Source organism: Atractosteus spatula, unplaced genomic scaffold, assembly GCF_055471065.1.
Source record: "Atractosteus spatula isolate fAtrSpa1 unplaced genomic scaffold, fAtrSpa1.hap1 Scaffold_51, whole genome shotgun sequence".
NCBI classification, from domain to species: domain Eukaryota; kingdom Metazoa; phylum Chordata; class Actinopteri; order Semionotiformes; family Lepisosteidae; genus Atractosteus; species Atractosteus spatula.
This window is the reverse complement of record NW_028296881.1, coordinates 110322-182410: the sequence shown is the minus strand read 5'-3', so window position 1 is coordinate 182410 and position 72089 is coordinate 110322. Positions and strand designations below refer to the sequence as shown.

General features: G+C 40.4%; 1 protein-coding gene and 6 non-coding genes across 7 annotated transcripts; 2 read left to right on the top strand and 5 right to left on the bottom strand.

Annotated features, from left to right (window-relative positions):
* Window positions 1–15047: 15047 nt before the first annotated feature.
* trnai-uau (transfer RNA isoleucine (anticodon UAU)) lies at window positions 15048–15141 on the bottom strand. The gene is made up of 2 exons: window positions 15104–15141; window positions 15048–15083 (listed from the first exon to the last, which is right to left on the bottom strand). It is a non-coding gene; the product is annotated as a tRNA-Ile (tRNA).
* Window positions 15142–19080: 3939 nt separating this feature from the next.
* On the bottom strand, window positions 19081–19152 carry trnat-cgu (transfer RNA threonine (anticodon CGU)). The gene has a single exon. It is a non-coding gene; the product is annotated as a tRNA-Thr (tRNA).
* A 2547-nt stretch (window positions 19153–21699) lies between these two features.
* trnak-uuu (transfer RNA lysine (anticodon UUU)) lies at window positions 21700–21772 on the bottom strand. The gene has a single exon. It is a non-coding gene; the product is annotated as a tRNA-Lys (tRNA).
* Window positions 21773–23104: 1332 nt separating this feature from the next.
* trnaa-cgc (transfer RNA alanine (anticodon CGC)) lies at window positions 23105–23176 on the bottom strand. Its single transcript has one exon. It is a non-coding gene; the product is annotated as a tRNA-Ala (tRNA).
* An 18668-nt stretch (window positions 23177–41844) lies between these two features.
* On the top strand, window positions 41845–41932 carry trnay-gua (transfer RNA tyrosine (anticodon GUA)). Its single transcript is given in 2 exon segments — window positions 41845–41881; window positions 41897–41932. It is a non-coding gene; the product is annotated as a tRNA-Tyr (tRNA).
* Window positions 41933–51082: 9150 nt separating this feature from the next.
* Window positions 51083–51154, top strand: trnat-cgu (transfer RNA threonine (anticodon CGU)). The gene has a single exon. It is a non-coding gene; the product is annotated as a tRNA-Thr (tRNA).
* A 5794-nt stretch (window positions 51155–56948) lies between these two features.
* Window positions 56949–59166, bottom strand: LOC148806348 (zona pellucida sperm-binding protein 3-like). Its single transcript, XM_088909642.1, has 8 exons — window positions 58609–59166; window positions 58392–58507; window positions 58208–58314; window positions 57956–58130; window positions 57761–57878; window positions 57462–57562; window positions 57311–57384; window positions 56949–57139 (listed from the first exon to the last, which is right to left on the bottom strand). Exons 1-8 carry the CDS (start codon window positions 59164–59166, stop codon window positions 56949–56951), a joined length of 1440 nt encoding a protein of 479 aa, XP_088765768.1.
* Between the last annotated feature and the right edge of the window lie 12923 nt (window positions 59167–72089).

Genomic DNA, 72089 nt, shown 5'->3' with positions numbered 1-72089 from the left:
GTCTTGTTTACCTTGAATTTAAGCCATGAACCAGGATTCTACTGTATAAACTTCCAGGGATATTACAAAATGTTTGATGGGGCATCAATCATTCCAGTCGGAAATTGACTCCTTTTTTATTCTCGAGAGATCATATTAAACATTTCATTAGTATCGAGAGGAGGATCACCATGAGACACAAAACAAACAGTTTCTTTCTGTCTATTAGAAAGTAGCGTTTGTGCTACATTAATAATATTTTCGTGGAAATAAAGAAGTTGTAAATTTTAAAATTTATATTTGAATCGAAATGTGGTTTTGAGTTAAATATTAGCGTGTTCATGTAATTAGTTTGTGTTTGTCATTACTATATATATATTGCCATGTTACTAGAATTTGTAACTGAAGTTTACTAGTTGTGTTTTTTATGATGATTAGACATTTGTTGATTACAATATTGTATATAATCTATAATTTGAACTACATATTTTTCAGGTGTGAATAATTGTATATTTTAAGAATACATTTCTAAAACAAATCATTGGCTTTATTTACTAGTTTCTACACCTATAAAAATCTTTCTTTGATGTATAATAGACCTTTAACTATATATGTATTATAGTCTTCCAAATTTATCCGTATAATAGAACTCCAACCATTTATGTATAATAAACATATAATCATAGATGTCTAATTGACGTATAACGATATACGTATATTAGAATTTCATTCAAGACCAGTTACGGAGCACATTTACACGTCTAAGGTATGCGTTTAATAGTCGTATATTCTACATCTTTTGCCCACTGGGATGTGCCGATTTTAACTTAGCAAACCAAGATACACATTTTCTAATGAAGCCTTAATTAAAAGACAGTTTGTTTCTCGAAAGCGTGTTATGTAAAAAAAGAGAAAAACGAAAATATATGGATGACAATCTTTCAAAGCTGAAGATGTTACTTTTGAAAAATTGACATTTTATGTATGCAGATGCATTCGCTGGTTTTAGAACTTTGCTGTACTTCCTGAATCATTTTCAGTATTATAAACTGGGTGTAGATTTTTCTTTCAAGTTAGGACGCGAGTGTGTACATGTGTTTGATTTTCGTTTCACTGATTCTCATTGAAGATTTGGGAATTAACGACGAAAGAATCAGTTGCCTCGGAAAGCAGAAGGTTTGGTTCTCAACGATATTGAAGACACGCCCATGTAGAGCAGCGGGTGATGTTTTGTACTATAAAAGACCAAGTCCTCAAAATGACGTCTGCGTTTACCGTTTAGACTTTTCATCTCGGGCGCACTTTTAGAAAGCAAAGATAGAGCAGTTGTGTTGAATCGCCACATGACAGGTGTCAGCAGAGTGGCGCAGCGGAAGCGTGCTGGGCCCATAACCCAGAGGTCGATGGATCGAAACCATCCTCTGCTAGGTACACTTTATGCACGATTGATAAGCACACCATCAATTTAATGAAGTGCATTAAAACTGTTTTTTTTTCTCTCGTGTGTATGCAAGCTTTACACTTAAGGTACTCTTTCATCTTTACCAATAGCAGATGCCCAAGTGTATCTTTGGTTGTTCTGCGATCCTTCATAGTTTCCTCAATTCCTTCAAATGAACATCCATATCAAAGCAATTATGTATATATATATTACAATTAAGGTACATATTAAAAATATCAACGCACATTTGTACAATGCTCATTTAATAATGATTGTCAAGGATTGTCAAGTTCTCCAACAAATCTGTGTACTAATTTTAAAATATTTTTGCTAAGGATACAACGGGTGTATAGATGAATTCTCCCAACAGCCAGTTAAAGAAAAATTCCACACGTGAAGATGGTTTTCTTGGACATTGACTTAGGTACTTAATTGTTTACTTGTTGTAGTTGCACACGAGTAAAACACAAAGATTTCCTGCAACATTCAAGAGGGTTTGCGAAGAAATACCTTCAATTTTAAGTGGAGATTTTGTTTAAATCATCACAATCTGAAGCGCATCCCTGAGTGCGTTTGACCCACCAGCCCTTTGTTTAACAGCTGCACAAGGACACATTCCGGTTGCTTTTCACAAATCACTGGCATTTTTTTGCAGCATTTCTTCTGTCCTGAGAAGCAAGATTTGTATTTTATCTTTCAGAAGTTGTATGAATTTCTTGAAGTTCAGAAACAACTTGTTCCAGAAAAGAAATGAACACTTGCTTCAAAGTAAATCAAGATGTATGTGTCTCTTGCTGTATGTGCTCTTATCTGTCCATCTCTCTCTCCTCTTCTGTCACTCTGGCAGTCTGTGCAGAGTTTCTGAAGGAGGTGTAACACCACTTGGAAAAGAAGAAAAATTCTCAGGAAAAATTCTCAGGAAAGTTCTCAGGCAGAATAAAAAATCATTATTCTCTTCTCAGTCAGATTCACAGCTCAGACTCACACTCAGACAGGATCTCAACTCTGTACTGCTCTCTATCCTCACAATCCAGAACCAGAAGATATTCAGACAATCAGTGCTGCTACATGAACAATATCAGACAGAACAGCCTGGACTCATGTCACTTTTCCCCCTTTTATCCTTCCTCCCAGCCCTCTTAGAGACATAAAAGAGCTCCTGGTTCTCCTCTCTGTGAACTGGGCTCAGGGGTCACTGATCTGGCAGTTGTGGGCTCTGATCCAGGTCGAAAGCAAGAAGGTTCTATTAACGCTTTTCAGGACTTCCAGCCCTTCAGTATTACTTTCTTTACTGTATGTCAGCCACCCAAAATGTTTATAAATGTTTTATAACACATATGAGTGTGGAATTATCTTATTATTTATATATAGTATTTATGTAATAAACACCAATAGTGACTCTATGATCAGTATATTGATTATTTGTAGCCGATGGTCCGATGGTCGTGTCTACAATAGTGACCATTTGACCAGTCTGTAGCTCTGAGCAGTGGGACTCAGATCACACAGAAGACCTGTCTGTGTGTGATTCCATACCAGCTCTGGGATTCAGCTACTCTCACAAATGTCTCATAGACCGTCTTATACATTTACAATTAGATGAAGTCATGTAACAGTTTTACAGATTATTTAAATAATCAGACACCAGTTTTGGCAGTGGACACATCTCCACATGGGGGAAAGAAACTGAAATATATGTGCTCACTGTAAAGTAGGAAGAGGTGGTCAGACAAGCAAAACAACTTTGCAGATAATGTGAAGTGACATTGTTTTGTGTCAATCAGCTCACAGATTTCACTTCATGTGCCTTAAGCTGTGCAATTTGTATGGTTGTTGAATGAGATTGATTTCTTTACAAGCCCAGTCAATTGCCAGTGGAGAGCTTGCCGACACACACCTTCATGAAGACTCTCTTTAAGATTTCATTGTCACGTCGCCTCCTTTGCATACAATAGTAGCTCCGACACTAAGAGAAAGGATGAGAAATGGCGTTTATCAAGCGATTGCAGTGTTTGTTTGACTGAGGATCCTTGTGTGCTTAACTGGCCTCTGGAGAAGTGTAGTGCAGTAAAACAGAAGGTATGTGTCACTCAAGATTTTTTTAAAGCAACAAAAAAAGTGCTCGGAAATATTTTACAAGAATGAAACCTTACATTCACCTAAATAAACATTCACCCTCTACATTAGCAGAGAACAGTAGGACACTGTGTCACTGGACACTGTGTTAGAGAGGCCAATCTCTTCTCCCTCATTATGCAGGCTTATCCACTCATGATGAACTGTCCTCCAGCGATACTCAGCTGCCATAATCGACACAGACATGACATTCATGTACATATTATACCTTAATATGGCACTTATTTACAATAATTTGATCAAAACAACTGGTGAAAAAATAATAATCAAATATATCTTTCCTTCTTTTAGTAGATAAAGAATTAGTCCAAAAAAGAAGCATTTATTCCTTTCCTCTCCTACCAGCCCTTACAAGTCACCCAGTTTTTAATTTAGAGCTGGATTAAAGCTCTAGTCTCTTTGGGGTTGTGAGTTGGAATCCCACTGCTGCCAAATATCTCCAACTATCTCAGTGTTAAGAAGCAAAAAACACATATTTGCTGCAGAAGGAACAGGAGAATTTGTGCCATTCAGCCTTATAGCGTGATGTCATTTTCTCATGCTCATTTTTAGATGCTTGTGATCGAATCTATGATTCTTATGAGTGTGCTCACCCTCCATAAAGGTAGCACAGATATAATGTGCCACGTTTTCAGAGAATCGCATTAAGTGCAGGTCAGAAGAAGGCGACAAAGTGTCCGCTAGGCAGTTCAGCGATTTCAACGGTGTTCTCTGTTGTTTAGGTCCAGAATGACACCTGTTACAACCAGGAAACACACAGTGTCAGGCATCAAGAAGACTTCCCAAAACCATGATCCTCTCCTTGATCTGGTGATGGCATCCAGACATTTCCTGCAACAAAGCCAGGATATGGTCTTCAACAACACGAGTGAAAAGCTAATTCCCAACCTTTGCAATCCTTTGCAAAGAAGGACCGCATGTGCTCAATGTTAAATGCACTGTTCATTATTAATAATAATAATCTTTACATTATATAGCACCTTTAAAGCTGGCTTTTCAAAGCGCTTTACAGAATCACAACAATAAAGTTAAAAAAATACACAAGATAAGCAGGATGAGAATAAACAGTTAGAGGAGACAATAGATGGTGGTATTAAATACAGTAGGAACAGAGGGGTAAAGAATAGTTCATTAAAGGCTCTTCTAAAGAAGAGGGTTTTGAGTCTGGATTTGAAGGAGTTTAGAGAAGGTGACTCTCTGATATCCTCGGTGATAAAGATCCAGAGCTTTGGGGTAAAACAGGAGAAGGCCCTGTCACCCATAGAGTGTAGATGGACGGGGGAACAGATAGGAGACCAGAATTAGAAGAGCGAAGGTTGTGAGGTGGGGAGTAGGGCGATAACCCAGACAGGTACTGAGGTGCCAAGCCATGGGGAGCCTTATGGGTGAGCATGAGGATTTTGAAGTTGACAGGAAGCCAGTGCAAGGACTCCAGGACAGGAGTAATGTGATCACAGTCCAGTGCTAATTTCTTTCTTGTGGCTGCTGGTTCATTTTCAACTGTGGACTCTTAAGAAGTCCTTTATTTGACTTGATCAACACCAATCCCTAGAGGATTTTGAAAGGTTGAATCAAAATGATACATGACTCTGGTGGGACTCGAACCCACAACCTTTGAATGACTTCATTCAATCAAGGCCTAGAAGTCCAATGCACTCACCATTGCGATACAAAACAGCTACAGAAAGCTGTAACTCATGCTTCTCCCGTTGTCTTTAAATTAAGCTCCATAAATATTGACAATGAGTGGCCTGTTGTCTACGAAGAGATACCGCTGGGATTCGCACCCAGGGTCTCCTGGTTTTTAGTGAGGCGTCTTAACCAGCTAAGCAACGGTGACAAACCTGCTAAATGTTATCCACAACTTCAAACACCTGTGAGAAACAGGCACCTGCAGTGTTTCGTCTGCTGGCTCAACAGATAATCCTTTTCGAAGTTTAAGGAGAGGATTTCTTTGTCAATTCAATTAAACATTTTAGAAATGCTGAACGATTGATGTGTTTCACGCGCAGAAATATTTTATCGTTACGTACTTTTTCTATGCAGTTAGTTCTCCTTCAACTCCGCCCAACAACAGAGGTTGTTTTAAATACAGGAGTAAAGGCACATTGCACATCTGCAAAACATCACGTACAGGTTTAGGGAGAGCGACATCAGTTATTGGAAGGTTGGAAGTTTCGGGTCACTTTTTTATTATAGATTCAAGCAGCCCTGAATACCTTTTCAAGAAACATTTCAGAATCCCAGTCACATCCTGTATGATTGCAACACAGGTCTACAGTATACAATCAGAATACTGTTTGTGCATTATATAAAACACACCGCCCAAAGCATTTCTAAAACAGAAATTACATGTTTCTGAATGCGCCCTCCTTTATAAATAAAATAAAAGGTCTGAAGCCTGCTCCAAAGAAGCACTATATTCAGAGCTGACAAAGATGTGATAGGAAACATCTCGGAAAACGAAGATGCAGTCATTTCCACGCGTCGCACAACAAGAGCTGAACCCACCCGATGTTCTCCAAAAGAGTAAGGTGTTGGGAGTGTGGCTGGGTGGTCTATGTGCTGGGTTTGTGCTCCATTTTCTTCGCTGGGTTAGGTTTGAATCTTGCCGCTGCTCAGTGTTGGTGGGTTAAGACCTTCCTTCTATTGCGACTTCAATGGGTAAAAGCTTTGCTTGACAGTCTGTCGAGAGACTGAACTAGGTGTTTCAAGATAGTCTTTGTCAGCTTAACATCAAGGCATGAAAAAGCCTCATTTTGTGTTCCCAACAGCAATGCTCTTTGGTCCCTTCAGCATTATGCAGGGAACAACATCTGCCGTGATCACTTTTGAGTCAGTGTGAATCGTAGTGTGCCGCAATTGTTTTTAAAATTGGTTTTGTAGGCATGGTGCATTTGTCTGTGAAACTTGAATGCTGTGGTTTTTCACGCAGAATCATTGGCAGGAGCAAAGCTTATTCAATCTTTGTGCACAGCGCTCCATCAGAAATACTTTGTCCAAGTTTTGAAGAGATTGTGGGATTCTCTGCACGCGTTTACATCACGTACCTCAGACAACACCACCATTCGATGGGAAATTGATTCTGCTTCTTGCAGTTGTTCCTGTGGTTGCAGTAGTTACAAAGTCTCACTTTCCTCCACCTTCTGCTATAGTATTCACTGGGTGAGCTTCATCATTTGGCTCAGAAAGGTCAACTGTGCTTCGGAAAAAATCAGCTGCAGTGTCGTTATTTTGTCGGTGAGTATGGCTGTCTTTTAAAGCACATGAAAAACACGAGTTTGTGGATTTCTCCAAATAGCAATGAATTCAGTTGTGCAGTGCTTTACTGCTTTCAGAGGGTCTTTTATCGATGCTGCTATAGTAGAGAAGTAACATAATCACAAACGCAACCATTTGTGCTGGCTGTTTCACTAAGTATTAAGCTTTTTCAACTATCACATGATTTTAACTAATATAACATCATCTCCAGGAGAGCACCTCGCACTGCTCACTGAGCTGATGTACAGAATGTGCCCATTTCTCAAAAATTAAATATCATCTGAACTGATTTTTTCTATTTTAAATGCTTTCCTACTCTTTTAATATTTCAGTTAAATCTTGAAGTACTTTCCATTGATATTAATCCTAGTCCCGATGAACGATTCCGGGACATGGTGTACCTTAAATAATGTTCTAATAGGTTTCAGTTTGGAAAAGTGCGCTCTCCAGAAGCTACCGAAACCTCTAATGGTCGCACAAAGCTTAATGCATTAGCAACATTTGGGGTTGAAAAAGAATATTACTTGCTATGAATACGAACACTGTTACAGGAGGCGCGTAAGGACTATTTTAGCTCAGATCATCAATTTATCTTACATTTCTACTCCATTAATATCGCTATTGAGTGCTGAAGGTAGGTCCTGGCAATACTTCATGAGATCTTCTTAAGAAAACGTAAAAAATATATTTCCAGTGCTGCACAAAAAGTAAAAAATACTGATTATGTGCAACTGATAAAATCTCTCTTCCAGGGATGTTGTAGCCACATGCAAATTACTTTATCAGCTTTAAAAGTTTCTTTTGCATTTATAAGACGATCAGCATGACACTCAAAACATACCTGTATTCAGTAAGCGCTGAGTCTGCTGGCTGAGATAGTTGCCTCCTCACACATAATAGCAGCCCTGAAGCTAAGATAAATGAAGAGAAATTGCTTTTAGTGGGCACTTTTCATATCCGATGAGCTTGACATCTCCCAAGGGTGACGGAGTTCTTTTGCGACACTGCTTTTCCCTTTTTTCTTCTTTCTGTACTCTGATGGAAAAAAAACGAGAAAGCATGTAAGAGAAAAATGTATTTTTTTCATGGAGAAAATGTGCACCAGGAAATGTTTGGTTTTGAAGAAGTGATTTAACATGATACATGACCTAATTTACTGTAGCAAATGCTCACACTGCAAGGTCTGCTTTACTACAAGAGAGAAGTAGAGTGAAGATGTCATAATTTCACTGCCTTGTTGAAGAAAACATCTTTTTCTTTGAATTCTAAATCAATCAGAATTTCAAAGTGACACACAAACCCTTTGTCTGTATTAAAGAGATGGTATTTTAAAACTGATGAAAATGTAGAAAACACGTTTCTCACTTAGAAATTTTAGATGGGATGGTGTATTACTAGTTGCAGTGCTGAACTCACCATGGTGCCATTCAGTTACATGATTGGCCAGTGGTTTAATGGATAACGCGTCTGCTTTTGCATCATGAGATTGTAGGTTCGACTTCTACCGGGTTCGTGTGATTTTAAATCAGACTACTCAGAAATAGATGTCCATTATGTGAATGAACCACACCTGAAAGCAAACGTTGGTCGGGTTTCCTTCTTTCCAGCATGAAATAGCAAATCGTTACAAAAAGCACCAGCTAATGTCCAATAGCGTTAGTCATTTTAATTAACATGAATATACTGTAAGGTCTTGGTACATGGGAGTGGATTTCATCCACAATTTAAAAAAGGGCAAATTATATTTACAGGCTTCAGACACTTTTTAATACAAAAGTGACCTAAAACTCTGTAACTTTCAGGTTAGTTTGAACCTGTAATGAAAAAGGGGCCTGAAACTTCCATTCTGTGATGTAACTGTCTCTAAAGTCGGATGTGATGTTTCACGGATGTGCAGTGTGCCTTTTCTCTTGTCTTGTTCAAAATGACTTGCTGTGTAATTTCCTGAATGCGTGTCCTGTACTGCTCTGTTATTTCATTTAGATTATCTATGTGGTGTACAGATAAAATCAAACTGCATGGTCTAATTTCCAGGTTCGGCACCAGCTGAACCTGAACATACATCAGCCGATCTCGACATGATTTGAGCACACAACCTTTTGATGTGGTATCAGATGCACTACTGTTGCACCACGAGGTCACTCCCCATAAGGGCTTTTAATTCCCGCAAGGAGAAAAATCAGCGTCCCTGAAAAAGATTTTTTTTTTCATTCTCTCCTGTGAGAAGCGCCGCTCTTCCAACGAGGGTTTCTTCTTCCCAGACCACAGATTATTCTTCCTGTCCGGCTCTCACACAGAGAGCAGACACACTGTCTCCACTAATGTGTTTACTACATCTATAGATCTGACCCCCTTACAGCCCTGATATTCCTGGACAGGATCCCATATTGAGCAGTATTTCTCGCGTTCTGAACTTACAGTGTGTACACAATGTACTTTATACACAAAGTAAGTGTTTTCGTAACTCTTGGATGTTTTGTGAAAATGTTACTGGCATGCCAAAATCGCCCCCTCAGCTGAACAGTCCCACCCCCCTCAGTTTTGGATAAAAGGTTTGGATAAAAAGTTTTTGAACACTTTCACTTACTTAACTTGAGCCGTAAAAAATAGTTGTACTTTGTCAATGGTCAGATAACTACACTAACCCCGAATTCACAGTTACTACATCAGACTGTTTGATGTGCAGGAGGGCTATCCATCCAGGAACAGCACGTTACATAGTGTCTATGTTTTTGGGTGTCAACATTATTATGACCTTATTTGCTCAGGTGGACCAATGCCTTGCAGTAGTTTATCCTCATACTTACAATCGTTATATAACTAGGACTGTAGTTATAGAAGTTTGTACTTTCTGTTGGTTTTACAATGATTTCTTAATGATTCAGAACCTCGTTACCGTTGATGTTGTTGCAAAAATGAACACATATGGTTGATGCTCCAGGAAAAAATAATCACGTGAGTTCTGATGAACGTGGAACTGTTCTCCATCACTAAATACCAGATTGCTTGTCGTTATCTTCTAACATGAAATACTAATCAGTGGCATGCTTGCGAGAATTCACTTGGATGGTTGCAATGGCTCCGTTTAAACCGAAATATCACTGCCCCCCTCAGGATTTCAGACCCCCCCCTCCCTACAGATCATTCCCCTGGCGCCAGTCCTGGGTATAATGATGAACATAGCTGCCTTGCAAGCAGTTAATCTGGGTGTGATTCCCACCTGACCCATCGACAAACCTTTTCCAATGAATCTTTGATCAATTTAAAAAAGTCTTGAAGCTGGTAGGCTAGGGAAGAAGCACTGTTTGAGTGCACTGAGGAAAATGTGCTACTGTGCTGTGCTGCTCCAGTAGCGCAATTGGTCAGGTTGTGGTGCTTTTATAGTGGAGTTATGCTGAGGTTGTGAGTTCACTTATCACAGGGAATAGTTTCTGTTTTCAGCCGCAGAAACTTGCTGTTTAATTTAAGGCAGTTCTTGTGTTACTTTTTCCGCTCGATGGAGCTGTATTAATGCAGGCACACCTGCTTCCACGTACACGAGGGTAATTTTCCTCTTCCACCTACAATTTCAACATTTACCTTGGGAGATGTCAAACCACAGAGCAAGTGCTGCGTGTCAGTGCAGGCTTATTGGACACCCCGTTGAACATAAAAAGCATATTGAGCTCCTTGGACATAAGCCATTTCTCGTCACTTGCTCAGCGAGCAGGCTCAGCGCACACTGAATGCAGGTGTCTCAGAGCAATTGAGATGTGTCCAAGTGGCTGTAAAAGGGATATATATGATGCCAGTGCAGTGGCTTAGTTCTCCAACGGCAGGTGTAGCGGCACGCCCGTTGGAGTATTCTCGGTCGCATTTAATGGCAACGTCAGCTCAAAGATTTGGTTCAAACCACCAAATGGAGACGGGTGTGCAGACAAGCTGACCCTGCTGATGTGGGATTAACACTAGGATGAGTGAGTGCTGTGGCTTAGGTGGTTAAAGCGCCTGCCTTGTAAACAGATGATCCTGGGTTGAATCCTAGTGGTGCCATTCTTCCTGTCTTGCTGCACAGTTTATCATTATGGACGGCAACATGCTTCTACATTAAATTTAATGGAAGTGTTCATTTAATTTTTGGAACAACTTTTTTTTAAAAAATCCATACAAATTGCAAAAGATAAAATAGTCATCTTTCTTGTCGGTGCAGAGGAATTACTGCCAGCTGGCCAAGAAATGAAACGATTTTTTTGTCTTTAGCCAAAAACCTGTGAATGTAGAAAAAAGGTGACGTGCGTTAGTTTCTATGGCACAATCAGTCATCGTATCCTTCAGTAAAACATAACGTTGGTAAATCAAAAGTCCCCACAGACGCATTTCAAATTAATCTGACCTCAATACCGTCTCCCCTAAATGTGATGGGGTTTCTTTGGATGTCCTTAAGCATCCTGATAGTTGCAGAGATTTCAAACTTTTGGCACAAGTCAAACTCCAAGAAGTTAATAGTTGAGCGCCTAAGTCAATATCACCTGGAATGTGACTATGTAAACTTAAATAGTATTCAAAATATTGCAATTTTGTTGTAGTTTAAAAAGATATTTTAGCTGGGGATTCTCAAATGATGAGGGTAGAAAAGAGAACCATTCGACACCATCAGGAATGCTTAACGTGTGATAAAAATGTTTTTTTAATCACAAAGTGAAAATAGTGAATTTGTCTTTTATTTAGACGTTCATCAAAAGCTCATTAAACGATGAAGGAGAGGTTTGTGTTCCGAATTCTCTTCGTGTCTCATTGTCTTGCTTTGATTTTTAAAATGTACACTGTTGACTATTCACTCTTCCTAACACGATTAAAGAGCCGAGTTTAGTTCAGAGGTAAAGCATCTCATGCATCGTATGAAGCTCTGTTTTCTATCACCAGCGTCTCCACTCTGGATTTCTTTTTAAGCGCGATATCTTTTCTGTGATTTCTTTCGTTTGAATTCCCTCATGTGTGATGTAAGAGAAAACCGGCTCAGGGACGCCAAATATGTAACGTTGTGGCTCTCTGAAGGCACCAGTTCTGTAGGGTTTGGGCATTTACTGAGACAATTATTAATTGTAGCAGTAAATCACAAAGTTGATTCTTTTGATGGCTTTAGAACCCAACCATGCGACATAACTCAAACAACGCACACACACAGGTACTAATACACGAGGATACATTTATTAATACATAGAATATGCATAACCTAACAGATCTTATCGAGAGGGTTATCAGAATACAAAAGATATATATTCATTTAGTTACGAAGAGTTACACATCAAGAGGACATACGATCAGTATATCATTCATTTAGACCGTTTCGTAAATGAACTTGGTTATAACTTCTACATTAGATACTCAAAACAAGTACATAACTCTTAGGAATTAAATTGATATCAACTGGTTTGGATAACAATTGAATTCTCGAGCTGTAATGCATTGAAGTTGAATACTCATCCAATTTCTTTGGGGATTCATATCTCCTGCAGGCTCAAAGAAACAGTTGCAGGCTGTTACTGTCCAATCCGCACTCTCTGGCTGTGTGCCATGCTGTGCTGCGCGGCTTGCGACGGTGCGCTGCTGATGCTCACTGACCGGCTAGTTAGTGTTGGCTTTAACTAGCAAAGTTTGCGCACAGGAGAAAAGATGACTGTGGGTCCCAGCAAGTCAGGAAGAGGACCGGTTCGGTCCTGATGAAGAGCTAGTTCTGAATAGTGATTCAGCTGTCCACAGTTCCGACCTGTTCACGAGGCCTGCTGCTGGCGCTAACCTCGGGTGGATCCTCTGGTTATTCTCTGGCAACCTCCGCTCTAGACTCTTAGAACAAAGGAGAGTTCTGGCAATCGGACACACTGGCCGTTCCGTGGTTGTCTGGGCTGAGTCTCAGGATGGTCAGGAGGCGCGCTGCGAGAATGTCCTGCCCTTGGGAGCCTTCTGCTCCTGGGCTGTCCTGCCCTGGAATTCTCCTTTGAATTCCCTTTAGAATAGTCCACAGAATCCTCTCCAGAATCCCTTCTGAATCTTACTGAATCTCGTTTTTACCTGGAGGAACTTCAGCTCGTTGATTGGCTGAAAGTTCCATGGGCATCAGAGTTCCACGTGGGTTACTCAGCCCTACCAGTCCCTGATTGGTTGATCAAGGTGAGATATGAGTCATTTACTCCTGACACCTAGGAATGCAGTCCAGATGTCCATCTGGCACTCCCTAGACAGATAGGCGCCAATGGATGACCATTGATCATGACAGCCAGGCTTAGCTAAGTGCATCCCCCTTTGGGAGCTGTCCTAGGACCTTAAATCACCCTGCACTAATGGTCTCTCTGTGGCTGCACCACAGAGTTGAACAGAGAAATGGGGCCTCATTTGGGAAGCTCAGAAACACTTAATTCTGCCTTATTATTAAGCCTCGCCGCTACAGTGAATTTCAGCGTTTTAAAGAGATGTAATTTTTAAAACAGACAAAATGAAAGACTTATTAACTAAATACACATAGAAAACCTGCACCTAATTGAGAAAATTTGGACTGGGGCGATGTATTATTGTAGCGGCTCAAGCTCACAGTGGTGCACTTGAGGAATGCGGTACAAGGGCCAGTGGTGCATTGGATAACGCATCTGATTACGGATCAGGAGACTGTAGGATCGTAATGCTCTTAAACCCAGTACCATAACCGCAGTGTGTTCAGTCCTACACAACCTTTCTATTGACTGAATAAACCTCCTGTTCCATCTCCATCTTCTTCCCACACATTCCAGCTATTTCACCACCGTTACTGTTGGACCACAGTCACAGATACGTAAGGGACACTATTCTGAAGAACCGTCTTAAATAAATAACGTTGCAAAAGGTAACAATAAGGGTTTCTTAACGTAACCTTACATCTGGCCATACAATACAATTTCTGTACCCTCAAATAAAAAAAAATTGTACTGCTTTCTCCTGAGAAGTGTAGTGTCAAATACAAGTGTAGTGTCAAATCACAATAAATAATACATCAAATATACTAAATTAACACCCAGATATGACAGATGTGACAACACACAGCTATGACAGAACACATTGAAGACTTAAGCCCTTTAAATTTTTATTTCCTTAATTTCCATTCTCTTCCCTACCCAGGATAACTGAAAACTAACTGTAATAAAGACTGTATATGCATTACTTGTAATACAGCTATTAATAAAGATATACATGGAACCTAATTATTAATAAATAACACTTGTATTACTAAAAATGTGTTATGATAACATTCATTGTGAATATTTGTGGTGTCTGGAAAGCAATTTTAGTTAAATATAATAATAATTTTCAAGCAAGTGGTGCATAAGCTTGTTAATTAATGAGTACATTATTTCCATTACATTCAAGACAGTTCTAATGTGATCAATTGTTCTGCTTAGTCCGCTACCGAGTTGCTTAAAACCTATGAAGAGGTGGCTTAAGCTAGACTCCTAATGCAGTAACATCTAATGGGCAGCAGCTGTTATTTTAGGTTTGTTGCAATCGAGAACAGGTTTAGTACAGAGCTGCTGACAAATTTCAGCGGAGTTTATTGTATATAAGTTTATTGCAATTGACCCATTGTAGCTACCAATCAGCAGCAAGGAAAAACAAACTTCACTTGTGCCTTTTAAAAAAATGGAAACAGAGTAGTTGTTTATGTGGTAATTTCAGGTACAATGTAAGAACTAAAGTTAACTACTCCCATAGTAATGTGTGGGGTCCTATCAATAGAAAAAAAAATGTTGTAACCCGAAAACACAACAAACACAAAACGAGAATCTTTCAGGAACCTAGGTAAATCCCTGTAGTAGTCTAACAACTATGAAAAAAAAACAAACGCAACACCTTCAAAAGAAAAAGAACATTAAAAACAAATCTGGGGAACAACAAAAACACAGAATCTAATGCGAGAGCTTTTTCAAGTCTTCAGTGCTCCTCTCATCACAGTAGACCTCTCTCATATATTTGTGTACAGGTCAGTTGGAGGTACACAGCTGATGGTAATTTTAGTAGGGAGCTGCGTCAGCATGCATGGGCTTCAAAGGAAAAGTCAAGGTTTATTCCATGCTGAAAAGAGAAGGAAACATAATGTTTCAGCTGTGGAGCCTTCTTTGATTGTGACTCAAAATAAACCTTTACTTGTTCATTTGATGTTAGTTTATCTCCATCAAATACCTAAGAGTATCTAAACTCGACAGTTGCTTTCAGTAGCTGAAAACACTGCTCTAGGTGAGGCTTGAACTCACAACCCCGGCATAACTCCGCTATGCACTGCTGTATAAGTACCGCGCGCTGACCGATTGCGCCACTGGAGCTGGGCAAGTTCTGATCCTTATACAGACTGACGCTGCAGAAACACAGGGTGAAAACAGTTTCGGTTGTGGATCCATCTCCACATGGGGAACACTAAAAAAGCAAGGAAAATACAAGAAAAGAAACTGAAAGAATTGTGCTAACAGCAAAGGGGGACGGAGGGAGGTGGTCGAACAAGTAAATAAGCCTGGCAGATTATTTGTAGCGACATTTTTTGAGTCAATCAGCACACTGATTTCTCTTCATGTGCCTTAAACTGTGCAGTTTGTATTTTCGTTGTAGCTAGGTTTCTTCAGAAGTCCAGTAAATTGACAATAATGGAGAACTAGCTGACGCACTCCGTCGTGAAGACCCTCTGTAAGGTGATTACACGTTTCATTTTCAAGTCGCCTCCTTTACACGCAATTGCAGCTCCGACACTGAGAGAAAGCATGAGAAATGGCAGTACAGGCTCGATGGCTTCACATCTCCTATCAATCACATAAAATTGCAGTAAAGCGCTCTAAATATGACTCTGAAGTACTGGGAAAGATGAATATTTTGAGCGTGCCTCCCAGGGTCTGCTACAAGGCTGAAGATGGCTTCTTATTCGCGTTTTTCGTTCCGCCTTAAATGCTGCTGCTGTGATGTTATGTCGCCTTTCGCCTGTAGATGGCTCTCTTTGATCAGTACTAATTCGGCTGGAATACTGTAGACATCCTCAGTGAAAGGGAATATCCAAATAAATAGCGACTGTCCAAATTATATTTTTGTATGGAATATATTTTAAAAAATCGCAAACCAATTTTAAAAACTCACCATAACATGGACTTGCACTGGGAAAAAGGTGATTGTGCTTTCTGCTTATTGCTACGGCCCTCCCCCCTGATTATAAAAACGTCTCACAATTCTGACACCGAGGTGTGAGAGACAATGTAATAGACTTTCAAAATCCTGAAGTACAAGACATTTTAATGCACCAATTTTCAAATATGACCCTCTGATCTTGGCTTGTCAGAATACATTGCGAAAAAGTATGGCACGAATTGCACGAATTGCAATGGCACAAATTGTTGAGAATATCACTGACTTTGCCGATATTTGCAGGGGATATGAGTGTTTTGCGCACGTTGAACTACAGCACGTAAGAATTGAGCTCCTTAGTCAATATCACCGGGGATATCCAATAATGACGAACATCTGTAGCTTCAAGGAAACTTCGACTCGCACATGGAGTTTTATCTTCGAATGGAGGGTGGGAGAATTCATTTATAGTCTCGTTGCTCATTAGCTAAACTATTTTAAAAATATGACGCAGATTTGTTCGAGAAACTTGTAATCACCTTGAAAAGAGTCTTCTTGAAGACGTGCACCAGGTAGCTCTCCACTGTTAATTGACAGGACTTTAGAATAAACTGTTCTCATACAACCAACATACAAATTACACATCTTAAGGAACATGAAGAGAAATCTGTGTACTAAATAACATAAAACTGTCGCTGCAAATTATCGCCAAGCTGTTTTACGTGTCCTAACACCTCTTTCTTTCCTATTTTGCAGTGAGCACAATTCTTTCTGTTTCTTCGTCGCTATTTTACTGTCTCTTCCCCCATGTGCAGATGGATCCACAGCCGAAACTTGAGGTCGGTTCCTATTACTCTGTCTGATTGAAAGAGTTGTATTAAAGGCACTCCCATCTCTGCAGGAAAGTTATTGCTGCTCTCAACACAATATACTGCAGCCAAATATAGCGATACTGTCACGTGTTCCTGCTGTCAGTCTATTATGTCATGTTCATCCACACCCAGAAACATTACTGCTGTAGCACCAGAGTTATATAGGCGCAGTCCATAGAGCAAGAATCTCTTAATCTCAGAACTGTGGGTTCAGCCCCCACATTGGGTCCCTCTGTGTCAATTTGATCCCGCCAATCCTCCTAGCATGACCTGATGGCGTAACAGTGATACCCAGTACCCAGCGTAATTCAGCTTTCTTTCCACTTGATTCAGATTTTGATCTGAAATCATCGGCCGAACAAGGGTTTGTCTAAATCGAGGGAGATCTGCTCACAAGCAAGTATTAAACACTTCAGCATTTTCTGTTCGAATACCACACTTTGTCAAAACACTGCCGCTTCTTAAGCTAATAAGTAACGGTTTTTGAGCACGCATTGTATTGTTAATGCTTATATTAAAAAAGCATAAATTCACATAATGGAATTTGGACTGAACAAAGTAGTCCAGCCCCTTTACAACATTACATACCCACTGATTAAAGCTTAAAACTACAGCAGCAGGAGTAACAATAATGGCAACAACATGTTTGGAGTTCGGCATTTCATTTATACTGCGGAAACATCGTATCGGAATGAACTGCCCGAGATAAAAGAGCAATTGCGGCTTCAGATCGTTTTTACAGAGCATTGCGTTGTTCTGTTCATGCTGACTACACGCTTTAAATTTGTCATTTACTGCAAGCGTTGCTTTTCCAGGTTTTTCTGAAATTCCTCGCATTTGAGCCAGCACTAAATAAAATAATTCATTCCCGTCGCTGAATACATCGTGGAAACGGTATTTGCAACGGAATGCTGTCACACATGAAATCTTTTTGTTATTCGGTTCTGAAGTTTGAAAATGAAAATAAAACGGGGGTCACTTCATAGGCTTGAAAGAAATCCAAGCAGCATAAAAAACAGCGAACTCTCACAAATTGCATTGTGCTGCACCTTTCTTCTGCTGCTTTTATAAATCTGCCTTAAACATTTGAATGCATACCTTACTGCTGCTAATCACATTCACGTGCTTACGAAGCTTTTTTCTGTCTGTTATGTTTTTCCAAAGCGGTTTCTCCGTTTTCCTTGTACTGTGATTGTCAGCGAGCACAACAAGACTGAAATACTGTAAAGGCAGGTAAAAAAGACAAGGTAAAACGCCTGAATGTCGGGAGTGGGATTTGAACCCGTGCCTCTATTTGGAGAGCGGAACACAAAGATTAAAAGACACAAAACCGTAAATTTGCTGTTTTAAACCGCTCCACTATCTTGAAGAAATGGGTGCTGACTGTACCAGTTGCATCCGATTTTCTGTAACTTTAGGACGATTGATACGACTGGACGAACACAATTTGTGGCGTTTAGCATGACATGGAAAACGGTACCGGAGCATTCGGGTCCGGAGTACCAGACTCAGAAACAGTTTTTACCCCCGCACTATCAAACTATTAAACTCCCAGCCTCTCTCACTCTCACCTCACCTCTCACCTATGATCTGAACCTCACAGTGCCTTCTTTCTTACCAAAAACCCAAACACACATTGAATCTACCTCTACCATACATGTCAAAAGCTCACTCCCCATTATTTCTATCCCTTTATTTCATTCTTTTGATGCATGTTTTTGCACATCACCTGTTACCTTTTTGTTGTTATGCACACTGCCTGTTGTTGTTTTTTGCACATCGGCTGTTGTCTCTGTCTTTCTTTTGTTATACAATTGTATTGTTGTGTTTTTTTCTTTGTACTACTTATGTCCGAGAGCTAGCTAAATAGCATTTCGTTATACCATATACCTGTGTATGAGTATAATGACAATAAACTTGAACTTGACATAGTCTTGCAGGCAGTATATTATTTTATCGTTTAAAAAAACACGGTCTTCTCGTATCTAAGTCAGAATTTTTGTGCTTTCGAACGTTACTTCCAACCTGGACTGAAAGCTCACCCGATGTGTTTGTGATCAGACCATGAAGTGAGGGGCTGTACCAAGCGCACGTTCCTTCCCAATGCTGAGGTGATCATTCGGAAGATGGGTGTGAAGAGAGACAAGCTTTGTCGACTAAAAAACAATGTAGGATATGCAAGAATACCAATCACTGGCGACAGTTATGTTCTCTTACTATTGAGACCCCTACATTGCGAGTTTTTTTAAGACTTTGAAACTAAAGGAAAGCAGTGACAGATGAAACAGGCACAGGTGGGGTTTGAACCCACGATCGTCGGTTTACGAGACCGACGCCTTACCACTTGGCCACCGCGCCTTCAAGGAAACAAGGGAATAATGTTGTTCAAATTAGTTTTTTCTGAATATGGTTTACATCGCCTGGAGGCAGCAACAACAATAAAAGGGATACTTGTCCTTAAACTCGGACGTGATGTTCTGCAGACATGTGCATAATGTCCTGTTTTCTTACAGTGTAGACATTTTGCTGTTCACGCTCCGCATTTATCTGCTTTGTGCATTGTTAGTCCGCACCTGTAACATGTAATGTCAGCCGTCCCCTGTTCTTCTATTTCTCTAGCATGACTGCGTCCTGCTGCTCGGCTTTTATTTGTAAAGTTTGAGCGAGCGTCCCGTTCAGTGTCACTGTAGTCAGAAAGCATTCTTGATTCTGCTTGAGCTGCTTCATGAATCTAGCGACTGTAAGAGCTCTTTCTAAAGTCAGCCCTTCCTCCTGCAGCAATTTATAGTCTCTTATGTGCACATTTTCCACAAGTTGATCTCTTAACATGTCAGTTTCCAATACTCCAAAGTCACAAGATTTAGCCAGTCCTCTTAGTGCAGTCACAAAAACATCAACAGATTCGTCCTGAGACTAAGTTCTCTGCCTAAATTTATGCCGTTCCAAAACCACATTTCTCCGCGGTGTAAAGTACGCGTCTAAGGCAGCTACAGTCTGTTCATATGTACCTTTTTCTCCAGGGAGGTTGGCGAAAATCCGCTGCACGGGAGCCCCGATACAGTGCAGTAATGTAGCACGTCTCACGGCATCCTGAGCTTCTGTATATCCACTGGCTGTTTAAAAAAAAATCTGTACGACTCCATCCATATCTTGTATTCCGTATACAAATCTGGAGCTCCGAGGTTCAGTGGAAGCGGTGGAAAAAGCTGGGCATAAGCAAAGCTTCTCGGCGCGGCTGCCATATCTTCCATGGCGCAAGCTAAACGAAAAGTCCGAAAATTCAAAAGTTCGTTTCTACCAGCAAGAGAACTAAAATCTGCAGTGTTCTGCTCGCTTTGAGTCCGTCAAGCACTCATCTCTCGTCGCCATAAATGTGTATTTTAATAAAGAGACGTTTTTATATTATTTTAACTACTTTATTAACTACACAGATCACGCCCTTACACCATATATCCCCGCCTTCTACTCTCTCGTTCTGTTGTCTCGCGATTTCTACTCACTATACTACATTTAGCATGACTTCTTGTTGCAGTTGAGCTCAAAGCTGGAGATGATCTCCATATTCTACCGCAGTAACTAGTCCGAAACGTAGTACACAGTACACACTTTTTAAGTGAAGTCAGGTTGTTAAAAAATTAAACCAGCGCCCTGTCATAGAAACGTACCTCGGTCTCCCGCGCAACAAGCGGGGGTACTCAGCACTATACTAACCAGGAGCGCTTATCTGCAGCTGAGCGTCATCTCTGTTTACTGTCAGCAGTCATTTCCTCATTTCCAAAGACTTTTTCACCTGCTCTCAGGTTTTAAAGACGATCATAAACGCCCAAGAAGTAATTCATGTCAGTTTGAAGTCTGTTTCTGTTGTCTCAGCTCTTGATAAAGAAAAGCCGTGCGTGGGAGACTCCCTCTCTGACGACGTTTGCCGTCACCCTGCGAGGGAGAAGAGCCATCAATCACCGAGGCAACCACTGAGACAGTTAACATTGAACACGTGAAATGCGAGATGTTGTGATATTTTTTCCCGCTTAAGGCTTCTATCGTTTCTACTCTAACGAGAAAGACCTCTTTATTAGAAGTGAGATTTTAACAAACGTCTCCAGGGGTAACTGCGACCTGAACGCAACGCCTTAGACCACCAGCCATCTTGCCTGTGGTACTTATAATGAAGTATATATTTTATTTCTACTCGTTGATAAGAAAAATCATGAAATGAAAAATCATGTAATTAGGGATATGTCTTTTTTTCATGGGGAAAACTAGCCCGAGCAAATGTAAAGTTTAGAGCAGCGCTCAATAAAAATGATCAGAAACCGAAAGCGCTTCTTATACGGATCAGTATATTCCGATACCACTGGTTCTGCAGAAGAAATAAGAAAAGCCGAACTCAAAGCACTGTGTTGCCATTACGGCTACTCCATCTGCAGCTGCTTTAAGATTACTCACACTGTGTTGCCATTAAGGCTACCTAATTAAAAAAAAACTTATCGTCACCTTTTTGAACGTGATCGTTAGACACCCGTTAAATCTCAACCGAGGTTTCTTGAGAGATCGTTCAGCGAGCGAGTAATAAAAAACTACTTCGCTTCTAACCTCTGCTGTCGCTGTAAACTCGGACGTGATGTTCTGCAGATGTGCAGTGTGCCTTTCCTCTCGTCGTATTCAAGAGTACTCACTGTGTGAGCTCCTCACTGCGTGTTCTGTACTCTACTGTGATTTAATTTAGATGATTACGTGGAGTAGAGTGACAAGATCTATTGAACATTTTCGGTTTGTGAAATGAAACACTAAATACACTACAGTAAATACAAGTAATGGACATTTAAAATAACCACAGTACAGCTAGAAGAGTGAAAGATAAAAGACTATTTAGAATGAGATTCACATGAGACTTAAGAACGGCACAACCGCCCGAACAGGGACTTGAACCCTGGGCCCTCAGATTAAAAGTCGGATGCTCTACCGACTGAGCTATCCGGGCTCTGAACGAAAATCGACACTGTCGGGATCCTCGCAAGTCACGTGTCTCTTGTGCCGAAGAGCAGTCATACCTGACCCGTCTGGGATGACCACTGACAGACATTATCCAGAAGCGACGGCACCACTCCCAGTAGAATGAGTGAGAAATACAGCATGACATGGGTAGTTAAGGGGCTCCCACAATCCATCTTTCCTCACATTACTGTTTTTTTTTCAATAGCATTTTGACCTTTTTTCACATTCAGATTTTTTTCACATTTAATAAAATCTTTTAATCAACAACATTAAAAAGAAAACAAATGGAACATTTTTTGGAACAATAATTAAAAAAAAACTTTCAATGCCTTGGTTGTATATGTGTGCACACCCTTTATAAAGGGAGTTGCAACAGTGCTGAAATCTAAAGAGCATTTCTGTAGAGAAAACAGCATTTTTTCTGCCTTGATGTTAAGCTTAGAAATTCTAAAGTCTTTTAGAAATTGTATTTCTTAACACCTTGCACAGCCTCCCGACAGACTAACAAATATTTTTGGGAGAAATTGGCTCACACACCGGAAGACACTAACGTTTATCTACGTTAGAGTATGTGAATAACAGTTTAACCGAAAAAGTTTGCAATTGTGATTTTGTTAAAATTGAATAAATCGTCTATCAACAGTTAGAAATTATTAAGAAATTGTTTTATTTCATAAACTATAAGACAATTAAGAGAGTTTATAGGTCATATCCGTCGCTTATGTTCTTTTAACTCTAGCGTTCAGGATCCAAACCCAGGTGCGGACCGTTGTGTTTCTTGAATCTCTTGTAATCATCAAAAGTCGATGTGTAGTCCTTCAGTACTTTCTCGAGTTGTGCCATGGATATTTTATACAATCAATACTTGTCATGCTCTTTTGCATTTTGCTTAACAAACGGAAAAAGTTCAAAGCGTGTTTGTGGCTGTGCTTCACATCTACACGAGAGCACTTGTAACAGTACAGGACACGTAGTGAAAAGTTCGTGAAGCTTTCAGTTTAGTGAGGAGTTCAGAAGGAGGATTCGCTCGATGAATGATCTCTCAAGAAATCCCGGGTGAGATTCAACAGGTGTTTTCTGCAACAGCCACGACAAGTGTGAAGCAATCTCTGGATTTCCTGAATTTGAACTAAATTATTAGTTCAAATAATTTAGTATTTAACAGAACTAAATGAGGTACATTTAAAACAGCAGCGCAACTCTGCAGCACGTCGAGTGTGCCTGCATTTAATTGTGTAAACCTGGCTCTCTCTGAACACGAGCAAAGAGTTCTCACTCAACAGAAGATTGCGACGTGAGTACTGTAATATAAAGCACCTGGAGATGCCAGGGATTGAACCCGGGACCTCATACATGCGAAGCATGCGCTCTACCACTGAGCTACATCCCCGATGCGAAGGGAAATGGAAGAGACTTAGGCATGTGCAGATGCTCACTGATCACAATCCATCACTCACGAAGAATGCATGCAGTTTCCCACTTTCGCGTTTCCTCTACTACAGAGTAAATTCATGGGAATGAAGAAATAAGGAAGGAAAAATAATCACATTGAAGCTTCAAGAGACTGGGCACAAATTAATCTACTATTTTTGTATTCAGTCACACGTGCGACGGTGGTTAATTCCCAGACGGGGGAGTGCTTTTTTTCTACCAACTTACTCGACTGTCTTTTAATTCTGTTTTATTTGAAAGCTTTTTGCATCTTTTAAGTGCTCTTGATTAAACTATGCATAGAAAAACAGCACTACTGATGATTTTCATGGACCGATGCACACTTGTTCTGTACAACCCGAGTGATAAAGCCCTGTCTGCAAATATTGTAGAAGAACATAAAAGGGTGAAACAACGCCCCAACCACAGGAATGGTAACCGGAAGGATCGTGTTCTTATTTGATAAGTCCTTTTGAGATGTCTTGTCAATGCACAACGGCGTTAGAGCTGAATAATTTACTTTTAGTGGTGTTTTTAAACAAAGACGGAACATGTTATTTCTATACCAGGAAGAAAGGAGCTTTAACTTTAAGAGGCAAAAACGATACCTTATCAAAGCTAATATTAATTAAAATGACATCACAACAAAAGAGTGTAGCCTTGAGTGAATAAAATTAGTTTTCATTGGACGTCTGTGTCTCCATAACTTTGTAGGTGAGAGAGAGGATTGTGATAATTTGCAGGTGCTTCTCGGAAGTGCGTTGGTGGTACAGGCGCCTTCCAAATAATTGAGTCGGGTTTGAATCCCAGCCAGTACAAACCCAAATCTTTTCAAGATAATCTGTGGTCCGCTAACACATCTTTTGAAACACTACAACAGGTAACACCCCGTGTGAAACATCATGAGCATCTGTTAAACCTCTCTACCTGCCCGTTCCTCACAGAGACATGACGAGGGTCTAAAGGGACATTTTGAGCCGTAGAAACATTTTATCATTCCGTACTTTCCTGTGCAGTCAGGCCAGTTCCACTTCAACTGCGCCCGACAACGGAGGTCGTTTTGAAAACAATGAGAGTAAAGGGACACTGCACGTCTGCAGAACATCACGTCCGAGTTTAAGGACAGCAACATCAGAGATTGGAAGCTAGGGAGTTTCAGGTCTGTGGTTGTATTATAGGTTCTAGAAAGTCTGAATACCTTTGCAAGAAGTATTTCAGAATCCCACTAAAATCCAGTACGAATGCCGCATAGATCTGCATTGTACAGTTAGTATACTGTTTGTCCGTTGAATCAAACACGCCTTATAAAGCATTTCTAAAACAGGAGAGATCGTTAGGGAATGCGTCTTCCTGTAAAAATAAAATGACTTCAAGGGCACTATAAGCAGAGGTGTGAAAGCCTGCTCTACAGAAGAACTATAGCCAGAGATGCCAAAGAGGTCGAGATTTCACCACGTGAGAGAAAGCATCTCAGAAAATGAAGTTGCGGCCGTTTCCACGCGTTATAAAACCACTAGGTCAAACAACAAGAGCTGAAGAGCCGCTGTTGAGAGCAACGCGGCCAAGCGCTCTAAGGAGCTGACTTAAACCTCCAGTCTCTTCAGGAGCATCTGTTGGAGTGACACTGCTACAGCATATCTCCTTGTTAAGTATCCCTTTTATTGTTGTTGCTGCCTCCAGGCGATGTAAACCAGATTCAGAAAAAAATAATTTGAACAACATTATTCCCATGTTTGCTCGAAGGCGCGGTGGCCAAGTGGTAAGGCGTCGGTCTCGTAAATCAAAGATCTTGGGTTAAAACCCCACCTGTGCCTGTTTTATTTGTCTCGGCTTTCCTTTAGTTTCAAAGTCTTCAAAAAACTCGCAATGTAGGAGTCTCAATAGTAAGAGAACGTAACTGTCGCCAGTGATTAATATTCTTGCATATCCTGCCTTGTTTTTTAGTCGACAAAGCTTGTTTCTCTTCACACCCATCTCCCGAATGATCGCCTCAGCATTGGGAAGGAACGTGCGCTTGGTACAGCCCCGCACTCCATGGTCTGATCACAAACAGATCGGGTGAGATGTCAGTCCAGGTTAGAAGTAACGTTCGAAAGCACTAAATGACTTAGGAACGAGAAGACCGTGTTTTTTTAAACGAGTAAACGATAAAATAATATACTGCCTGCAAGACTATGTCAAGTTCAAGTTTATTGTCATTATACTTATACACAGGTATATGGTATAACGAAATGCTATTTAGCTAGCTCTCGGACATAAGTAGTACAAAAAAAAAACAACAACACAACAACAATACAATTGTAATACAAAAGAAAGACAGAGACAACAGCCGATGTGCAAAAAACAACAACAGGCAGTGTGCAAAACAACAAAAAGGTAACAGGTGATGTGCAAAAACATGCATCAAAAGAATGAAATAAAGGGATAGAAATTATGGGGAGTGAGCTTTTGACATATATGGTAGAGGTAGATTTTCAATGTGTGTTTGGGTTTTTGGTAAGAAAGAAGGCACTGTGAGGTTCAGATCATAGGTGAGAGTGAGAGAGGCTGGGAGTTTAATAGTTTGATAGTGCGGGGGTAAAAACTGTTTCTGAGTCTGGTAGTCCGGACCCGAATGCTCCAGTACCGTTTTCCATGTCATGCTAAACGCCACAAATTGTTTTCGTCCAGTTGTATCAATCGTCCTAAAGCTACGGAAAATCGGATGCAACTGGTACAATCAGCACCCATTTCTTCAGGATAGTCGAGCGGTTTAAAACAGCGAATTCACAACTTCGTGTCTTTTAAGCTTTGTGTTTCGCTGTCCAAATAGAGGCACGGGTTCAAATCCCACTCCCGACAGTCAGGCGTTTTACCCTGTCTTTTTTACCTGCCTTTACACTGTTTCAGTCTTGTTGTGCTCGCTGACAATCACAGTACGAGGAAAACGGAGAATCTACTTAGCAAAAACATAACGGACAGAAAAAAGCTTCGTAAACACGTGAATGTGATTAGCAGCAGTAAGGCAGTTAGGTGTCCATTCAAATGTTTAAGGCTGATTTATAAAAGCAGCAGAAGAAAGGTGCAGCCTTTGTGAGAATTCGCGGGTTTTTATGCTGCTTGGACTTCTTTCAAGCCTATGAAGTGACCCCCGTTTTATTTTCATTTTGAAACTTCAAACCGAATAACAAAAAGGTTTCATGTGTGTCAACATTCCGTTGCAAATACCGTTTCCACGATGTATTCAACGACGGGAATGAAATATTTTAGTGCTGGCTCAAATGCGAGGAATTTCCGAAAAGCCTGGAAAAGCAACGCTTGCAGTAAATGACAAATTTAAAGCGTATAGTCAGTATGAACAGAACAACGCAATGCTCTGTAAAAACGAATTGAAGCCGCAATTACTCTTTTATCTCGGGCAGTTCATTCCGATACGATGTTTCCGCAGAATAAATGAAATGCCGAACTCCAAACATGTTGTTGCCATTATTGTTACTCCTGCTGCTGTAGTTTTAAGCTTTAATCAGTGGGTATGTAATGTTGTAAAGGGGCTGGACTACTTTGTTCATTCCAAATTCCATTATGTGAATTTATGCTTTTTTAATATAAGCATTAACAATACAATGCGTGCTCAAAAACCATTACTTATTAGCTTAAGAAGCGGCAGTGTTTTGACAAAGTGTTGTATTCGAACAGTAAATGCTGAAGTGTTTAATACTTACTTGTGAGCAGATCTCCCTCGATTTAGACAAACTCTTGTTTGGCCGATGATTTCAGATGAAAATCTCAATCAAGTGGAAAGAAAGCTGAATTACGCAAAGGTCATAGAAGGCACTGGGTATCACTGTTACGCCATCAGGTCATGCTAGGAGGATTGGGGGGATCAAATTGACACAGAGGGACCCAATGTGGGGGCTGAACCCACAGTTCTGAGATTAAGAGATTCATGCTCTATTGACTGCGCCTATATAACTCTTGTGCTACAGCAGTAATGTTTCTTGGTGTGGATGGACATGACATAATAGGCTGACAGCAGGAACACGTGGCCCACAGGCAGTGACAGTATCGCTATCACATTTGGCTGCAGTATATTGTGTTGAGAGCAGCAATAACTTTCCTGCAGAGATGGGAGTGCCTTTAACACAGCTCTTTCAATCGGACAGAGTAACAGGAACGGACCAAAAGTTTCTGCTGTGGATCCATCTCCACGTGGGGGAAAGAGACAGTAAAATAGCGATGAAGAAACAGAAATAATTGTGCTCTCTGCAAAGTAGGAAAGAGGTGGTCAGACACATAAAACAGCTTGGTGATAATTTGCAGCGACAGTTTTATGTTATTTAGTACAAGGATTTCTCTTCATGTGACTTAAGATGTGTAATTTGTATGTTGGTTGTATGTGTCTTTAGCTACTGAAAGCAACTTTCGAGTTGAGATAATCTTAGGTATCTGATGGAGATAAATTAACATCAAACGAAGAAGTAAAGGTTTACTTCGAGTCATAATCAAATAAGGCTCCACAGCTAAAACATTGTGTTTCCTTCTCTTTTCAGCATGGAATAAACCTTGACTTTTTCCTTTGAAGCCCATGCATGCTGACGCAGCTCCCTACTTAAATTACCATCAGCTGTGTACCTCCAGCTGACCTGTACACAAATATGACGAGAGGAGCACTGAAGACTTGAAAAAGCTCTCGCATTAGACTCTTTTGTGTTTGTGCTTTTGTGTTTTTGTTGTTCCCCAGATTTGTTTTTAATGTTTTGTTTTCTTTTTCTTTTGAAGTTGTTGCATTTGTTTTTTTTTCATAGTTGTTAGACTACTACAGGGATTTACCTAGGTTCCTGGAAGACTTCACGTTTTGTGTTTGTTGTGTTTTCGGGTTACAACATTTTTTTTTTTCTATTGATAGGACCCCACGCATTACTGTGGGACTAGTTAACTTTAGTTCTTACATTGTACCTGAAATTACCACATAAACTACTACTCTGTTTCCCTTTTTTTAAAAGGCACAAGTGAAGTCTGTTTTTCCTTGCTGTTGATTGGTAGCTACAATGGGTCAATTGCAATAAACTCCGCTGAAATTTGTCAGCAGCTCTGTACTAAACCTGTTCTCAATTGCATCAAACCTAAAATAACAGCTGCTGCCCATTAGATGTTACTGCATTAGGAGTCTAGCTTAAACCACCTCTTCATAGGTTTTAAGCAACTCAGTAGCAGACTAAGCAGAACAATTGATCACATTAGAACTGTCTTGAATGTAATGGAAATAATGTACTCATTAAGTAACAAGCTTATGCACCACTTGCTTGAAAATTATTTTTATATTTAACTAAAATTGCTTTCCAGATACCACAAGTATTGACAATGAATGTTATCAATACTCATTTTTATTAATAAAAGTGTTATTTACTAATAATTAAGTTCCATGTATATCTTTATTAGTAGCTGTATTACAAGTAATGCATATATCGTCTTTATTATAGTTAGTTTTCAGTTATCCTGGGGAGGGAAGAGAATGGAAATTAAGGAAATACAAATTTAAAGGGCTTAAGTCTTCAATGTGTTCTGTAATAGCTGTGTGTTGTCATATCTGTCATATCTGGGTGTTAATTTAGTATATTTGATGTATTATTTATTGTGATTTGACACTACACTTGTATTTGACACTACACTACACTTTTCAGGAGAAAGCAGTACGATTTTTTTTTAACTTGAGGGTACAGAAATTGTATTGTACGGCCAAATGTAAGGTTACGTTAAGAAACCCTTATTGTTACCTTTTGCAATGTTATTTATTTAAGACAGTTCTTCAGAATAGTGTCCCTTATGTATCTGTGACTGTGGTCCAACAATAACGGTGGTAAAATAGCCGGAATGTGCGGGAAGAAGATGGAGATGGAACAGGAGGCTTATTCAGTCGATAGAAAGGTTGTGTAGGACTGAACACACTGTGGTTATGGTATTGGGTTTAAGAGCATTACGATCCTACAGTCTCCTGATCCGTAATCAGATGCATTATCCAATGCGTCACTGGAACCTTGTACCGCATTCCTCAAGTGCACCACTGTGAGCCTGCGCCGCTACAATAATACATCGCCCCAGTCCAAATTTTCTCAATTAGGTGCAGGTTTTCTATGTGTATTTAGTTAATAAGTCTTTCATTTTGTCTGTTTTAAAAATTGCATCTCTTTAAAACGCTGAAATTCACACATGAGGGAATTCAAATGAAAGAAATCACAGAAAAGATATCGCGCTTAAAAAGAAATCTAGAGTGGAGACGCTGGTGATAGAAAACAGAGCTTCATACGATGCATGAGATGCTTTACCTCTGAACTAAACTTGGCTCTTTAATCGTGTTAGGAAAAGTGAATAGTCAACAGTGTACATTTTAAAAATCAAAGCAAGACAATGAGACACGAAGAGAATTCGGAACAGGAGCCTCTCCTTCATTGTTTAACGAGCTTTTGATGAACGCCTAAGTGAAAGACAAATTCACTATTTTCACTTTGTGATTAAAAAACACTTTTATCACACATTAAGCACTCCTGATGGCGTCGAATAGTTCTCTTTTCTACCCTCATCATTTGAGGATCCCCAGCTAAAGTATCTTTTTAAACTACAACAAAATTGCAATATTTTGAATAATATTTAAGTTTACATAGTCACATTCCCGGTGATATTGACTTAGGCGCTCAATTAGTAACTTCTTGTAGTTTGACTTGTGCCAAAAGTTTGAAATCTGTGCAACTATCAGGATGCTTAAGGACATCCAAAGAAACCCCATCACATTTAGGGGAGACGGTGTTGAGGTCGGATTATTTTGAAATGCGTCTCTGGGGACTTTTGATTTACCAATGTTATGTTTAACTGATGGATACGCTGACTGACTGTGCCATAGAAACTAACGCACGTCACCTTTTTTCTACATTCACAGGTTTTTGGCTAAAGACAAAAAAATCGTTTTCGTTTCCTTGCCAGCTGGCAGCAATTCCTCTGCACTGACAAAACAGATGAGTATTTTATCTTTCGCAATTTGTATGGATTTTTTTAAAAATAAGTTGTTCCAAAAATTAAATGAACACTTCCATTAAATTTAATGTAGAAGCATGTTGCTGTCCATAATGATAAAATGTGCGGCAAGACAGGAACCAGTGGGATTCAAACCCATGGTCTTCTGCTTACTAGGCAGGTGCTTTAACCAACTAAGCCACAGCATTCTCTTACCTTACTGTTAATCCCACATCAGCAGGGTCAGCTTGTCGGCACGCCTGTCTCCATTTGGTGGTTTGAGCTGACGCTGCCATGACGTTCCCATTAAATGCGACCGAGAATACTCCAACCGGCGCGCCGCTTCGCCTGCTGTCGGAGAACTAAGCCATGGCACTGGCATCAGATTTCCCTTTAACAGCCACTTGGACACATCTCAATTGCTCTGAGACACCTGCATTCAGTGTGCGCTGAGCCTGCTCGCTGAGCAAGTGACGAGAAATGGCTTATGTCCAAGGAGCTCAATTTGCTTTTTATGTCCACTACAGCCGGCACTGAAGCGCAGCACAGGCTCTGTGGTTTGACATCTCCCAAGGTAAATGTTGAAATTGTAGGTGGAAGAGGAAAATTACCCTTGAGTATTGGGAAAGAAGCCAACTCATGTCCGGAGGGGGGCAAAATGCGTACGGAGGTGGCCTAGTGGTTAAGGCAATAACCTCTTAATACATTATACTCTGCACAAAAAGGTTCGAACCCCACCCTCTTCAAGAAAGGGCTTTGACATATTTTGACCTTTTTAAACTTGGTGTGCTTTTGTTTCGTTTGTTCGCTCCTTTCTACAGCAGTAATATTTCTATAGGTGTATGATCATGGTAGGCTGACAGCAGGAACATGTGGCCCACAAGCAGTGACAATATCAGAGGTGTCTGCAGTGTGTTGCTTTGTGAGCATCGATAAAATAACTTGACATGGAAGCAGGTGTGCCTGCATTAATACAGCTCCATCGAGAGGAAAAAAGTAACACAAGAACCAACTTAAATTCAACAGCACGTTTCTGCAGCTGAAAACGGAACCTACTCCACGTGATGATTGAGCTCACAACCTTGGTATGACTCCACTACAAAAGCACCACAACCTGACCAATTGCGCTACTGGAGCAGCACAGCACAGTAGCACATTTTTCTCAGTGCACTCAAACAGTGCTTCTTCCCTAACCTACCAGCTTCAAGACTTTTTTAAATTGATCAAAGATTCATTGGAAAAGGTTTGTCGATGGGTCAGGTGGGAATCACACCCGTATTCACTGCTTGCAAGGCAGCTATGTTCATCATTATACCCAGGACTGGCGCCAGGGGAATGATCTGTAGGGGGGGTCTGAAATCCTGAGGGGGGCAGTGATATTTTGGTTTAAACGGAGCCGTTGCAACCATCCAAGTGAATTCCTGCAAGCATGCCACTGATTAGTATTTCATGTTAGAAGATAACGACAAGCAATCTGGTATTTAGTGATGAAGAACAGTTCCACGTTCATCAGAACTCAAGTGATTATTTTTGCCTGGAGCATCAACCATATGTGTTCATTTTTGCAACAAGATCAACGGTAACGAGGATCTGAATCATTAAGAAATCATTGTAAAACCAACAGAAAGTACAAACTTCTATAACTACAGTCCTAGTTATATAACGATTGTAAGTATAAGGATAAACTACTGCAAGCCATTGGTCCACCTGAGCAAATAAGGTCATAATAATGTTGACACCCCAAAACATAGACACTATGTAACGTGCTGTTCCTGGATGGATAGCCCTCCTGCACATCAAACAGTCTGATGTAGTAACTGTGAATTCGGGGTTAGTATAGTTATCTGACTATTGACAAAGTACAACTATTTTTTTATGGCACAAGTTAAGTAAGTGAAAGTGTTCAAAAACTTTTTGTCCAAACCTTTTATCCAAAACTGAGGGGGGTGGGACTGTTCAGTTGAGGGGGCGATTTTGGCATGCCAGTAATATTTTCACAAAACGTCCAAGAGTTACGAAAACACTTACTTTGTGTATAAAGTACATTGTGTACACACTGTAAGTTCACAACGCGAGAAATACTGCTCAATATGGGATCCTGTCCAGGAATATCAGGGCTGTAAGGGGGTCAGATCTATAAATGTAGTAAACACATTAGTGGAGACAGTGTGTCTGCTCTCTGTATGAGAGCTGGACAGGAAGAATAATCTGTGGTCTGGGAAGAAGAGACCCTCGTTGGAAGAGCGGCGCTTCTCACAGGAGAGAATGAAAAAAAAATTTTTTCAGGGACGCTGATTTTTCTCCTTGGGGGAATTAAAAGCACTTATGGGGCGTGACCTCGTGGTGCAACAGTAGTGCATCTGCTACCCCATCAGAAAGTTGTTTGTTCAAATCATGTTGAGATCGGCTGATGTATGTTCAGGTTCAGCTGGTGCCGAACCCAGAAATTACACCATGCAGTCCAGTTTTATCTGTACACCACATAGATAATCTAAATGAAATAACAGAGCAGTACAGAACACGCATTCAAGAAATTACACAGCAAGTCATTTTGAACACGACAAGAGAAAGGGCACACTGCACATCCGTGAAACATCACGTCCGACTTTAGAGACAGTTACATCACAGAATGGAAGTTTCAGGCCCCTTTTTCATTACAGGTTCAAACTAACTTGAAAGTTACAGAGTTTTAGGTCACTTTTGTATTGTAAAAGTGTCTGAAGCCTGTAAATATAATTTGCCCTTTTTTAAATTGTGGATGAAATCCAATCCCATGTACCAAGACCTTACAGTATATTCATGTTAATTAAAATGACAAATGCTATTGGCCATTAGCTGGTGCTTTTTGTAACGATTTGCTATTTCATGCTGGAAAGAAGGAAACCTGACCAACGTTTGCTTTCAGGTGCGGTTCATTCACATAATGGACATCTATTTCTGAGGAGCCTGATTTAAAATGATTTAAAATCACACAAGAAGTCGAACCTACAATCTCATGATGCAAAATCAGACGCGTTATCCATTAAACCACTGGCCAATCATGTAACTGAATTGCACCATGGTGAGTTCAGCGTTGCAACTAGTAATACACCATCCCATCTAAAATTTCTAAGTGAGGAACGTGTTTTCTACATTTTTATCAGTTTTAAAATATCATCTCTTTAATACAGACAAAGGGTTTGTGTGTCACTTTGAAATTCTGATTTATTTAGAATTAAAGAAAAATATGTTTTCTTCAACAACGCAGTGAAATTATGACATCTTCACTCTACTTCTCTCTTGTAGTAAAGCAGACCTTGCAGTGTGAGCATTTGCTACAGTTAATTAGGTCATATATCATGTTAAATCACTTCTTCAAAACCAAACATTTCCTGGTGCACGTTTTCTCCATGAAAAAAATACATTTTCCCCTTACATGCTTTCTCGTTTTTTTTCCATCAGAGTACAGAAAGAAGAAAAAAGGGAAAAGCAGTGTCGCAAAAGAACTCCGTCACCCTTGGGAGATGTCAAGCTCATCGGATATGAAAAGTGCCCACTAAAAGCAATTTCTCTTCATTTATCTTAGCTTCAGGGCTGCTATTATGTGTGAGGAGGCAACTAGCTCAGCCAGCAGACTCAGCGCTTACTGAATACAGGTATGTTTTGAGTGTCATGCTGATCGTCTTATAAATGCAAAAGAAACTTTTAAAGCTGATAAAGTAATTTGCATGTGGCTACAACAGCCCTGGAAGAGAGATTTTATCAGTTGCACATAATCAGTATTTTTTACTTTTTGTGCAGCACTGGAAATATATTTTTTTAAGTTTTCTTAAGAAGATCTCATGAAGTATTGCCAGGACCTACCTTCAGCACTCAATAGTGATATTAATGGAGTAGAAATGTAAGATAAATTGATGATCTGAGCTAAAATAGTCCTTACGCGCCTCCCGTAACAGTGTTCGTATTCATAGCAAGTGATATTCTTTTTCAACCCCAAACGTTGCTATTGCATTAAGCTTTGTGCGACCGTTAGAGGTTTCGGTAGCTTCTGGAAAGCGCACTTTTCCAAACTGAAACCTATAAGAACATTATTCAAGGTATACCATGTCCTGGAATATTTCATCGGGACTAGGATTAATTTCAATGGAAAGAACTTCAAGATTTAACTGAAATATTAAAAGAGTAGGAATGCATTTAAAATAGAAAAAATCAGTTCAGATGATATTTAATTTTTGAGAAATGGGCACATACTGTACATCAGCTCAGTGAGCAGTGCGAGGTGCTCTCCTGGAGATGATGTTAAATTAGTTAAAATCATGTGATAGTTGAAAAAGCTTAATACTTAGTGAAACAGCCAGCACAAATGGTTGCGTTTGTGATTATGTCACTTCTCTACTATAGCAGCGTCGATAAAAGACCCTCTGAAAGCAGTAAAGCACTGCACAACTGAATTCGTTGCTATTTGGAGAAATCCACAAACTCGTGTTTTTCATGTGCTTTAAAAGACAGCCATACTCACCGACAAAATAACGACACTGCAGCTGATTTTTTCCGAAGCACAGTTGACCTTTCTGAGCCAAATGATGAAGCTCACCCAGTGAATACTATAGCAGAAGGTGGAAGAAAGTGAGACTTTGTAACTACTGCAACCACAGGAACAACTGCAAGAAGCAGAATCAATTTCCCATCGAATGGTGGTATTGTCTGAGGTACGAGATCTGAACGTGTGCAGAGAATCCCACAATCTCTTCAAAACTTGGACAAAGTATTTCTGATGGAGCGCTGTGCGCAAAGATTGAATAAGCTTTGCTCCTGCCGATGATTCTGCGTGAAAAAGCACAGCATTCAAGTTTCACAGACAAATGCACCATGCCTACAAAACCAATTTTAAAAACAATTGCGGCACACTACGACTCACACTGACTCAAAAGTGATCACGGCAGATGTTGTTCCCTGCATAATGCTGAAGGGACCAAAGAGCATTGCTGTTGGGAACACAAAATGAGGCTTTTTCATGCCTTGATGTTAAGCTGACAAAGACTATCTTGAAACATCTAGTTCAGTCTCTCGACAGACTGTCAAGCAAAGCTTTTACCCATTGAAGTCGCAATAGAAGGAAGGTCTTAACCCACCAACACTTAGCAGCGGCAAGATTCAAACCTAACCCAGCGAAGAAAATGGAGCACAAACCCAGCACATAGACCACCCAGCCACACTCCCAACACCTTACTCTTTTGGAGAACGTCGGGTGGGTTCAGCTCTTGTTGTGCGACGCGTGGAAATGACTGCATCTTCGTTTTCCGAGATGTTTCCTATCACATCTTTGTCAGCTCTGAATATAGTGCTTCTTTGGAGCAGGCTCCAGACCTTTTATTTTATTTATAAAGGAGGGCGCATTCAGGAACATGTAATTCCTGTTTTAGAAATGCTTTGGGCGGTGTGTTTTATATAATGCACAAACAGTATTCTGATTGTATACTGTAGACCTGTGTAGCAATCATACAGGATGTGACTGGGATTCTGAAATGTTTCTTGAAAAGGTATTCAGGGCTGCTTGAATCTATAATAAAAAAGTGACCCGAAACTTCCAACCTTCCAATAACTGATGTCGCTCTCTCTCCCTAAACCTGTACGTGATGTTTTGCAGATGTGCAATGTGCCTTTACTCCTGTATTAAAAACGACCTCTGTTGTTGGGCGGAGTTGAAGGAGAACTAACTGCATAGAAAAAGTACGTAACAATAAAATATTTCTGCGCGTGAAACACATCAATCGTTCAGCATTTCTAAAATGTTTAATTGAATTGACAAAGAAATCCTCTCCTTAAACTTCGAAAAGGATTATCTGTTGAGCCAGCAGACGAAACACTGCAGGTGCCTGTTTCTCACAGGTGTTTGAAGTTGTGGATAACATTTAGCAGGTTTGTCACCGTTGCTTAGCTGGTTAAGATGCCTCACTAAAAACCAGGAGACCCTGGGTGCGAATCCCAGCAGTATCTCTTCGTAGACAACAGGTCACTCATTGTCAATATTTATGGAGCTTAATTTAAAGACAACAGGAGAAGCATGAGTTACAGCTTTCTGTAGCTGTTTTATATCGCAATGGTGAGTGCATTGGACTTCTAGGCCTTGATTGAATGAAGTCATTCAAAGGTTGTGGGTTCGAGTCCCACCAGAGTCATGTATCATTTTGATTCAACCTTTCAAAATCCTCTAGGGATTGGTGTTGATCAAGTCAAATAAAGGACTTCTTAAGAGTCCACAGTTGAAAATGAACCAGCAGCCACAAGAAAGAAATTAGCAGCGGACTGTGATCACATTACTCCTGTCCTGGAGTCCTTGCACTGGCTTCCTGTCAACTTCAAAATCCTCATGTTCACCTATAAGGCTCCCCATGGCTTGGCACCTCAGTACCTGTCTGGGTTATCGCCCTACTCCCCACCTCACAACCTTCGCTCTTCTAATTCTGGTCTCCTATCTGTTCCCCCGTCCATCTACACTCTATGGGTGACAGGGCCTTCTCCTGTTTTACCCCAAAGCTCTGGATCTTTATCACCGAGGATATCAGAGAGTCACCTTCTCTAAACTCCTTCAAATCCAGACTCAAAACCCTCTTCTTTAGAAGAGCCTTTAATGAACTATTCTTTACCCCTCTGTTCCTACTGTATTTAATACCACCATCTATTGTCTCCTCTAACTGTGTATTCTCATCCTGCTTATCTTTTGTATTTTTTTAACTTTATTGTTGTGATTCTGTAAAGCGCTTTGAAAAGCCAGCTTTAAAGGTGCTATATAAAGTAAAGATTATTATTATTAATAATGAACAGTGCATTTAACATTGAGCACATGCGGTCCTTCTTTGCAAAGGATTGCAAAGGTTGGGAATTAGCTTTTCACTCGTGTTGTTGAAGACCATATCCTGGCTTTGTTGCAGGAAATGTCTGGATGCCATCACCAGATCAAGGAGAGGATCATGGTTTTGGGAAGTCTTCTTGATGCCTGACACTGTGTGTTTCCTGGTTGTAACAGGTGTCATTCTGGACCTAAACAACAGAGAACACCGTTGAAATTGCTGAACTGCCTAGCGGACACTTTGTCGCCTTCTTCTGACCTGCACTTAATGCGATTCTCTGAAAACGTGGCACATTATATCTGTGCTACCTTTATGGAGGGTGAGCACACTCATAATAATAATAGATTCGATCACAAGCATCTAAAAATGAGCATGAGAAAATGACATCACGCTATAAGGCTGAATGGCACAAATTCTCCTGTTCCTTCTGCAGCAAATGTGTGTTTTTTGCTTCTTAACACTGAGATAGTTGGAGATATTTGGCAGCAGTGGGATTCCAACTCACACCCCCAAAGAGACTAGAGCTTTAATCCAGCTCTAAATTAAAAACTGGGTGACTTGTAAGGGCTGGTAGGAAAGGAAAGGAATAAATGCTTCTTTTTTGGACTAATTCTTTATCTACTAAAAGAAGGAAAGATATATTTGATTATTATTTTTTCACCAGTTGTTTTGATCAAATTATTGTAAATAAGTGCCATATTAAGGTATAATATGTACATGAACGTCATGTCTGTGTCGATTATGGCAGCTGAGTATCGCTGGAGGACAGTTCATCATGAGTGGGTAAGCCTGCATAATGAGGGAGAAGAGATTGGCCTCTCTAACAGTGTCCAGTGACACTAACCTTCTGTCCTACTGTTCTCTGCTAATGTAGAGGGTGAATGTTTATTTAGGTGAATGTAAGGTTTCATTCTTGTAAAATATTTCCAAGCCCTTTTTTTGTTGCTGAAAATTAATCTTGTGCATTTGAATGAATTCCGATATTGTCACCTAATTCTATACATTGTTTCATCAGACTAGAACATTTAGAGGAGCTCAATTGCATTTATGAATTGCATAGTGATAGTATTTCTTTCTGTTTAAATACTTCAGTCAAAAATGTAGAGAAGGTGCTCCTGTTTTCACCATTATAAGAACTGTGATGCACCAGTAATATTTACTCTTATAAAAGTATTGTAATTGTATTGTTCTGTTCTGTAACAATCTTGAGTGACACAAACCTTCTGTTTTACTGCACTACACTTCTCCAGAGGCCAGTTCAGCACACAAGGATCCTCAGTCAAACAAACACTGCAATCGCTTGATAAACGCCATTTCTCATCCTTTCTCTTAGTGTCGGAGCTACTATTTTATGCAACGGAGGCGACGTGACAATGAAATCTTAAAGAGAGTCTTCATGAAGGTGTGCGTTGGCAAGCTCTCCACTGGCAATTGACTGGGCTTGTGAAGAAATCAATCTCATTCAACAACCATACAAATTGCACAGCTTAAGGCACATGAAGTGAAATCTGTGAGCTGATTGACACAAAACAATGTCACTTCACATTATCTGCAAAGTTGTTTTGCTTGTCTGACCACCTCTTCCTACTTTACAGTGAGCACATATATTTCAGTTTCTTTCCCCCATGTGGAGATGTGTCCACTGCCAAAACTGCTGTCTGATTATTTAAATAATCTGTAAAACTGTTACATGACTTCATCTAATTGTAAATGTATAAGACGGTCTATGAGACATTTGTGAGAGTAGCTGAATCCCAGGGCTGGTATGGAATCACACACAGACAGGTCTTCTGTGTGATCTGAGTCCCACTGCTCAGAGCTACAGACTGGTCAAATGGTCACTATTGTAGACACGACCATCGGACCATCGGCTACAAATAATCAATATACTGATCATAGAGTCACTATTGGTGTTTATTACATAAATACTATATATAAATAATAAGATAATTCCACACTCATATGTGTTATAAAACATTTATAAACATTTTGGGAGGCTGACATACAGTAAAGAAAATAATACTGAAGGGCTGGAAGTCCTGGAAAGCGTTAATAGAACCTTTTTGCTTTCGACCTGGATCAGAGCCCACAACTGCCAGATCAGTGACCCCTGAGCCCAGTTCACAGAGAGGAGAACCAGGAGCTCTTTTATGTCTCTAAGAGGGCTGGGAGGAAGGATAAAAAAGGGAAATGTGACATGAGTCAAGGCTGTTCTGTCTGATATTGTTCATGTAGCAGCACTGATTGTCTGAATATCTTCTGGTTCTGGATTGTGAGGATAGAGAGCAGTACGGAGTTGAGATCCTGTCTGAGTGTGAGTCTGAGCTGTGAATCTGACTGAGAAGAGAATAATGATTTTTTATTCTGCCTGAGAATTTTCCTGAGAATTTTTCCTGAGAATTTTTCTTCTTTTCCAAGTGGTGTTACATCTCCTTCAGATACTCTGCACAGACTGCCAGAGTGAGAGAAGAGGAGAGAGAGATGGACAGATAAGAGCACATACAGCAAGAGACATATACGTCTTGATTTACTTTGAAGCAAGTGTTCATTTCTTTTCTGGAACAAGTTGTTTCTGAACTTCAAGAAATTCATACAACTTCTGAAAGATAAAATACAAATCTTGCTTCTCAGGACAGAAGAAATGCTGCAAAAAAAATGCCAGTGATTTGTGAAAAGCAACGTGAATGTGTCCTTGTGCAGCTGTTAAACAAAGGGCAGGTGGGTCAAACGCACTCAGGGATGCGCTTCAGATTGTGATGATGTAAACATAATCTCCGCTTAAAATTGAAGGGATTTCTTCGCAAACCCTCTTGAATGTTGCAGGAAATATTCGTGTTTTACTCGTGTGCAACTACAACAAGTAAACAATTAAGTACCTAAGTCAATGTCCAAGAAAACCATCTTCACGTGTGGAATTTTTCTTTAACTGGCTGTTGGGAGAATTCATTTATACACCCGTTGTATCCTTAGCAAAAATATTTTAAAATTAGAACACAGATTTGTTGGAGAACTTGACAATCCTTGACAATCATTATTAATCATTATTAATTAACATTATACAAATGTGCGTTGATATTTTTAATATGTACCTTAATTGTAATATATATATATACATAATTGCTTTGATATGGATGTTCATTTGAAGGAATTGAGGAAACTATGAAGGATCGCAGAACAACCAAAGATACACTTGGGCATCTGCTATTGGTAAAGATGAAAGAGTACCTTAAGTGTAAAGCTTGCATACACACGAGAGAAAAAATCAGTTTTAATGCACTTCATTAAACTGCTGGTGTGCTTATCAATCGTACATAGCAGAGGATGGTTTCGATCCATCGACCTATGGGTTATGGGCCCAGCACGCTTCCGCTGCGCCACTTTGCTGACAGCTGTCATATGGCGATTCAACACAACTGCTCTATCTTTGCTTTCTAAAAGTGCGCCCGAGATGAAAAGTCTAAACGGTAAATGCAGACGTCACTTTGAGCACTTGGTCTTTTATAGTACAAAACATCACCCGCTGCTCTACATGGGCGTGTCTTCAATATCGTTGAGAACCAAACCTTCTGCTTTCCGAGGCAACTGATTCTTTCGTCGTTAATTCCCAAATCTTCAATGAGAATCAGTGAAACGAAAATCAAACACATGTACACACTCGCGTCCTAACCTGAAAGAAAAATCTACACCCACTTTATAATACTGAAAATGATTCAGGAAGTACAGCAAAGTTCTAAAACCAGCGAATGCATCTGCATACATAAAATGTCAATTTTTCAAAAGTAACATCTTCAGCTTTGAAAGATTGTCATCCATATATTTTCGTTTTTCTCTTTTTTTACATAACACGCTTTCGAGAAACAAACTGTCTTTTAATTAAGGCTTCATTAGAAAATGTGTATCTTGGTTTGCTAAGTTAAAATCGGCACATCCCAGTGGGCAAAAGATATAGAATATACGACTATTAAACGCATACCTTAGACGTGTAAATGTGCTCCGTAACTGGTCTAGAATGAAATTCTAATATACGTATATCGTTATACGTCAATTAGACATCTATGATTATATGTTTATTATACATAAATGGTTGAAGTTCTATTATACGGATAAATTTAGAAGACTATAATACATATATAGTTAAAGGTCTATTATACATCAAAGAAAGATTTTTATAGGTGTAGAAACTAGTAAATAAAGCCAATGATTTATTTTAGAAATGTATTCTTAAAATATACAAATATTCACACATGAAAAATATAGTTCAAATTATAGATTATATACAATATTGTAATCAACAAATGTCTAATCATCATAAAAAACACAACTAGTAAACTTCAGTTACAAATCCTAGTAACATGGCAATATATATATAGTAATGACAAACACAAACTAATTACATGAACGCGCTAATATTTAATTCAAAACCACATTTCGATTCAAATATAAATTTTAAAATTTACAACTTCTTTATTTCCACGAAAATATTATTAATGTAGCACAAACGCTACTTTCTAATAGACAGAAATAAACTGTTTTGTGTCTCATGGTGATCCTCCTCTCCATACTAATGAAATGTTTAATATGATCCCTCGAGAATAAAAAAGGAGTCAATTTCCGACTGGAATGATTGATGCCCCATCAAACATTTTGTAATATCCCTGGAAGTTTATACAGTAGAATCCTGGTTCGTGGCTTAAATTCAAGGTAAACAAGACTAAGGAAACGAATTGGAAACTTGATGTTGAAGTGGGATTTAAATCACCCGGAACATTTCACTACATTGGGCAGTATGTGCCAGAGAGTAATTTTTGATATTCCTTCGATAGCTCAGTTGGTAGCGCGGAGGACTGTAAAGAAATCAGCGGGGTATCCTTAGGTCGTTGGTTCGATTCCGGCTCGAAGGAAGGTGTTTCTTGTGTACTTTAATCAAAGAGTTAAGCTCTTTAAAAAAGGAATCTGTTTCAATCAGACATTGATCAAAAGCTCAATAAACGACGATGTAGAGGTTCCTGTTCCGAATTCAGCCCACGTCTGATTGTCTTGTTTTGGCCAAGATCTGATCTTTGAATTAAGGGACTACACTGTCTGCTTTGTAATCCAAAAATGCATACCAATGTCAAGTTTTTTTGTAGATATAAAGGTGTTCTCTGTTTTCAAAGGATAGGTATTTAATTGGCATAATGATTTGGTATTGATTTTGTATCGTTGTACTATAAAGTTTATGCTTTCTGTGTTTTTATCGTATTGTGAACTTATTTTTTAAACAAATGCTTACAAAGGCAAACACGGCACACATCTGTTTATACCAGTGGTGAATTGTACATTTTTATTAAGTACAAGCTACTGTGCCCTTCTGGGAGTATAACAGGTTCGATATAAAGTGGCAAAAATATAAAAGGGGAAAATACCCCAGACTGCGTGTAAAGCCCTCGTTGTGACTGTTTTAGATTAAAATGGCGTACTGTGCACGAAATGTTGCAGAAACACAGTCTGATATTTTGATAATTATTATTTTAATAATTTGATCAAATTGAGGCCCAGGATCCAAATCTTCAGTTCTGATTTTTTTAAGTGATACAGATGCAGCCATTCAAAGTGCGCGTCACAGACACGTACCGCAGGTGACGTCGCTCAGTATGACGCAAGATGACGCGTGGCACCGCAGTACGTGATTGGTTGACCGACAGGGGCACTCGTGGTCCGTTGGTCTGTCGTAGAAAGACTTACAGTAAAAACGTCTTTGCTGTGCCCGTTGTAGATATTGAATTTTACCACTGAAGGGAAATCTTAGTAGCTGAGCATAAAAAGAATAGGAGCATACTGTAACGCGTGTGAAGGCCATAAACGATATTAATTTTGGAACATAAACATACAGTATATACTGTAGCTGGTCTTGGTACTTTAAAGAAAAAAATACACACCAGTATTCCATTTCTCCCTAAACATTTTAAGCTTTGAAGTCTTTAACTAACATGATACCGGAGTCAACAAGCATACTTTTAGAATTTGATTAAAAGGGAATATAATATGGAATCGCGTATCTAAAGAATTTAATAACGGTATTCGTGTGCTGCGACAGGGCTGTGTAGGGCTTTTTCGCCTGCCTGTTCATGCGAGCTGTCTTCTAGCCGACTGGTCTAGGTGCGTGACTAGCAACTGGGAGGTTGTGTGATCGAATCCAGCTGGTGCCGGACTTTTCTTTTAACAAACATTTCTTCGAAAAAATAGAATAGCGATATTATGGACAATAAATTGACTTTTATATTTCAAAATATCGCAACATGAACGATATTTGCGATATTTTGAACATATCTTCCCTTCTGACAGCGGTTCCTCCTTCTATTGTGTGTGTGTGTGCAACAGAGTAAATTTTTATAGAGAAATGGAGGCTGGACAGTATGCGTTACAATATAAACATTTATATTGATTTAAATCGTGTTCTGATTTAAATCGCAAACGCGTGTTTAATTATGTGTTTTTTAATCATAATCAGGCTAATGCATTTCTACATTTTCTGTATGAACCAGCTTAGAGGTTCATACAGAAAGACAGCTTGTGTTTAAATTGAGTGTAAGGTAATTTATGCTTCTAAAGTCATGGTCAGCATTTATTATTGTACTGTGCTGTAAACTTTTTCTGTGCCTAGTCACATTATTTTATAGCGTTTTTATTGCGTTATTAAATCCGGTGGCGCTGTGTGTTAGAGTAGTTTCCTGACTCCCTTGTCACATGGTCTGTGATTGAATCCCATAGAACTATGACTTTATTTTTTAACAAACATTTCTTTGAAAAAATGAAACGTTTCCCTTGGTCAGAGATTAAATAAAACCTCACTCGCACCAAACAAATTTATATTTCTAAATATCACAAAATACGTTCATTGTCTTCCAATCGAGTCGAGTTGACATTGGAAGCCTGCCACACCCGGACTGTTAAACCAACGCATTAGCACGTCAAAGCCCATCGAGGGTATTGAGCCAGTATTGCCTTTAGTATTCCCCCCTCTCCCCTCAATTCAATTCAATTCAAGGTGTTTTATTTGCATGACAGATGGGTACAAGCAGTGTTGGGTATGTATATTGTAACGCTTACGGCAGACAGGCACTGTGTAAGAGCCGGCGCACCAGAGCAGCGCACCGAGGGAGCGTCTGCATTTCTAACTTAGTTTTTAAAATTAGTCAAGCAATATGAAGCATCTCCTTTTACTTAGTGCCTGAGCATAAAAAGAATAGGAGCATACTGCAACGCGTGTGAAGTCCATAAACGATATTAATTTTGGAACTTAAACATACAGTATATGGCTGGTCTCGGTACTTTAAAGAAAACATACACACCAGTATTCCATTTCTCCTAAACATTTTAAGCATCGAAGTCTTTAACTAACGCGATACCGGAGTCAACAAGCATACTTTTAGAATTTGATTAAAAGGGAATATAATATGGAATCGCGTATCTCAAGAAATTAATAACGATATAATTATATTCATGTTGCAAAAGAACTGCAACGGACATAAAAACTCCCTTGCTTTTAACAGAGCGTTCCATAATTTCTAACTACGAAAATGCCAGGTGAAAGGATTTGTAAACATATTTTGTTAAAGCAAGTCAGAACCCATTCAGAGCCTACATTACATTTTAGCGTTTCATTCTGAGCAGAAGACCCTCACACCTGAAGAAGGGGGAGGTGTTTTTCGCTGGAAATCTCGCCTGCTTCTACTTTACAACCGGAGTGCTGGCTGTGACGAATTAAACCGGTATTACAGGTTACAATCACAGACCATGTGACATGGGAGTCAGGAAACTAACACAGCGCCACCAGATTTGATAACGCTATGAAAACGCTATAAAATAATGTGACTAGGCACAGAACAAGTTTACAGCACAGTACAAAAATGCTGACCATGACTTTAGAAGCATAAATTGCCTTACACTCAATTTAAACACAAGCTGTCTTTAGCCCTCTAAGGTGGTTCATACAGAAATGTAGAGATCCAGGCTCAGAACACACAGCTTCATTAGCGAATACATATGCAGGACAACTAGAGAAGACGTTTTACAGAGGATGGATTTTTAGAAACATCCCATCAGTGACATCACTGAAGTCAACTCCTAGGTACTGTAACTGTCGTGTGGATAGTTTCACAAGAATCAGACAAAGGTTTAAGCATCGCTTGTTCTAGATAAAACTGCAAAAAAAAACAACAACCCATAATGTACTTCTTTGCGGCTCTGTTTGCCCAAATCATATATTCACAACGTGAAATCTAGAAAATAATATTACGTAACCAAAATCCGCAATATGGAAACAGAACCTGTGTAATTGTTGATAGATGATGTACTCGTAACATTTTTTCAAGACGAACTACAACATTTAAAAAATGACTTGTATGTACTTGATATCTCTAATCAATCCAAATATACATATACATACTGTATACAGTACAGTTTGCATACGGTAATATGTTTATGTCCCTAAATCAATCTCTTTTATGAGCATGTGAAAGGCATGGTGAATCACTGTACTTTGCATGATTGGAAAAAAATGCGTGATTGCGAAATGCTGTGGCGTTACTTTTACAAAGACGGTCAATGAAAAAAAGAATGTGGACCAGGGCAATACTTTGAGTTTACAGCTTGTCCAAGGTCATTTATTATTAATACTATTATTAATATCTTCGTTAAAGACTTTGATGGCTACAGCTCAAACATGAGAGGTTGAGCTTTATTAGCTCCACCTTGCGGAAATTCCGGATACTATTATTTTGCTAGCGGTATTTACCGGTAACTCGCGGTATTTACCGGTAGCTTGCGGTAGACTGCGTACAGCGTACCGGAAAATAATGCGGTATCGCCCGCGCATTTTGAATGGCTGCATCTGTACCTTTCCTTCCTGTCGTGGAAGTCACACGATATGAGCAATTGTTTTTTTTTACGTTACGATCCAAAGAGCCTCAGACGCACTGTAACCAAACCAGGATGGATTGTGCTGGGAGCCGGACTGAGCTCATTCTCACTCCCTGTGCTAAAAACAGAATTTACTCTTCCCCGAGCATCGTCTACAGCTGCTGGATGGTGTTCTGCGTCTTACTGCTCCGGCAATTACTTTGACGAAAGACAGCTCACTTGGGCGCTTTTAACTTTCTCGCAGCTACGGGCGAGACTGATGCTCGCGATATGAAGGCACCCGCTGGTACACCTTCTCTAACTTTCACAATCGCGACAGACTTCGCTTTTAAAAAAAAAAGTAGATATAACCCTATAAAACCATTAGCTTTCTCAGTTTTTACATTAACCTATTTTCAATCAAAGTTTGATATTTTTTATTGCATTTTACATCATCATAATAATAATAATAATAATAATAATAATCATTATTGCTTACACTTATATAGCGCTGTTCTGGATACTCCACTCAATGCGCTTTACAGGTAATGGGGACTCCCCTCCACCACCACCATTCTTCTGAATGATCACAGAGAGTCAGGACCTCGGTTTTACGTCGTAGCCGAAGGACGGCACCTGTTTACAGTTTAGTGTTCCGTCATTGTACTGGGGTATTAGGACCCACATGGACCGCAGGGTGTGCGCCCAGCGACAAAAACCAGACGTGTGTCAGGCTCGGCTGCGAGCAGGACAATGACGTCACGGGGACAAAGTAGAGGAAATCAAAACGGTTCTATAAAAGACCTGTGTCAGCTGTTGGTTTGCAGTCTGGACTCTAAATCATCTGATCCGATTTTAAATCTCTCTAATACCTGAGCTGCGGCTTCTTCCAAGTATTTATTCGTATACTTATTATGTGTAAGTGTATAAATGAAACCTTTCATATATTGTTCAGTTTAAATCAAAATGCTTTACTAATACAAGAGAGAAGTATAGTACGAAGGATGTGACAAATTTATGATTTCTTGGAACAAAACGGTTTTTATTTGCATTCGAAATGAAGTGGAATTTTAGCGCAACACACAAACCCTTTGTCTTTTTTAGAGAGTGATTTTTAAACAGACATAAATGTAGAAAACGTGTTTTTTTAGCACTACAATAGCAGGGTCAGTGGCGTAATGAATAATGCGTCAGGCCTCGCGTTAGAAAATTATAGGTTGGACTGCCGTCTGCCTTGTTGCGTTTATACCACTTACATTCTTTTATATAAATGAACTGCACCTGAAAGCTATAGAAAACACTTTGGGTAAGTTGTCTGCAGCCTCATGCGAATTTCGACAACTTACCCAAAACACTGCACTATCTGGAGATCAGCTCCAGCTCTGAACTCAATTGCAATGAAAAAACTTGCGTAACAAAACTGGAGAACAGCTGAACTTGTGCTCAGTTCGGTGATGAGGGTTCAGAACTGTCGTTGTTGTAATTAGCACGAACTGCACAGGCTCTGAATCAGACCATGTCAATTAGTCTGATCAGTGTAGGACACGTTAATGTAGAATTATTAATAGGTTTATTAGTTAGTTGTAGAATGTAGAATTATTAATAGGTTTATTAGTTAGTTAGTTCAGGTTTACCCACCTGAACTAATGTAGAATTATTACTTGGTCTGTCTCTTGTTTGTATGTAAATGAATGTCTCTGACAACTTAATGTTAGTTTTATGATGTAGGTCAGGCATTGACATATGCACGAGTATACGACATGTCTCACTCCTGATTCAACTCATGTTCTATAGGAGATTGGCGATTCCTCCTGTTTCTCGTATAACCATATCAGAACAGAAGCCCGTGTTACCCAGCTGTGATTCAAGATCAACTGGCATCTTTATCCCTTTTTTATTCGTGATCATTATTTTCTTTAGTTATGATCAATATTGAACTTTTTCTAAATTAAATGACAATAATCAAACATGCAGGCAGATTTTTTAAAAGTATTCAGAATTGACACGGTGCCCCTTTGGAACAGTCGTCAGAAAATGTGAGAAAATGAAAGTTATGTAAGCTCTCACACAAAGCATTGAAGATTGGAATCTGAGTGTAAAAAAGCTACCCGTCTCCCAATGATAGGCAGGGATACACACCATGACTTAAATAGACTCAGCAAACTTTAACACCTATGATATTATGAGTGCTTTGCACGTGTCGAACTTCAAGAAGGAACTACTACAACAGTTGTGGACATAATTCAATACCACCGGCAAAGTCCAATGCCGGCAATGTCTGAGAAAATAATGTTCACTCATGGAATTTGGTCTTTGAATGGCTGGCGGGAAAATTCATTTATACTCCTGTTGCATCCTCAGCTGAAACATGTTAAAATAACAATGCAGATTTGTTGAAGAACCTGACAAGAATTATTGGGTTAGCACTGTATGTATTCTGGTATATTTACTTTAATTTTAATCTAAATGTAAACATACATGCTGTATAATCTATTGTAATTTTAAAATATGTTAGCTGAGGATGCGAGGGGGGCTATTATACCTTGTGAAACACGCAAGGAAATGTAAAAAAGGCTGGTATTTGAATAAATTTGGCGATCACAAGAAAACCACAATTTATGTGGTATTATCATCAATATCCTTCAAAATCGACGTTCAAATGAAGGATTTGAAGAAACTATGAAAAAAGCAACAGTAGTAGCAAAGGATTTTGATTTTTGCTCTTCAAGTCAGTAAATCGCCGTAGAGTTGCGCCCCTACAAACAGCACAAAGGATGAATCCCACCTCCTTTGTTATTGCCACGTTTGTGCCGGTGAAAGTAGCGTTTGTGCTATTGAAAGCATCTTGGAAAATGAAGGTGCAGTCACTTCCACATGTCATGATATCATTAGATCCGACGACAAGAGCTGAAGCCCCCCAGTCCAAGCCAGCAATGTGAGGAAGATGGGCATGGCGGAAGGTAGCGTGGCCGAGCTGTCTAAGGTAAAGGATTTAGGCTCCAGTCTCTCTGGGAGCGTGGGTTTGAATCCCACCACTGCCAAATGTTAGTGTTTTAAGACATGCAATACGATCAGTAAAAGCTCTTTTTGTTAGTCTGTTGAGAGGCTGCGTGAGGTGTTTAGAAATAGACTTTCTAAAAGACAGGCCGTCAGCTTGACATCAAGGCAAAAAAAATATTTTGTTTTCTCAACAGAAATTCTCTTTGGCACTTTTAGCTTTATGTAGGGAACAACATCTGCCGAGATCACTTTTAATATTGGCTGTGTTAGCGAGCTGCTTTTCCCTTTAAACTTTTACTTCTTCATGCTGAATCATTGGCAGGGGTAAAGCTTATTAAATCTTTTCGCATAGCGCTCCATCAGAAATACTTTCTCCTTGGTCAAAACGGGCACAGAAAGTTTTATAAGGGCAGCCTGTTTTGCACCGTCTAAATAACCGACAGTATGCAAATAAACTTTTTAATAACAGTATTTACAATATAACCCATGTTCAAAAATGCTTTTAGCTTCTTTTAGTCTAAGAAACAGGGGTGTTTTAGCGGATTGTGGTCTTCAATTAGTAAATGCTGAAGTGTTTCCCCGGTCGTGAGCAGATCTGGCTCCATTTAAACAGAATCCTGCTCAGCTCCTGCTTTCACTGCAACTTTTGAATTGAGCCCAAAGCGATAAGCAAGCTGAATTATCAAAGCTCATTAGGTACTAGAGATCACGGTATGTTATCAGGTAAATGCAGTCCCATGTATCCTCCGTAATTTCGAGTAAATACCAAAACACACCATCCGCGACCCACAGCGGGAATAAGCAGGACTTGGTTGTTCAGAGTGTGAGGCAACTATCGCCAGGAGGGGGGTTTAATCCTCGCTCTCGCTACTGTTTGAAATGCCAAAGACGCGTAATAGAGATTTTTGCAGATGTTTTTTTTATGCTCCACTATACATTACAATAATGAAAACAAATCAATTAGAAATATGCAATACAACGTCGGTTCCCGAAAATACAATCTGTTTTACACAGACATCATTGCTTTTGAGGTAATCCAGATTTTGAAGACAACTGCGCTCTAGCTCTGGAAAATATTACTCAAAGGTTGGAAAGTACAACACGTTTGTACGTTTGACGTTTACAACAGGTAACATGGCACTTCTCCAGCAAAGCAACTCAGGTTAGTGAACTACTGGTGTATTCAATGCACCTCCATTCATCCATCACTTGTCAGGGTGGTTGAGTGTTCTAAAGCATCATTCAAAGCGCTTTACAGGTAATGGGGACTCCCCTCCACCACCACCAAAGCACCATGATAAAATACTTGTGTTTTTCTAGCTCTCACGGGTAATCTTGTCTCCAGATCGAGGTTTTGGTTCAAATCCCACTCCTACCAGCTACTCTTTTTCCCTGTTACATTTTTCCCACCTTGATGTGCTCGCTGACAATGACAGGAGAAAGAAAACGGAGAAACTGGTTAGCAGACACATGATGGGCAGGAAGATTCATGAACTATTAGATGTGATTAGCAGAAAGTCAACTATAAATAGACTTCGTGCATTAAGAACTGTTTGCGTTGCCTGTAATCTAGGTAAGATTTATGGTAAGGTATGCATTCAAATGTGAAAGACTATAATAATGTAAAACCAGGAGAAGACTTATTAAAACATCCTGTTTTCCTTGCGGTTTCTAATGTATTTTATTAAATGGGGGCTTTGTGAAATCAACTTTTAGCCTCTTGGAATGCAGTCACTCTCCCCGGTCTAAATACCATTATGTAAAATTAGGAAGCAGCAGTATTTTGATAAAGTGCGGTGTTCCTTTATCACAGTAACACAACAGTAAACAGTAAACGCTAGGTGTTTATAATTACTCGGGAGCAGATCACCCTCAATTTAGAAAAAAACCTTTGCTCGTCCCTTGCTTTCACAGCGATATCTGAATCGAGCCCCATAGCGTTAAGAAAGCTAAATTACACAAAGCTCATATGACATTGGGAGTCACTGTACCCTATCACGTCCTGCTTGCACTGTCCTACTAAAAGATTAGAGGGATCAGAAAGGACACAAACAACCCATGAATCAACGATTTTGAACGATTTTACCGACTGCGCCTCTTGTTCCTCTATTACAACAGTAAAATTACTAGGGTTGATTCAACATATAGTAAGCTGACCCCCTCCCAGCGACGGCACGGTGGCCAAGTGGTAAGGCGTCGGTCTCGTAAACCGAAAATCGCGGGTCCGAACCCCGTCCGTGCCTCTTTTATTCACCGCCACGTTCCTTTATCTAAGTCGACAAGTAACATGGAAACGTCTCTTCTTGTTACTCTTTCTGTGGAAGCGCACAGTTTCCTGTTAAAGCCAGAACGTATTGCGGAAATCTAATATATGAAATTTGTTAAGAACTTGATTGGCTTTTCACAGAGAAAAACGAGAAAACCTCTTTTTCAGAAGTGGGATTCGAACAAAAAACCCGAAGGGAAACTGTGACGTGAACGCAACGCCTTAGACCCCCAGCCAACTTGCCTGTGGTGTTTATATTGAATTATATGGTTTATGTCTTTCTACTCGTTGATGAGGAAAAAAACTGAAATCATGTAATTAGGGAAATCTATTTTTTTCATGTGGAAAACTAGCACAAGCAAATGTAAAGTTTAGAGCAGCGCTCAATAAAAACGATCAGAAACCTAAAGCGCTACTTATGCGGATCAGTACATTCCCATACCAGTTGTTCTGCAGAAGAAATAAGAATAGCCGAACTGAAAGACGTTGTATTGCATATTTCTAATTGGTTTATTTTCCTGATTGCAATGTATTGTGAAGCATAAAAGCCAGCTGCATCAATCTCTATTACGCGTCATTTTTTGAAGGCGTTTCAAATAGCAGTCAGTGCAGTATTAACGTTTTTGGAGCTTGTATTACATTGTAAACAATCTTATTTAAATAAGTCTAAATTCGCACACTGTTATTTAGACAGCGCAAACCAGTCTGACCTCCTTCAACTTTCTGTGCCCGCTGAGTAGATCTTAAAGCAGCTGCAGCCAGAGTAGCCGTAATGGCAACACCGCGGGAGTTCAGCTTTTCTTATTTCTTCTGCAGAAGCACCGGCATCAGAATATACTGATCCACATAAGTAGCGCTTTCGGCTTCTGATGGTTTTTATTGAGCGCTGCTCTTAACTTTTGAACATTTGCTCAGACTAGTTTTCCCCATGAAAAAAAGACAGTTCCCAAATTACATGATTTCACTTTTTTTCCCCCTATCAACAAGTAGAAATAAATAAAACATAATACAATATAAAAACTACAGACAGGATGGCTGGTGGTCTAAGGCGTTGTGTTAAGATCGCAGTTTCCCCTGGAGACGTTTGTTCAAATCTTACTTCCGACAAAGAGCCTGTCTCGTTAGAGTAGAAACGACAGAATCTCTAAGTAGAAAACATTTCCACAACATCTCGCATTTCACGTGTTTAATGTTAATTGTCTTAGTGGTTGTTTCGGTGAATGTTGGCTCTCTTCTCTTGCAGGGTGACGGCAAACTTCTTCAGAGAGGGAGTCTCCCACGCACGGCTTTTCTTTATCAGGACCGAAGGTAACAGAGACAGACTTCAAACTCAAATGAATTACTTCTTGAGCATTTATGACCGTTAAAAAGCTGAGAGCAGAAGAAAAAGTCATTGGAAATTAAGAAATGTCTGCTGACAGTAATCATAACTCATGCTCAACTACGGACAAGCGTTCCTTGTTAGTACAGTGTTGAGTACCCCCGCTTGTCGCGCGGAAGACCGGGGTACGTTTCGGTGACAGGGTGCTGGTTTAATTTTTTAACAACCTGACTTCAGTTAAAAACTGTGTACTGTTTACTAAGTTTCAGACTAGTTATTGCGGTAGAATATGGAGATCATCTCTAGCTCTGAGCTCAACTGCAACAAGAAGTCGTGATGAACAAAATCAGAGCCCAGCTCAGGTGCTCAGGACTCAGGAGCATTGTTGTGGTTCTAATTAGCACAACAATGGGATACTTATTGGAAATAGTCCCAAAACAAGCACGTCTGGCAGCTAGTAGACCCCTGTAATAATTTTGCAGTGACAGAACACTTTGAAGATTTGCAATCTATTTAAATATGAATTTTCTAAATTTCAGTTCTCTTTACTCCCTGGCATAACTGAACTCTCACCTTCACATACTAAAGGCATTACATGCATTAGCTGCGATAATGCTTCTAAGAAACACAGAATGACATTTAGTTTTGTTCCTCATTTCCCCCAAGAAAAAAAAAAGGAGTAAATTTCCGCCTGGAATGATTGATGCCCCATCAAACATGTTTTAATATCCCCGGAAGTTTATACAGTAGAATCCTGGTTTGTGGCTTAAATTCAAGGTAAAAAATACTAAGGAAATGAGTTGGAAACAATGTCGATCTGGGATTTTACTCATCCGGAACATTTCACTACATTGGGCAGTATGTGCCAGAGAGAAGCTCCTGATATCCTTTCGGTAGCTCAGTTGGTAGAGTGGGCAACTGTAATGGAAACACTTGGGAATCCTTAGGTTGTTGGTTCGACTCTAGCTTGAAGGAAGGTGCTTTTTGTGTATTTTAATCAAAGAGTTAAAATAGTGAATCTGTTTAATTCAGTCGTTGATCAAAAGCTCAATAAACGACAAATCAAAGGCTCCTGTTCCGAATTCAGCTCCCGTCTGATTGTCTTGTTTTGGCCAAGATCTGATCTATGAATTAAGGGACTACTCTGTCTGCTTTGTAATTCAAAATTACATTTTGTAATGCAAATGTCAAGTTTTTTGTAGATATAAAGGTGTTCTCTGTTTTCAAAGGATAGCTACTTAATTGGCTTTATGATTTGGTATTGATTTTGTATCGTTGTATTATTAACTTTGTGCTTTCTGTGTTTTTATCGTATTGTGGACTTATTTTTTAAACAAATGCTTACAAAGGCAGACACGGCACACATCTGTTTATACCAGTGGTGAATTGTACATTTTTATTAAGTACAATATACTGTGCACTTCTGGGAGTACAACAGGTTTGATATAAAGTGGCAAAAATATAAAAGGGGAAAATACCCCAGACTGCGTGTAAAGCCCTCGTTGTGGCTGTTGTTTTATTATTAGATAAAAATGGCGTACTGTGCACGAAATGTTGCAGAAACACAATCTGATATTTTAATAACTATTATTTTAATAATTTGAAAAGTATGAGGCCCCAGATCCAAGTCTTCGGTTCTGATTTTTTAAACATGATATCTTCCCTTCCTCTCGATGTGAGGAATTGTTTTTTTTCACATTGCGATCCAAAGAGCCTCAGACGCACAGTCTAACAGTAACCAAACCAGAATGTATTCTGCGTGGACCCGGACTGAGCTCATTCTCACTCCCTGTGCTGAAAACAGAATTATCTCTTCCCCGAACATCGTCTACAGATCACTTGTGTGCTTTTAACCTTCTCGCAGCTAGAGGCGAGACTGAAGCTGGAGATGTGAAGGCACCCGCTGGTGCATCTTTTCCAAATTTCACAATCGCGACTTCTCTTTTTTTTAAAAAGTAGATATTAGCCCTGAAAAAAGCATTAGTTTACATTAATCGATTTTGAATCAAATATTATATTTTTATTGCAATTTACATAATAATAATAATTATTATTATTATCGCTTACACTTATATAGTGCTTTTCTGGACACTCCACTCAAAGTGCTTTACAGGTAATGGGGACTCCCCTCCACCACCACCAATGTGTAGCCCCACTTGGATGATGCAACGGCAGCCTTAGTGCGCCGGAACGCTTACCACACATCAGCTATCAGTGGGGAGGAGAGCAGAGTGATGAAGCCAATTCATAGATGGGGATTATTAGGAGGCCATGACTGGAAAGGACCAATGGGAAATTGGGCCAGGATGCCGGGGTTACACCCCTACTCTTTCAAGAGATGACCTGGGATTTTTAAAGGCCAGAGAGAGTCAGGACCTCAGTTTTACTTCTCAGCCAACGGACGGCACCTGTTTACAGTTTAGTGTCCCTGTCATAATACTGGGGCATGAGGACCCACATGGACCGCAGGGTGGGCGCCAAGAGACAGAAACCAGATGGTACCGTGTGTCAGGCTTGGCAGCGAGCAGGACAATGACGTCACGGGGACAAAGTAGAGAAAATCAAAACGGTTCTATAAAAGACCTGTTTCAACTGTCAGTTCACAGTCTGGACACTAAATCCACTGAACCAATTTCAAATCTCTCTAACACCTGAGCTGCGGCTTCTTTCGAGTAGTTATTCAGGAGAACATTGTGCTAATCATATAGATGAAACGTTTAATATATTCAGGAGGGTAGCTACGTCAGCATGCATATCTGCAAAGGAACAAGTAATACTGTAGGTTTATTTCATGCTAAAAAGAGAAGAGAGAAAACAAACCTGAAGAAGGTTTCACAGCTGAAACCCTTTCTTGCATAAATTGTAGAACGTGCTGTCACATTTTAGTTGCATAACCACCTCATGACAAATAACCTTTTCAAACCCCTCCAATCTGGCTTCCATCAACTTCACAGCACAGGAACTGCCCTTGTCAAAGTCCCTAATGATCTGCTAATAGCTGCTGATTCTGGTTCTCTTTCTATACTCATCCTTTTTGATCTCAGTGCTGCATTTGACACTGTTGACCATGACAACTTTCTTGTCTTGAGACTGTTTGGAGTTTCTGACACTGTCTCAAATGGTTCAAGTCTTACCTCACTGATCGCTGTCACTTTGTCTCTCTTAATGGGTACAGGTCTGAAATTGGTCTCGTTAAGTCTGGTGTTCCTCAGGGCTCAATACTGGGCCCCTTGCTCTTCAGCATTTACATGTTTCCACTCGGTCAGATTTTAAGATCACACGGCTTCAGCTATCATTTCTATGCTGATGATACTCAAATATACATCCATACCAAACCTGACACTGATGTGGCTGTCTCTGTTCTATTAAATTGCATATCTGACAAAAACTTGGATGACTCAATTTCCTTTATCTTAACTGAGACAAGACTGAAGTCATGCACCCCCCATCAACTTCATAAAAAACAATCCCATAACCCTATCTGTAGATGGTTCTGTACTTGATCTTCAGCCTAAATTGAAAAACCTTGGGGTGATATTCGATTCTGGATTAAGATTCAACCCATGTGTGCAGCATATTGTCAAACATCTTTTTTTCCACCTCAGAAATATCACTGGACTACGCCCTATGTGATCACTAACTGGGGCTGAAAAGCTAATCAACTTTTCAAATGTTCTTGAGAGAACATTTGTGTTCTCTCAAGTTGACTACTGTAATGCTCTACTTGCTGGGGTATCTATACCTCCTTTGAACAAACTGCAGTATGTCCACAATTCAGCAGCTAGAATCCTGACCAGGTCTAGTGCAAGTGATCACATTACTTCTATCCTGAAGTCCTTGCACTGGCTTCCAGTCAAATTTCAGGTAGACTTGAAAATCCTCATGCTCACCTATAAGGCTCTGCATGGCTTGGCATCTCAGTAGCAGTTTGATCTATTATCACCCTACTCCCCACCTTCGCTCTTCTAATTCTGCTCTCCTAACTGTCCCCCAAGCCTGTCTTCACTGTATGGGTGACAGGGCCTTCTCCTGTTATGCCCCCGAGCTCTGGAACTCTATGTCCAAGGATACCAGAGTCACCTTCCCTAAACTCCTTCAAATCCAGACTCAACACCTTGTTCTGTAGAAGAGCTTTACTGAACTGGTTCCATTCTTTACCACTCTGCTTCTGCTTTTCTTCTTACCACATACGGGAAGTATTCTTGAAAGGGGAACCCTCACAAATATTTCAGTTAATGGGTCTCACTTCCCTTGAATTTCTCCACTCCATTTCAAACCTATAAACCATAAAGAAACAAGGGGAGGCAGAAGGGTCTTTCACAGCTTTATTGAAATGTTGCCATTACAAGGCAAGTGGAGGCAGGAAAGTCACAAGGGCCAGGCTGGAGCCTTCATTCAGGCACCTGGGGAGGAAGAAGAACAATCCAGCTAAACTGCAGGACACCCACCCCTACAGGAGCTCCTCCTGCCAGACCCTACCTGTCCACTGGCCAACATCTCCAAAGTCCTCTGCTCCCTCCACATCTTCACTGGAGCTCTGAGGGTCTCCCTCCTCATCCTCAGTCCAGTCAGCTCCCACATCCAGAGGACCCTCTACTGGTGCCACAGCCACCCGACTGCTGGTCACCAGGCTCCTGGTACCTGTGGAAAAGCAGCACCCAGGAGTGAGGGATCTGCTATACCCAGAAACCCACAGTGATGCTACTCATCTAAACAGTCCCTTTGTCCAGCATGGGATCATTCCTCAGTTGTCCAAGCATGGTTGTCTCTTGGGCAGAGATGCATCCACCAGGGATAGAGAACCAGACCCACCTTCATTCCGGCTGCCAGCACACCTGGACTCACAGCAGGCACAGACCTCATGGTCACCATACAGCTCCTCCCACCTGAAGGAGAGGAGGACAGGTGAGGCCTCCACCTGGCATGTCCCAGAGCACCCTCAGCAGGCTCCTTGCAGAAGTACCTCTTAGCCTCCCTGTTGTAGGTGCAGGACTTGGTCCCTGGTGTTGCTTTAGCAGGAGCCACAGCCATGACACAGTGCATGTACAGTTCAGTCACTTCATGCTGCAAGAGGGAAGGTCACAGCATTAAGGGATCAAGGCCAATAGAGGGACAGAGAAGGACCTTCTGCCATCTGTGAAGTCAAGCTGGCAGCTCTAGGCACTACAGCTGCCACAGTCTGGTTCACATCTAGATCATGGATGTGAAAGCAGACCATGGATCAGTAGAGCAAGAAGGCTGAGCAGCCTTTGAGAGCAGTACCTTCCTGGACAGCTTCTTCTGGAAGAGGAAGGCATCAATTGTGAAGCGGAGCACATCCTTCTGCTTGGAGGGGACAAACCTGGACAGGCAGCCATCTGCCTTGCTGTCCGCCATGCACCTGGGGACAAGGACAAAGATGAACCCCTGCAGGCTCTCGGAGCTCCTGCCCACCTCCCCTCCCAGAAGGGGCCGTACCCCAAGTTGTCAATCACGGGGAAACGGGGCTGGGAGTGCTGGTCTGGTTTCTCCGTTACGTAACACGAGTGGATGTACAGCCTCTGCTCCACTGTGGCAAAGTAGGCAGTGGCCTGGAAGTACATGGGCTGACCCAGGAAGTACTCATCCTTAGGAGAGAGCCGGACCCAGCGGGCTGGAGAGAGAGGCAGCATTACACCTGCACACAGCACCCCCTGCAGGCAGGAGGAGCCACTCACTCAAGGAGCTTACAGTTGGTGGTGAGCAGGACAAAGCTGTGCTTGTTCTTCAGGTCCTTGAAGAAGGTCCTTCTCCTGGCCCAAGTGGGGACATAGCCAACCTTGTAGGAGTAGTGGAACCTGCAGGACAGAGGGGGATGAGGGGCTTCTGGACACTTTCCCCAGTGGCTTCTCAGCAGCAGCAGAGCCCTGCCTACCTGTTGTAGGAGCACTTGACCGGCACAGAGAAGGGAATGAAGCGATGCACAGGTGCACTGGAGGAGGGCGGGGCATAGCGGAGAGTGTTGGAGTACATCAGGCGGCCCTGGACAACCTGCAGGGTTACAGAGGAAGGGATATTCCCAGGAAAGGCAACCCCGACACTAGCCCTACAGCTCACATCGATACACTGCCTGTAGATGAAGCCCCGCTTACTGATCGCTCGGTGCCACACTCATGAAGCCCATAGATGAAGTAGAAGTAATGGCGTGTGGTTCGGCTGACGCTGCAGTTGCCCAAGGTCACCTCCGATGGCCGACAGCTGAAGCCGAACAGGAGCCGACTGACCCTCACGTACATCCTGCTGGAGTCGCACCACACAGCCACTCCTCGGGTGCCCCCGATGGCCGGGCGAGCCGGCTGCCGCCCTCCCTGGGGAGGAAACAGGACGCTCTTGATGTAGGCGGGTAAGGGCCGGCTGCCGGCTTCAGGCTTCATCTTCTCCTTGTCGAAGTAGGGCGAGTACGCGTCTCTGGACACGGGAAGGCGGCGGAAGTCGGGAGCCAAGGACTGCGAGTCATTCTCGCTTGCAGACAGGTCTTCGGAGGGCGCATCTGCCAGGCTCAAGTCCTCCAACTGGGCTGCGTCTTCGAGAGCCGGGAAGTCGGCCTGGAGCGCTAATTCCCGAGAGTCCAAGCCAGCCGGCCCGGCGGAGATCAGTGCGGGGAGCCCGGCTCCTGCGCACAGGCACAACACAAAGAGAAACGAGCGCATCGCCAAATTGACGTCCCGCTAAACTGCTACAGAAGTAAGACAAGTAAACCCTAAACTGTGTTGAAGCAAGAGCATAAAGTATGAACGCGGTGACTAGGTTTTTATACTGGCAGGACCTGCTACCACACACCTGGTCACACTACCGCTCAATCAACACAATCAGTTACACACAGAGACCCGGATTGTTCTCAGAGTCTAATTTGAACCAGTTCCAGTCTGAGGCGGGACTCCGTGAAGCCGCCTGCACACTTTCCCGTGTGTATCTGACCTCAGCGGAGGAGTTCCACGCAATTTCGACAGAATTAAATCACCCACACGTGTAAAATTTGCTCAGATTAATGTATTGTTCAATTAGTTTCTAATTTCCGAGGACAGTGTGTTAAACTCGCTGTCAGACAGAGTACGGAACATGCGACACGTCCGTCCACACTTTCCTTTATCGAGGGGGCTGTTCTATCAACACGTACCGCAATGAAAATAATTTTACTATTTTTCATGTGTAATTGCATGTCATATTAAAATGTGTAATACAAGCATTCCTTTGCTTTCCAGTAAAGAAATACTGATCAGCTTTTGACATGATCTGATAATAATTTGTCTGATTTTCCAAAGATTGCTTTTGCTTCGCAGCACTGAGAACCAATGGAAGCCCGTTTCCGCCAGGGAGTAAAAAAAAAACGCGATATGGTATCTCAGAATTGTGACTTAGAATCTCAGAATTGCGACCTAAAAACTCAGAATTGCGACTTAGTAACTCAGAAATGCGACTTAAAAACTCAGAATTCCGGCTTTATCTCTCGTAATTGCGACTTTATCTCTCACATTTGCGTCTTCGAAATAGCCCATATTTCATTGTCTGTCCTTCTGTTATTGTAACGGATTCGGGTTCCAGGGCTTGTGCCCCCGCCGCTCCCACCCTACTTCGTGTCTCACTGTATTGGTTCGAACCCAGGCCTTGCTAGCTGAGCTAAAGAAGACCTTCTTTTTTAAGTAGAAAAGGACATACAATGGAAATATGTAAAAAGTATAAGTTTCAGATTTTATAATTGTGAATTCCTCTGGATGTGAAGTGTCTATTTCTCTATCTTATATCATATTCTGTCTCCGCTTTTGTATTTCTGGTGTTTCAATATTTTTTTTAAAAAAAGCCCACCGTCCACTATTCCATCCGGGTACTATGGAAGCCTCACTGGCGGAAATGGGATTCCATAAAAAATAATGTAATTAATTTGATTTTTATCAGGGCACTGTACAAGACAAGTCTTCAGGCCTATAGATCCTATGATCTTGTACGATTCATCAATATAGTGTAACGGAACGGCCGACATACAATTTGTAGTTCAGGTGGGTAGCTGCGTCAGCATGCGTAGGCTGCAAAGGAACAAGTAATAGGTTTATTCCATGCTGAAAAAAGGAAGAAAGAAAACACAACGTTTCAGCCGAAACGTGTTTTCTTTCTTCTTTTTTTTTCAGCATGGAATAAACCTATTACTTGTTCATTTGCGACATACAATTTGTACGATCTGGTTGCAGTGTGGTGAGGGCACCGCCCTCCCCTGCGCATAACAGGGATGCTGGCCGCCGGGGCTAAAGAAAGTGTTCTTTAGCTCAGCTGGCAAGACCTGGGTTCGAGCCAATGCAGTGAGGCACGAACTAGAGTGGGAGTATCAAGGGTACAAGCCCTAGAACCCGAATCCGGCATAATAACAAAATGACAGACAATTAAATATGGGTTATTTCGAAGTTGCAAATGTGAGAGAGAAAGTCGGAGTTGTGAGTTACTAAGTCGCAATTCTGAGTTACTTAGTCGGAATTCTGAGATACCATAGCGCGTTTTTTTTAACTCCCTGCCGGAAACGGGCTTTCATACATTTCAATTAGTCTGATCAGTGTAGGACAAGTTAATGTAGAATCATTACTATGTCTGTCTGTCTCTTGTTTGTATATAAATGAATGTCTTTGACAACTTAATGTTAGTTTTTAATTTAGTTTTACGATGTAGGTCATGCGTTAACATATGCACGAGCATACGAAATGTCTCACTCCTGATTCAGCTCATGCTCCATAGGAGAGAAGAGATTCCTCCTGCTTCTCGTACAATTATATCAGAACAGAAGCCCGTGTCACCCAGCTCTGATTCAAGAGCGACTCGCATCTTCAGCCTTTTTTTTATTCGTGATCCTAATTTTCTTTAGTTATGATCAATATTGAACTTTTTCTAAATGAAACGACAATAATCAAACATGCAGGCAGATTTTTAAAAAGTTTTAGGAGCTGACAGGGTGCCCCTTTGGAATAGTTGTCAGAAAATGTGAGAAAAGGAAAGGTACGTAAGCTCTCACACACAGCATTAGAGATTGGCATCTGATTGAAAAAAAACTACCTGTCTCCCCAGCATTTAACGGTGCTGTTGTTTTGATTTTACGTATTGTTAGCATTTTAATGAATTGTTAAAAGATTAATACACAAATCGCTAAATAAGAAAACGTAAAAACCCTAGCTTTAAGCAATTGGCCATTCATATTCCTGAATTTTAAATCCCTGTGTTTATCTGTATCCGAATGCCTGGTGCAGCTATTTTGAAAGCAGAGTCTATGATTTACTGTATTGCAGAAGCGTATTGTTGCCACCAAAGAAAAAAAATCCTGAGTTTACAGGAGTGAAAGAGGAAACAAATGCAAACACCGTTTAGAAAAAACACACGTCTCAGGCCTTAACCATGACAAGGAATGGATTTGAACCTAGACGCGCAGAGCACAATGGATTAGCAATCCAAAAAGTGACTCCTGTTTAATTTTCTTTTCGCTTGCTCGATTTGTAGTACGCTCCTCAATCCTTACAAACGATAAACAAAACGGCTTCATGTGCCACAGCATTCTGCTGCAGGTGCGGTTTGCAACGTGTATTAGGCGAACCCGAATTAAATATTTCAAATATGTGAAGAATTTCATGAAACCTGAAAAAAGATCACAGCCAATGTCAGCAATTCGGAGCCTGTAGGCAGCTTCAACAGAACAAAACGATCTGAAGCCGCAATACTTTCATAGAGTGTATTGTGACACTCTAACCACGTTGTTGCTATTACTGCTACTTCTGCTGCCGTTGCTTTAAACTCTACTCAACGGGCAAGTAAAGTTGTACAAGGAATAGACTACTTTGAGCCGTCCAAATTCCATTATATGAATTTAAGCTTTTTTTATTAATAACAGCATTAGTAACACAATGCGTGCTCAGAAACGTTACTTATTAGCTTATGAAGCAATAGTGTTTCCACAATTTGCGGTCTTCAAAAAGTAAACGCTGAAGTTTTTATACTTCCTTGTGAGCAGATCACCTTTGATTTAGAAAAGGAAAACTTACTCCCCTGTTGGTTTCATTGCAATATGTGAATCGAGATCCAAGCGCTAAGAAAGCTGAAAAACGCAGAAGTCATAAACCCGATTTTAATTTAGATACACATTTTCTAATGCAGCCTTCATTACAAGACAGTCTATTTCTCGAAAGCGTGTTATGTAAAAAAAGAGAAAAACGAAAATAAATGGATGACAATATTTAAAAGATGAAGATTTTACTTTTGAGAAATTGTCATTTTATGTATCTAGACGCTTTTCAACCACTGCTTTTAGAACTTTGCTGTGCTTCCTGAATCATTTTCAGTGTTATAAACTGGGGGTGGAGGTAGCGATCACTTTGTAGAGCAGTTGATAGGCTGGAGCTGTTCAGACTACTCTTGTTTTTTTCGCAAATGCTTCCATCATTTTTCTTTCACGGTAGGACGCGAGTGTGTACATGTGTTTGGTTTTCGTTTCACTGATTCTCATTGAAGATTTGGGAATTAACGACGAAAGAATCAGTAGCCACGAAGGCAGAAGCTTTGGTTCTCAACGATCTTGAAGACACGCCCTTGTAGAGCAGCCTGTGATGATTTGTACTACAAAAGACCAAGTGCTCAGTGACGTCTGCGTTTACCGTTGAAACTTTTCATCCCAGGTGCATAAGCAGTTGTGTTAAACATAGCTGAGTGGCGCAGTAGAAGCGTGCTAGGCCCATAACCCAGAGATTGATGGATCAGAGCCATCCTCTGCTATACACAATTGATAAGCACGCCATCAGTTTAATGAAGTGCATTGAAACTGATTTCTTCTCTCGTGTATGCAAACTTCACACTTACGGCGCACTTTAATCTTTACAAATACGCAGATGCCCAAATGTTTCTTTGGTTGTTCTGAGATCCTTTATAGATTCCTCAAATCCTTCAAATGAACATCCATATCAGCACAATTATGTTTATATATTTTAAAATTAGGGTACATACAACAAAAATATCAATGTACATTTGTTCAGTGCTCATTTAATAATGATTGTCAAGGATTGTCAAGTTCTCCAACAACTCTGTTATAATTTTAAAATATTTTTGCTAAGGATACACAAAGGGTGTATAAGGCATTCTCCCTACAGCCAGCTGAAGATAAAATTCCACATGTGAAAACACTCATTTCCTGCAAAGTTCAAGAGGGTTTTTAGCGGAGATTATGTTCACATTGAAACAATCCGAAGCGCGTCCCTGAGTGGGCTTGAACCACCAGCCCTTTGTTTAATAGCTGTACAGAGACACACTCCCGTTGCATTTCACCATTCACATGTTTGTAGTTAAAGAAAATAAAATGCTGGCATTTTCCTGCCAGCCGGCAGTATTTCTTCGGCACTGACCAAGAATAACCAAGAACTTTATTTCATCTTTCGCAGGCTGTAATTTCCAAAAAAGGAAGTGAATACTTGTATTAAACTAAATCAAGCCGACGGAGATGCACTGCCGTTGTTTTGCTCCACTTTTCATTAAAAGGAGAAAAAATACCTGCTTTTTCTTGCAGTATTTCTTCTGTCCTGATAAGCAAGATTTGTATTTTATCTTTTAGAAGTTGTATGAATTTCTTGAAGTTCAGAAACAACTTGTTCCAGAAAAGAAATGAACAGTTGCTTCAAAGTAAATCAAGACGTACAGTATGTCTCTCTCGCTGTGTGTGCTCTTATCTGTCCATCTCTCTCCTCTTCTCTCACTCTGGCAGTCTGTGCAGAGTATCTGAAGGGGATGTAACACCACTTGGCAAAGAAGAAAAATTCTCAGAGGCAGAATAAAAAATCAACGCCGTACTGCTCTCTATCCTCACAATCCAGAACCAGAAGATATTCAGACAATCAGTGCTGCTACATGAACAATATCAGACAGAACAGCCTGGACACAAGTCACATTTCCCCCTTTTATCCTTTCTCCCAGCCCTCTTAGAGACATAAAAGAGCTCCTGGTTCTCCTCTCTGTGAACTGGGCTCAGGGGTCACTGATCTGGCAGTTGTGGGCTCTGTTCCAGGTCGGAAGCAAGAAGGTTCTATTAACGCTTTCCAGGACTTCCAGCCCTTCAGTATTACTTTCTTTACTGTATATCAGGCTCCAAACATGTTTTTTAAGTGTTTTATAACACAAGTGAGTGTGGAATTATCTTTGTATTTATGTTATAAACATCAGTATTGACACTCTGATCAGTATATTGATTATTAGTAGCCAAAGGCCGATGGTCGTGACTACAATAGTGACCAGTTGACCAGTCTGTAGCTCTGAGCAGTGGGACACAGATCAAACAGAAGAAGACCTGTCTGTGTGTGATTCTACACCAGCCCTGGGATTCAGCTGCTCTCACAAGTGTCTCACAGACAGTCTTATAAATGTACAATTAGATGAAGTCTTGTAACAGTTATACAGTTAATTTAAATCATCAGACTACCTATAGAGCTGAGAGCTGGGTGGAAATAAAACCAGGATACACGTTTTAACCTCCAGGAACATGAGTCTGATCCTCCTGGCTTCTATACTCTGATGATTCGTGTAAAACCCTTGAAAGCGCTTATTTCAGGGACTCGTGCTCGTTCTCTACTGCTCCACACGGGTACACTTTGTAACACATTAATCTGTGAAGTAAACGCTTTTCTTTTTGCAACATTTCGAGTACCTCTGGCATTCATGAAAAAGACACTCAAAAGCAGCAGAGACGCGCTCTGCTCTGTCAGAATAAGCGCTGTGACATTACAGACACCAGCCAGAGTGCCGGGATCAGAGAGAGAGAGACCACGGGAGGTGCACAGAGTGCACGGAGAAGAGTTATTGATCACTTATCTATCGACAACCAATTATTTAAACTGAAGAACCGTAGAAAAATCGATTAACTTCACCGATTGGTGAGTACTGATTCATTTCTTGACCCTGTTTAAGTATCTAGAAAACGGTTAATAAAGACTGTATCAACCAATTACCATAGTGCGTTTAGGGTTAATAATGTTCAATCCGAAATTAAACAATGATTATTCATATTATTATTTAGGTAACTGTATCCTAGAGCTAGAAAATGATATTTCAAGTTCATAAATGTATGTAAGTAACAGTTTAAATGCATATTTCCAGTGTTTATAAATCATAAGAATGGTAATCACGGCAACAGGCGCCCCGCGTATAAGTGTCTCGCATTTGTCACAGAGAGCGGTGTGACGTCATGGGTAGCAACTAATACTAATATCAGTGTCTTCATGTTAATATTAGTGAGATTACAACTGGTAGTTTTAATGCTAGTGTTCATGTGAGTATCAATGAAAGTGGCACTACTGATTGTTTTAGTTTTAATGTTCATATTCATGTTAATATAAATTATAATTATAGTGTTACCATTGAAGTATAAGTAGTATTTATATTTGTGTTAGTTATCGTGTATCTGTAGATAAGTGTGTTTGTGGTATCTGTGCGTGTGTGGGTGCGTGTCTGGAAGTGTGTGGTGTCTGTGTGTGTGTGTGGGCTGTGTGTCTGTGAGTGTGTGGGTATGTGTCTGTGAGCTTGTTGTGTCTGTTAGTGTGTGAGCGTGTGGGGTCTCTGAGTGTTTGGTGTCTATGAGTGTGTGTCTATGAGTATGCGTAGTGTCTATTTGTTTCTGTGAATGCATGCCTGAGAATGTGTGTGTATGGTTTGTGTCCGTGAGTGTGTGGTGTCTGTCAGTGTGTAGTTTTATATTTGTAAGTGTATGTGTGGGCATGTCTGTCAGTGTGTGTAGTGTCTATGTGAGTATTAATGATGATAGCATTACTGATAGTTTTAGTTTTAATGCTAGTATTTATGTAATATTAGTGATACTTATAGTGTTAGTGTCAGAGTATTAACACTCATCATCATCATGTTAATTTTCATGAGAGTATTACTGTTATTATAAGTATTATTAGTCTAGTAGTAGTTTTTGTCAGTGTTAGTAACAATGATAGTGTAAGTTTTGGTAATAGTGTTACTGTTGTAATATTAGCAGTATCTGCATTAGTGTTAGTTATAGTGTATCTGTACCTAAGAGTGTATACGGTGTCTATGTGCGTATATAGTGTCTATTTGTGTATCTGTGAGTCTGTGAGTGTATATATGTGAGTGTGTGAGTGTCTTATTGTGTGTATAAAGGTGTGATGTGTCTGTGAGTGTAAATGTGTGTGAGAGTGTAGGCGTACAGTATATCTATTAGTGTGTGTGAATGTGTGTGTAGGTGGGCTTGGGTTCCACTGATGTGTCTGACAGAAGTGACCCATCAACAGGTGTTGAGTTCCAGAGCCGCTTGCAAATAAAAAGACTTTCTAGAGTCCAGAGCAACGTCCAGAGAGCTGTGAGTTCTCTGTTTTTATCAGTATTAGTAATAATGACAGAAGTAATTCCCACGCAAATGATTATTAACCAAAACAGCCATCAGAAAATATCGCCTTTGCAATGATGTCACTCCTCTTCTTCATGAATTTTCTTTAATGACAGGACATTTCTCTGTCTGAGTGCCTGCTGTGAATAGTGTGACAAGCCATTTCTTTCCAATATTTTCTAGTTCAGTTATTTATTTATATACAGAATATTATTCTCGTTAAGAATATTTTACCTGCAAAGTCATAGTGAAACTACTACGGTGAATTAACTTTTTATGGGTGGAAAACGTTCAAAAGACTTAATGCTCCAGGGAAGGCTTGAACACACAACCTCATTATAACTCCACTGTGCACAGCTACACACACTGACCAGCTGTGCCACTGGACCTCTCTAAGGCAGGCTCCTACACCAACTGTAAAACTGGCACAAACGTAGGGCGAAACACGGGGTTTTGGCTGTGGATACATCTCCACATGGGGGAAAGGGACAGTCAAATAGTAAGGAAAATAAAAGAGAAGGAACTGAAATATACAGTATGTGCTCACTGTAATGTAGGAAGAGGTGGTCAACAAGCAAAACAGCTTTGCGGATAATGTGAAGCGACATTGTTTTGTGTCAATTAGCCCATGGATTTCGCTTCATGTGCCTTAACCTGTGCAATTTGTATGATTGTTGAATGAGATTGGTTTCTTCACAAGCCCGGTCAATTGCCAGTGGAGAGCTTGACGACGCACACCTTCATGAAAACTCTCTTTAAGATGATCACACCTTTCATTGTCAAGTCGCCTCCTTTGCATACAATAGTAGCACCAACACTAAGAGAAAGGATGAGAAATGGCTTTTATTAAGTGATTGCAGTGTTTGTTTGACTGAGGATCCTTGTGTGCTGAACTGGCCTCTGGAGAAGTGTAGTGCAGTAAAAGAGAAGATTTGTATCACTCAAGACTAACGGAACAGAACAATACAATTACAATACTTTTATGAGAGTAAATAATACTGGTGCATCACAGTTCTTATAATGGTGAAAATAGGAGCACCTTCTCTACATTTTTGACTGACGTATTTAAACGGCAAGAAATACTATCACTATGCAATTAATTAATGCAGTTGAGCTCCTCTAAATGTTCTAGTCTGATGAAACAATGTATAGAATTAGGTGACAATATCGGAATTCATTCAAATGCACAAGATTAATTTTCAGCAGCAAAAATACGCTCGAAAATATTTTACAAGAAAGAAACCTTACATTCACCCTCTACATTAGCAGAGAACAGTAGGACAGTTAGTGTCACTGGACACTGCATCACAGAGGCTGATCTTTTTGGACTTCAGTGAGTCTTCCAACTTGTCGTAGCTGTTGAAGAAGCACCAGTTGAATCTCAACCGAGATTTCCTGAGAGATCGTTCAGCGAGCGAGTCCTCCCTCTGGACTCCGCACTGAGCTGAAAGCTGCGTGAATTCCTCACTGTATGTCCTGTACTGTTACATCCGTTCTTGTGTATGTGTTATCTTGTGTTATCTACGTGTAGAAATGTGACAAGAACACATCGAACTTTTTCCATGTGTGAAGGAAAATGCTAAAGAGCCTGAAAACTTTGAACATTTAAGTTCGCGTGCTTTATATACTGTATATTTTTTACTTTACTTTATATGCTTGGGGTGGCTAAGGATCTGTGCCTGTGGCTGGAAGGTTGCTTGTTCAAATCCCTCTGCCGGCAGAGGAATCCTACTCCGTTGGGCTCCTGAGCAAGACCCTTAACCCCAACTGCTCCAGGGCACCATACAATGGCAGACCCTGTGCTCTGACCCCAGGCTCTCTCCTTATCTGTGTGTCTCATGGAGAGCAAGCTGGGGTATGCAAAAAGATAATTCCTAATGCAATAAATTGTAAAGGGTTAATAAAGTGATGTTATTATTATTCCTTACAGCAGAGCAAGCAAATTGTTACAAAAAACACCAGCTAATGTCCACCAGCGAAATTAACATTAATATACTGTAAGGTGCTGTTACTTGGGAGTGTTAATCTACAGATAAATTAAACAAATGGCATTTATAGCTCTAAAGAGGTTAACATAGATGTCTGTAACAGATCTTTTCAGTTCATTGCTGTTCCTCTGACTTGGTGAGCCTTTGGAATTTTAAAAGCGTTTTGCTTGCCTCTCGTGTGGTCTGTGTACCAGTCCATTAAGAGCCCCACTATCACTGTGTCGTGTGTGGTCCTACACAACTACACAGCTATCTACTGGAGTCGTCTTCTGTCCGTTGGTAGTTGAGAACAGATTTAATACGGAGCTGCGCAGAAATTTCTGTGGCAAATATTGCTGCAGAACTAGCCCATGCACAACAACGAAGAGAAAAAGAAATACCACAGTGTTGCCCATAAGAGGGAAAAATAGAAATCAATTGTTCAAACAATTACAACATTCTTACAGTGGTCTCATGTTATTTTTCTTGCCATAAGAACAGTGGGATTGTTCAATTGTATTGTTCCCCAAATGGTTGAATAATAATAATAATGATAATAATAGTGGTGGTAGCTGATCGTTCTTGTCCGTGGCAGAGTGACCTGTGTGAATAAAGTATGTTGATTTATTCTCCACAAGGCATCACTTTAGCGTGGGTTTTAACCCATTCAGTGCTTATTTCAACTAACGCCACGTTCCTTTTTCCAGGTCTTCAAATAGTTTACAATGTAGAGGTATCTTTAGTAATAAGAAAAAAGCTGCACCTCAGAGATCCATCTCACAAAAGCAAAGACTTCTTAAAGTGCACTTATGAGCTGTAGAACCTGAAGGAGTTCTCTCTCCTAGATATTAAACGTGCAGATAATGAAATCAGTGATTTACGATTTCCGCAACCTTCCAATAAATACATCTAAGACATGTAACAAACACATTGTGCAGCTGCAGTGGTGCATTTGGTCAGCGTGCAGTACATAGTGGAGTCATGCGGAGGTTGTGAGTTTAAGCCTCACCAGCGGCAGTTTTGCCTGTGATTTCAGCTGCAGAAACTTGCTGTTGGATTTAGGTTGGTTCTTCTGTTACTTTTTCCGCTCGATGGAGCTTTATTAATGCAGGCACACCTGCTTCCTCTGCATTTTATTTTATCGCTGCTCACAAACCAACATACTGCAGACACCTCTGATACTGTTAATGCTTGTGGGCCACGTGTTCCTGCTGTCAGCCTATTATACCATGTTCATGCGCGTCTAGAAACATTACTGCTCTAGTACAGGAGCGAAAGACTAAACGAAATCACACCCACTTTGAAAAAATCACGTTTGACAAACCATAGGATGACGAGAATGGGATTCTTTGGTTGTTTGAGTACATAAATCAAAGACACTGCATTCAGCATATCCACATCAGGCTCTCGGACAGAGATAAACCCAGAGAAACTCTTCTCATGTTTTAATCTGTAACTGCAGGAATCAACAAATTGTTAATTATCTCAACTTCACTTACAATTTTTAAACAATTTACAAAGCCCACAGTTGATGACATTTGGCTCCGGCACACATCAGTTGCTTGGAATATCATTGTAATATTTAATTTGCTTTCCTGTCACACCACTTTTATTAATAATGAAGTTTATCAATAAACGTTTATTTAAAACATGTCATTTATTATTGATACAGTTTCATTCTGTCTTTATTAGGAGCTGTATCACAGCTAATGCATGTAAAGCCTTCAGAATGCGATGGTGAGAGTTCAGTTATCCCAGGGAGTGGAGAGAACTGAAATTTAGTAAATACATATTTTAATAGAGTGAAAATCTTCAGTGTTCTGTCACTTCAAAAGCAAATTACAGGAGCAGGGATAGAATCCACATAGACATTTGTTCAGTAGGTTATAAATTCAACACCTTAACCACTCAGCCATCCTGATCACCAGTTTCAGCTGCTCAATTGCTCAGCCATCCTGATTTCACCTTTCCAGCTCTGTGTTACACAGTTCATTGAATATATTAATTTAATAAATTTGTTATATTTTTGAATGGAATGAGACGGTACACTGGTGGTTCCCAGGGGAAAACAGGGTTATTGAGCCATTGGGTATTCTGAGAATAAATTGGGTGGGTGAATGTAACCGTGCGGTAAAGTAAAACAGTCATCTTAGATGAAGCGCTACAGATGCAGCCCCTGAAAGTGTATAAGACTTACATTTATAGTACTGCTGACACAAATGGAGCCTCTACATCAGACCGAAATAGCGATGTGTTCGCTTAATTGTGTGTAGTATCTCCTCATGAAACTGTCTCATTCATCAATGGAAATAGAAGCCATTACAATACGATACATGTTCACCTTCAACCCCGCAGCTGTTGGACGTGCTTGTTTTTGGAATATTTGCAATGAGTACCGAATTAAGAGTTAGGTGTCTTTACTGGTATCTTTTAAACTGTGAGGGACATTCGGTTATATACAAACGGAACAGAGACACAGTAATAATCCTATATTAATGTGTCCTGCATTTTAATTTACTGATCAGATAAATTGAAATGTTCTGATTCAGAGCCCCTGCAGTTTGTGCTAATTATAACCACAATGCCCCTGTGTCCTGAGCACCACACTGAGCACACGTTAAGCTGGGCTCTGACTTTGCTCAGCACGACTGCTTGTTGCAGTTGAGCTCAGAGCTGGAGATGATCTCCATATTCTACTGCACTAACTAGTCCGAAACTTAGTACACAGTACACACTTTCTAAATGAAGTCAGGTTGTTAAAAAATTTCAATCAGCGCCCTGTCACAGAAACGTAACCCGGTCACTCGCGCGACAAGCGAGGTTACTCAGCACTGTACTAACGAGGAGCGCTTGTCCGCAGCTGAGGGTGAGCTCAGTTTACTGTCAGCAGACATTTCCTCTTTTCCAAAGACGTTTTCGACTTCTCTCAGCTTTTTAAAGACGGTCATAAACGCTCATGAAGTAATTAATGTCAGTTTGAAGTCTGTCTCTGTTGCCTCGGCTCTTGATGAAGAAAAACCGTGCGTGGGAGACTCCCTCTCTAAAGAAGTTTGCCGTCACCCTGCAAGAGAGAAGAGCCATCAATCACCGAGGCAACCACTGAGACAATTAACATTAAACACGTGAAATGCGAGATGTTGTGATTTTTTCCCACTTAAAGCTTCTATCGTTTCTACTCTAACGAGAAAAAGAGTACTTATTAGAAGTACGATTTGAACAAACGTCTCCAGAGGAAACTGCGACCTGAACGCCT

Excerpts from the sequence above, each read along its gene's own strand:
- LOC148806348 (XM_088909642.1), bottom strand. The coding sequence starts at position 59,166 with ATGCGCTCGTTTCTCTTTGTGTTGTGCCTGTGCGCAGGAGCCGGGCTC. Across the intron at positions 58,131-58,207 it reads TGTCCTGCTCACCACCAACT|CCCGCTGGGTCCGGCTCTCT; the intron begins GTAAGCTCCTTG and ends CTCTCTCTCCAG. Across the intron at positions 57,140-57,310 it reads TGCTGGCAGCCGGAATGAAG|GTACCAGGAGCCTGGTGACC; the intron begins GTGGGTCTGGTT and ends GCTTTTCCACAG.